Source organism: Apodemus sylvaticus, chromosome 2, assembly GCF_947179515.1.
Source record: "Apodemus sylvaticus chromosome 2, mApoSyl1.1, whole genome shotgun sequence".
Taxonomy (NCBI): domain Eukaryota; kingdom Metazoa; phylum Chordata; class Mammalia; order Rodentia; family Muridae; genus Apodemus; species Apodemus sylvaticus.
Window position 1 is genome coordinate 159,618,029 of NC_067473.1, and position 72,089 is coordinate 159,690,117.

The following is a 72,089-nucleotide window of genomic DNA, read 5'->3' on the forward strand; positions in this document are numbered from 1 at the left end:
GCATGGAGAAGAATGTGAATGGATCCATCCTTAGCTCCTTGTACTAAGCTCAACTCCAAGTGGATAAAGGACCTCCACATAAAATCAGACACACTGAAACTAATAGAAAAGGAACTGTGGAAGACCCTTGAGGACATGGGCACAGAGGAAAAGTTCCTGAACAGAACACAACTTATGCTCTAAGATCAAGAATTAACAAATGGGACCTGATAAAATTACAAAGTTTCTGTAAGGCAAAGGACACTGTGAAGCAGACAAAGCAGCAACCAAATTGGAAAAAGATCTTCACAAACTCTATATCTAACAGAGGGCTAATATCCAACATATACAAAGAACTCAAAGAGTTAGACTCAAGAGACCAATTAAACCTATAATAAAATGGGTACAAAGCTAAACAAAAAATTTTCACCTGAAGAATTTTGAATGGCTGAGAAGCACCTTAAGAAATGTTCAACATCATTAGTCATTAGGAAAATGCAAATCAAAACAACTCTGAGATTTACCTCACATCAGTCAGAATGGCTAAGATTGCAAACTCAGGAGACAGCAGGCGTTGAAGGGGATGTGGTAAAAGAGGAAAACTCCTCCACTACTGGTGGGATTGCGAGCTGGTACAACCACTCTGTAAATCAGTCTGGTGGTTCCTCAGACCACTAGGCATGACATCTCTGGAGTACCTTGTTATACCACTCCTGGGCATATACCCATAGGATTCCCTGGCATGCAATAATGACACATGCTCCACTGTGTTCCTAGCAGCCTTATTTATAATAGCCAGAAGCTGGAAAGAAAAAACATGTCCCTCAATGAAGGAATGGATATAGAAAATGTAGAATATTTACACAATGGATGGAATACTACACAACAATTAAAAACAATGAATTCATGAAATTTTTAGGCAAATGGTTTGAACTGGAAAATATCGTCCTAAGTGAGGTAACACAATCACAAAAGAATACACATGGAATGCAGTCACTGATAAGTGGATATTACTAAGCCCAGAAGATCTAAATACTCAAGACACTATTAATGTATCAAATGATTCCCAAAAAGAAGGAAGGAAAAGGCCCTGGTCCTGGAAAAGCTTGATGTAGCATTTTATGGGAGTACCAGGACAGAAATGTGAGGGGGGTGATTGGGGAATGGGTAGAGGTAAGAGGGCTTATGGGAATTATGGGAGTGGGGGGGGAACCAGGAAAAGGGAAATCATTGGGAATGTAAACAAAGAATATAGAAAAATAAGTCTAGAAAAGTGTCAAGATACAAACTTAATATTATAAAAATTGATATCACCTATAACCAATAACAAATATACTAAAATGTAAATCAGGAAAACATTCCTTAAAAATAAACTCCTAAAAACACATTTCTTGGAATGTACCTAGTCAAGAAAGTGGAAGAGTTCGATAATAAATACTTTGAGGCATTGAAAAAATGAAATTAAAGAAGGCAGCAGAATATGCAAAGACCTCTTATACTCATGTATTCAAGGAAATACTGTTGTAAAAAATTATTGTAGCAAAAGCAATCTACAGGGTCAGTGTAACTCCATACAAATTCTAGTGGCATCCTGCTTACCATTAGAATAAACAACATTAAAATTAAAGTAATATTAAAATACAGAAATTAGTATTGTATATAAATTAATAGTTTGGTAATCGTAAAACCTAAATGGTGAAAGTAAAGTCATATCTGGCCCAAAAAAAACCCCTAAAGGACTGATGGGAGGAGAAAGTAAGATAGGTTCAACATGGAGAAGGTACTTATATGTTGATATAGGAAAAACAGAAGGGATGCAGTGGACCCTGTCTCTAATTCAGTGTTAAAAATCAATGGAAATACAGAGCATATGTGCCCAGTGCTTGAACTCTAACTGAAATTCATATGGCTTCCCACTAAAATAGAAGATGATGTTTAAAAACACCATGTCATATTTTGTAAACACTTTTATTTGGACTCATTATACAAATGTATTAAGAAACTAGGAGGGTAACGTTATTCATAAAGATAATCATGCTCTTTCCCTCTAACAAAATATAAAGTATAATTTAAGAAACATTAAGCATTGAATAATACTATTTATTGTTATATCCTGTGAGGTAGGAGATAGAGAGAAAGGAAAAGAAAACATTGATGGATGAAGTCAGAGAACAGACACAAAAAGAGAACACTATTTGAGATACTGAGGAAGCCCTGAAAATCATAGATGGCATAAATAAAGAAAACTATTTTTATATCATTGTGCACCTGCAGAATTTCCCAAAAAGTTATTGCAATCAGTTATTGCAATCTGATTGTTCACCGTTTCAGTATAAATTAAGACAAAATGTAACACCATATTATAATCGCAATGTGAAGGAAGTTAACTGTAACAATGACTAAGTAAGGATTGCATCTTTTAAAGACTTTATTGAGGACTGAATTATTCAAATAAAATTTAGAAAATCATTTGTTAGGTGATGAAAAATTAATATTTCCTACTATAACAATTATTATAAAGTAAAATTCTAGATAATATGTATGGGTATATACCAATAGACTATTCGAGAAATAGAATAAACTTTACCTGTGATGGGAAAATGATAAAAGTTTCAATTTCTAGCATGAAGAGGATCTGTTGCTTATTGAAATAATTTTATGTACAGAGATTTAGTACTCCTCGGTGGAAAAGACTGAATTTAGCTACATTATAGACGATGACATGTGTAAACACCTAAAGCTGTCTTAAGAAAAGCTGTAAATCAGAGAATTCATGAAGTATGCCACATTTACATGAACTGAAAACTGACAACTGTACAATGTATAACATAGATATGAAAATAACTGCTTAAGGCACAACAAAGGAATCAACACAAAGCTTACACTGAGGCTTCCCTCTAGAGAACTGCAAGTAAGGGAACATGCTTGAAGAAGGGGAAAAGTGGACTGGAATCATTAAAATACTTCTTATGGAAAGTGGTACAAAATGATTGTTTATATAATGAAAATTCTATAAAGAATTTATGAGATTGTAATACATTATTCCTCCATGTACTTAAAAGTCAAAATCAAGCAATAAATTTATATTGGTTTTAAGAAATTACTGGATGATGAGTAGTCTCCATTAACCATACAGTGATTGACACAATGTAACAATTTACAACATACTTGAATGTCTAAAGATTTAGTTAGCAACATATATTTGATGAACAATTGCATATTATTTCAGATAACTTCAACCAGGATGTGAGATTCCTGCCATCCACAAGGAAATGTCCCTGGGCTGTGCTGGGCTTACAACACTATGGTACATGGCTTCAAGAGAGGAAGTGGTTCTAGGAAACAGGGATTTCTTTACACTTATTGTGTCCATATGTCTGGCAGCTTTTCAGAGTGGGATATCTTCCTCTTTAAGGTAGTAAAACCCCATGAGTGAACAGTTTCAGACAATTTGAATCCAAGTACCTATGTCCATCAAGTAATATCTTGGAACAAACTTTACTATACCACTAACAAACAAGATTCCTATGGGATCTTCTGTGCTGCTTTTATGGCCAAATAAAAGAAACTCAGTCTAGTATGACATAAGTTTGCCTAAGTGGAAGACAAGCAATAACTGAGAGAAAAGGTAGACTTGAAAGACCCTAAATGTTTCTTGCTCTTAAGATGGTAATGTATCCAACATTACAGAGTGCAAACACACTCTTGATTTAAAAACTAAGGAAGACATAAATAAGCTTTGTTCCAAAACATAATGAAAACCACTTTGGTCAAGTAGTCTTTTCTGTGCTGGTTTTTGAGGATGGTTGAGCAATAATCCCCCGCAGTGTTGCAAGGTACAACTTTAGTTTGAACTGGGCTTGGCCTGGTAATCATGTTTAAAACAAGTCCTTTGCTAGATAAAGGAAAATTCCTGAAAATTACATGGTCTAGGATATAAAATTCTATGACTCCCCAAGTCCTGTTGAATCCCTGTCCTTATACCTCTTGTCCATGCCCACATTTACCATAATATAGTCTCTCCTTGAGAGTAGATTCCAATGATTGTAAATGATATCAGCTTTCACTCTGTGAAAACAACGTGAAACTCCTAACTCTGGAAGAGAAAAGCACTTCCCATGGTGACTGTTTACTATCTCAGGAGACTCCATCCACTGATCTTTTGGATAGCCTCAGGATAAAACTCTCTGTGTTTCCCCTGGGACTCTTCCTCATCTTGCATCCATGTTGTTTCACCTGAGCATAGAGAAGACATCAAAAACACCCCAAGACGGTGAAACTTACATGATAAACTGCGTTCTTTGTCAGGCCCTTCAGAACTGAGAAACAGGAACAATGAAATTTCTGTTATAGAACTCATGATTACATTGAAATTAACCTGTATTGAATATAAAGAGTAAAGCTGCCTATGACTAACAGAGAAGAATAACATTTTAAAAAACCTGTTACTTTTATTCCACACAAATGATGTGCTCTCATTCTTAAATTTAACATTCCCAGTCCTGTTACATTGTTTAAAAAATTTAAAAAAAAAATGTGATTTAAAGAAACACCTAGTAAGCATAACTAAAGTCACTGCTAGTAGGCAACTCTCTAAATTTGATGGCTGGCTTCATGGTATCTAGTTGGCTCAAAGGATTGCAGGGACAGGTGAGTAAATTGCAGATGCCATTCTTTGATGAAATGCATTGGCTTCACACCACTATTTTGAATATTCTGACATGATTCATTTTACACAAATCACAATAAATTCCTTTGTCTTAAAGAATTTATTTAAAGACCTTCTTTCTGAAATGGCTACCTGACCTCAGTAGGATCATATAGCATTTGGGAAGAAACATACATCGTAGTAAACCAGCACTGGAGGCCAGAATTGAAAAGATTTCCACAGCTACCATGGTTTTGCCTCTGGAGCTTAGGTAAGTAGGTATAAAAGAAATCCACACACTACAGAAAACCATCATGCTGAATGTGATTGTTTTTGCCACATTGAAGGTGTCAGGTAGCCTTCTAGCTAGAAAAGCAATCAGCAAGCTGAGACTGGCCAGAAAGCCCAAGTACCCCAGAACACAATAGAAAGCAAGGGTGGAACCCTCATTACACAAGAGGATGATTTGCCCATACTCTGACCGCAGGTCAACATCAAGGAAGGGAGGATATGTTCCCAGCCAGACTGCACAGATGCACACTTGAATGATGGAACCACGGCAGACTATAGCATTTGAGAGTCGGGTCACAATCCACATTTGTAAGGTGCTTCCTGGTTTGATGACTTTGAAGGCCATGACCACAATGAAGGTCTTTGCCAAGATAGCAGAAACAGCAACAGAAAATACAACCCCAAAAATCATTTGTCTTAAGACACAAGTGAGTGTTCTGGGTTGCCCAATGAATGTCAATGAGCAAAAGAAACAGAGCATTAAAGAAACAAGGAGGACATAACTGAGGTTTCTGTTATTTGCTCTGACAATGGCTGTGTCTCGATAGCGAATGAATAATCCTAAAATCATGGCTGAAAAGGCAGATAAACTAATGGCCACAGAGACCAAAACCATTCCCAGAGTATCTTCATGGGATAAAAATGCTATAATTTTAGGGAGACATTGATTCCTCCGCTTATTTGAATACTGATCTTCAGGACATTTGAAGCATTGATCCATACCTGAAAATGAGGCAGATTGTTTTATGACATTCAACCCATAAATTTCCAAATGTACCTATAACACCTATATCTTGCACAGAGAAATAGTTGAATTCCCTAGAAAATGTCTGTGGATATATTCACTGAAACAAGATATTGAAAAACATTTAATGAATAAGTTATTTTTTCTGAGAGAAAAATACAGATATACTGTATACATAATATATTCAGAACATGAGTGGACTTGAACAATATTAGAGAATGAGAAATGTTGAAATGATGTTGAGAGGAAATCAGACAATATGAAAATTATATTTGTTTATGAAAGAAAGTAAAAGTTGACTTTGAGAGTTTAATATTTTTCTCTTTGTTCCATTTGTTTAGTAAATATTGTTTATTACTTGGGAACATCATATATGCATATCATGTATTTTAATCAAATCTACCCCAATTCCTTCCCCTGCAGCTACTTCTCTTTGCCCCTCCAATAATTCTTTATCCCAACTTTATTTCTATTTTGGTTTCTTTTTCCCCACTGTGTTCACATCATGCTACCTGTATGTATATCAATATAGAGCCATCGACCATAGCATGAGCAGGAACACATATTTGAAACAAACAAACAGATGATGCTGATACAGAATTTCAAGAAGGACATAAGTAACTCCATTAAAGAAGTACAGGAGAACATGAGTCAAATGACCCTATTAAAAAACGGGGTACAGATCTAAACAAATAATTTTCACCTGAAGAAATTCAAATGGCTGAGAAGCACCTTAAGGAATGTTCAACATCATTAGTCTTCAGGGAAATGAAAATCAAAACAACCCTGAGATTTCACCTCACACCAGTCAGTATGGCTAAGGTTAAAAACTCTGGAGACGCAGGTGTTTGGAAAGCATGTGGAGAAAGAGGAACACTCCTGCACTGCTGGTGGGATTTTAAGATGGTACAACCTCTATGGAAATCAATCTGGTGGTTCCTCAGAACACTAGACATGACACTTCCGGAGGATCCTGTTACACCTCTCCAGGGCATATACCCAGAGAATTCCCCAGCATGCAATAAGGCACATACTCCATTATGTTCATAGCAGCCTTATTAAAAATAGCCAGAAGCTGGAAAGAACCCAGGTGTCCCTCAGTGGAGGAATGGATACAGAAGATGTGATATATTTACACAATGAAATACTACTCAACAATTAAAAACAATGAATTCATTAAATTTTTATGCAAATGGTTGAAACTGGAAAATATCATCCTAAGTGAGGTAACCCAATCACAAAAGAATACACATGGAATGCAATCTCTGATAAGTGGATATTAATTAGCCCAGAAGCTCCAAATACCCAAGACACAATTAGCATAACAAATGACTCCCCTGAAGAAATAAGGAGAGGGCCCTGATTCTGGAAAGGCTTCATCTAGCATTGTAAGGGAGTACCAGGACAGAGAAAAAAAAGGGGAGTTGATTGGAGAATGGTTGGAGAGAAGAAGCCTTATGGGACATATGTTGAGGGGGGAACTGAGAAAGGGGAAATCATTTGGAATGTAAACAAAGAATATAGAAAAAAAGAAAAAACAAGAGAATATGAGTCAACAGGTAGAAGCCCTTTAAAAGGAAACACAAAACCGCTTGAAGAAATACAAGAGAACATGGGTCAATACCTAGAAGCCCATAAAGAAGAGACACAAAAATCACTTAAAGACATACAAGAGAACAAGGGTCAATAGGCAGAAGTCCTGATAGAGGAAACACAAAAATCCCTTAAAAAATTAGAGGAGAATGCAAACAAACAAATCAAGGAACTGAACAAAACCATCCAGGATCTACAAAGGAAGTAGAAACAACTAATAAATGATAAAGGGAGACAACTTTGGACATACAAAACTTGGAAAGAAATCAGGTGCCATAGATGCAAACTTCAACAATAGAATAAAGGAGATGGAGGAAAGAATCTGAGGTGCTGAAGATCCCATAGAAAACATTGACTCAACAGTCAAAGAAAATGCAAAATGAAAAAAGCTTGTAACCCAAAACACCCAGGAAATCCAGGACACAATGAGAAGACCAAACCTAAGGATTATAGGTATAAAAGAGAGTGAAGATTTACAATTTAAAGGGTCAGTAAAAATCTTCAACAAAATTAAAGAGCTCTTCCCTAATCAAAAGAAAGAGAAACCCATGGGCAGACAAGGAGCTTACAGAACTCGAAACAGGCTGCACCAGGACAGAAATACCTCCCATCACATAAAAATCAAAACCCCAAATGTCCTAAACAAAGAAAGAATATTAAAAGCAGTAAGAGAAAAAGGCCAAGTAGCATATAAAGGAAGACCTATCAGAATTACACCAGACTTCTTGCCAGAGACCATGAAAACCAGAAGATCCTGAGCAGATCTCACACAGACTCTAGAAGAACACAAATGCCAGCCCAGACTACTTTACCCAGCAAAACTCTCAATCACTATAGATGGAGAAACCAAGATATTCCATGATAAAACCAAATTTACACAATGTCTTTCCACAAATCCAGCCCTAAAAAGGATAATAAGTCAAAAATGACCATACAAGGAGGGCAACTACACCCTGCAAAAAGCAACATAGTAATCTAATTTCAACAAACCCTAAAGAAGATACCCACACAAACATAAAAATAACATCAAAAATTAACAGAAAACAACAATCACTATTCCTTAATATCTCTTAAAATCAATGGACTCAATTCCCCAATAAAAAGACATAGACTAAAAGACTGGATACATAAATAGGACCCCAAATTTTATGGCATACAGGAAACCTACCATGTTGTCAAAGAAAAACACTACCTCAGAGTAGAAGGCTGGAAAATAAATTTCCAAGAAAAGGGTCCGAGGAAATAAGCTTGAGTGGCCATTCTAATACAAGATAAAATCAACTTTCAACCTAAAGTCATCATAAAAGACACGGAAGGACACTTCATACTCATCAAAAGAAAAATCTACCAAGAGGAACTCTCAATTGTGAACATATATACTCAAAAGGGCACACTCAGTCATAAAAGAAACTTTACTAAACCCCAAAGCACACATTGTACCTCACACAATGTTTGTGGGTGATTTTAACACTCCACTCTCCACAATGGACCAATCAGGGAACACAAACTAATCAGAGACACAGTGAAACAAATTGAAGTTTTGTACCAAATGGATTTAAAAGATATCTATATAACATTTCAACCTAAATCTTAAGAAGAGACCTTCTTCTCACCACCTTTTGGTATCTTCTTCAAAATCGACCACATAATTGGTCACAAAACAGACCTCAACAGATATGAGGAGATTGAAGTAATTCCATGCCTCCAATCAGATAACTACAGATTAAGACTGGTCTTCAATAGCAACAAACAAACAAACAAAAAAAACCCGAAAGCCCATATAAACATGGAAGATGAACAATGTTCTACTCAATTATACCTTCGTCAAGGAAGAAATAAGGTTAGAAATTAAAGACTTATCAGAATTTAATGAAAATAAAGGCACAAAATTCCCAAACTTATGGGACACAATGAAAGCAGTCCTAAGAGGAAAACCTATAACCCTGAGTGCCTCCAAAAAGAAACTGTAGAGAGTATACACTAGCTTCTTAATGGCACACCTGAAAACTCTGGAAAAGAAAGAAGCTAATACACTGAAGAAGAGTAGAAGGCAGGAAATCATCAAACTCAGGGCCGAAATCAACCAAGTTTAAACAAAAAGAACCATACAATGAATCAACAAAACTAGGAGCTGACTCTTTGAAAAAACAACAAAGATAGATAAATGGTAAGCCAGACTAATCAGAGGGCACAGAGACAGTATCCAAATTAACAAAGATCTTTACCAACCTTACGATAGACAGAGGGCTAATATCCAATATATACAAAGAACTCAAGATGTTAGTCCAGAGAAACAAATAACACTGGTAAAAAATGGGGGCAAGAGCTAAACAAAGAATTTTCAACTGAGGAATATTGTACGGCTGAGAAACACCTAAATAAATGTTCAACATGCTTTTTCATCAGGGAAATGCAAATCAAAACAGCACTGAGATTTCACCTCACACTGGTCAGGATGGCTAAGATCAAAAACTAAGGGGACAGCAGGTGCTGGAGAGGTTGTGGAGAAAAAGGAACACTCCTCCACTACTGGTGGGATTGCAAAGTGGTATTACCACTCTGGAAAGTAGTTTGGTGGTTACTCAAAAAACTGGGCATAATACTACTGGAGGACTCTGCTATACCACTCCTGGGCATATATCCAGACGATTCTACAGCATGTAATAAGAACACATGCTCTACTATGTTCATAGCAGTCCTATTTATAATAGCCAGAATCTGGAAAGAACCAAGCTGTCCCCCAACAGAGGAATGGATAAAGAAAATGTGGTATATATACACAATGGAGTGCTATTCAGCCATTAAAAGCAACGAAATCTTGAAATTCTTAAACCAGTGGATGAAATTGGAAAATATCATCCTTAGTGATGCAACCCAGTCACAGAATAACACTCATGGTATGCATTCACTGATAAATGGATATTAGCCCAGAAGCTTGGAATACCCAAGACACATTTCACATATCAAATCATGCCCAAGAAGGATGAAGAACAAAATATGGATTTTTGGGTCCTTTATAGAAAGAAGAAAACATACCCACAGAAGGAGATACAGAGACAAAAATTGGAGCAGAGTCTGAGGGAAAGACCATCCAGAGACTACCCCACCCAGGTATCCATCCTATACACAGTTACACAACCCAGACACTATTGTGGCTGCCCACAAGTGTTGGCTGACCTGAGCATGATATACCTATCACTTGGGAGGCTCTCCTAGTGCCTGAATACCTTGGAGGCCAATACTATATCAAAGCAGGAGGTGAGAACAAGATGGGAAGGAGAAGAACAGCACAGTAGAATAACTTACGGATTATAAGAGATCTTAGATATTAAAAAGGAACTTAGAGATTGGGAAGATTTTTTAATGAGAGAGTTTTTGGAGTAGAGAATTATTTGGAGATGAACTTGGAAATAAATATTAAAATCGCGTTTCAAAGTGTCCCTTTTTCTTCCAGAGACTTTCCTTAGCAGGCTGTAAGTCTTAGACTCCAAGTTCATGCAGAGATATGAAGGAAGGCTACTTTACATAATCCCCAACTCTTTTATTATGAAGTTCTAAATGCCAGAGGCTATAGTTTCTGACTCCTAGAAGAACTGAGAAGCAGGCCAGGTACTACTGCAAAGTAACTTAAACTTAAGTCAGGTAAATGTTTCATTATTGAAAAGCATCTATAAATATCTCACAAGACCAAGACTTGCTCTCCATCCACCACCACTCAACTCTTTACCACCTCAGCTACCTCCAAGAGAGAACTAGACTGTCAGAGCAGGTCTCTAACAGGAACACGTAGAAACTAAAACTCTCTAGCATGAAGGGATGCTGAATTTTGTCAAATGCTTTTTCAGCATCCAATGAAATGACCATGTGGTTTTGTTCTTTGAGTTTGTTTATGTAGTGGATTGTATTGATGGATTTCCGTATATTGAACCAACCCTGCATTCCCGGGATGAAGCCTACTTGATCATGGTGGATGATCGTTTTGATGTGTTCTTGGATTCGTTTGGCAAGAATTTTATTGAGTATTTTTGCATCGATGTTCATAAGGGAAATTGGTCTGAAGTACACTTTCTTTGTTGGATCTTTGTGTGGCTTTGGTATCAGCGTAATTGTGGCTTCGTAGAAGGAATTGGGTAGTGTTCCTTCTGTTTCTATTTTGTGGAATAGTTTGAAGAGTATTGGTGTTAACTCTTCTTTGAAGGTCTGGTAGAATTCTGCACTGAAGCCATCTGGTCCTGTGCTTTTTTTGGTTGGAAGACTTTCTATGACTCCTTCTATTTCTTTAGGCATTATGGGACTGTTTAGATGGTCTAGTTGGTCCTGATTTAATTTTGGTATTTGGTATCTGTCAAGGAAATTGTCCATTTCCTCCAGATTCTCCAGTTGTGTTGAGTATAGGCTCTTGTAGTAGGATCTGATGATTTTTTGGATTTCCTCAGTTTCCGTTGTTATATCTCCCTTTTCATTTCTAAGTTTGTTAATTTGGATACTTTCTCTGTGCCCTTTGGTCATTCTGGCTAAGGGTTTATCTATCTTGTTGATTTTCTCAAAGAACCAGCTCCTGGTATTGTTGATTTTTTGTATGGTTCTCTTTGTTTCTACTTGATTGATTTCGGCCCTGAGTTTGATGATTTCCTGCCTTCTACTCCTCCTGGGCGAAATAGCTTCTTTTTGTTCTAGGGCTTTCAGGTGTGTCATTAAGCTGGTAATGTATGCTCTCTCCATTTTCTTTTTGGAGGCACTCAGGGCTATGAGTTTTCCTCTTAGCACTGCTTTCATTGTGTCCCATAGATTTGGGTATGCTGTGTTTTCATTTTCATTGTGTTCTAAAAAGTCTTTAATTTCTTTCTTTATTTCTTCCTTGACCAAGACATAGTAAAAGCAATATAGAGCAAACCGGTAGCCAGCATCAAACTAAATGGAGAGAAACTTGAAGCAATCCCACTGAAATCAGGGACCAGACAAGGCTGCCCCCTTTCTCCTTATCTTTTCAATATTATACTTGAGGTACTAGCTCGGGCAATTCGACAACATAAGGAGGTCAAAGGGATACAAATTGGAAAGGAAGAAGTCAAACTATCATTATTTGCAGACGACATGATCATCTACCTAAGTGACCCAAAGAACTCCACTAGAGAGCTCCTACAGCTGATAAACAACTTCAGCAAAGTGGCAGGTTATAAAATCAACTCAAGCAAATCAGTGGCCTTCCTATACTCAAAGGATAAGCAGGCTGAGAAAGAAATTAGGGAAATGACCCCCTTCACAATAGCCACAAACAGTATAAAGTATCTTGGGGTGACTCTTACCAAACATGTGAAAGATCTGTATGACAAGAACTTCAAGACTCTGAAGAAGGAAATGGAAGAAGACCTCAAAAAATGGGAAAACCTCCCATGCTCATGGATCGGTAGAATCAATATAGTTAAAATGGCCATTTTGCCTAAAGCACTATACAGATTCAATGCAATACCCATCAAAATCCCAACTCAATTCTTCACAGAGTTAGAAAGAGCAATTATCAAATTCATCTGGAACAAGAAAAAACCCAGGATAGCTAAAACTATTCTCAGCAACAAAAGGAAATCTGGGGGAATCAGTATCCCTGACCTCAAGCAATACCACAGAGCAATAGTGTTAAAAACTGCATGGTATTGGTACAGTGACAGGCAGGAGGATCAATGGAACAGGACTGAAGATCCAGAAATGAACCCACACACCTATGGACACTTGATCCTCGACAAAGAGGCTGAAAACATCCAATGGAAAAAAGATAGCCTTTTCAACAAATGGTGCTGGTTCAACTGGAGGTCAGCATGCAGAAGAATGCGAATTGATCCATCCTTGTCTCCTTGTACTAAGCTCAAATCCAAATGGATCAAGGACCTCCACATAAAGCCAGACACTCTGAAGCTAATAGAAAAGAAACTGGGGAAGATCCTTGAGGACATCGGTACAGGGAGAAAGTTTCTGAACAGAACACCAATAGCGTATGCTCTAAGAGCAAGAATTGACAAATGGGACCTCAAAATTACAAAGTTTCTGTAAGACAAAGGACACCATCAAGAGGACAAATCGGCAACCAACAAATTGGGAAAAGATCTTCACCAATCCTACATCAGATAGAGGGCTAATATCCAATATATATAAAGAACTCAAGAAGTTAGACTCCAGAAAACCAAACAACCCTATTAAAAAATGGGGTACAGAGTTAAACAAAGAATTCTCACCTGAAGAACTTCGGATGGCGGAGAAACATCTTAAAAAATGCTCAACTTCATTAGTCATTAGGGAAATGCAAATCAAAACAACCCGAAGATTTCATCTTACACCAGTCAGAATGGCTAAGATTAAAAATTCAGGAGACAGCAGGTGTTGGAGAGGGTGTTGAGAAAGAGGAACACTCCTCCACTGCTGGTGGGGTTGCAAATTGGTACAACCACTCTGGAAATCAGTTTGGCGGTTCCTCCGAAAACTGGGCACCTTACTTCCAGAAGATCCTGCTATACCACTCCTGGGCATATACCCAGAAGACTCCCCACCATGTAATAAGGATACATGTTCTACCATGTTCATAGCAGCCCTATTTGTAATTGCCAGATGCTGGAAAGAACCCAGGTATCCCTCAACAGAAGAGTGGATGCAAAAAATGTGGTATATCTACACAATGGAGTACTATTCAGCCATTAGAAACAATGAATTCATGAAATTCTTAGGCAAATGGATGGAGCTAGAGAACATCATACTAAGTGAGGTAACCCAGACTCAAAAGGTGAATCATGGTATGCACTCACTAATAAGTGGATATTAACCTAGAAAACTGGAATACCCAAAACATAATCCACACATCAAATGAGGTACAAGAAGAAAGGAGGAGTGGCCCCTTGTTCTGGAAAGACTCAGTGAAACAGTATTCAGCAAAACCAGAACGGGGAAGTGGGAAGGGGTGGGTGGGAGGACAGGGGAAGAGAAGGGGGCTTGCGGGACTTTCGGGGAGTGGGGGGGCTCAAAAAGAGGAAATCATTTGAAATGTAAATAAATTATATCGAATAATAAAAAAAAACTCTCTAGCATTTACTGTCATCTATGTTTAGGAACAGTAATATTTTCTTTTGATTCTTTCATTTTGTTTTTTATTCAAGGATGTATCATTGTTCTAGAAATAATGCTGAAGGCAATACATTTTAGGAGAATAGTTTTTCTTAGGGTGAAAAACTCTTGTTTCTGATAAGTTCCTTAATATCCTGGAGTAAAATCAGATTAGAATTTACCACTAGAAAAAAATTTTATGGTGACAATGGCATGATCTGTGGATACAGTTGAATCTAGGGCTGCATATAAAGCTTTAGGTTCTACTCCCAGCACAAAAATGTGTTAAAAATATGATGATGGTAGAAATATGATTCTCAGAAATTTTATTAAACTAGAAAGATATCACCCAATTAAAACACTTATTTTCAGTAAATGTAAACTTGCAAATCACTCAGATTCCTCCCTGCACATCACTCACAGCCCCACATATCACTCACAGCCCTGCACATCACTCACAGCCCCACAAATCATTTATCCTCTGGGATCTCTCAGTGCTTGTTTATACTGTGACCTGATGCTGGCTTACCATACCAAGGAATGCATAATGACAGCTCCCTCAAGAATCAAAGTATTTCAAAGGCAACCTTTTAGTTCAAACAGGAAATATGTATTTAATCATAAACAAATAGTTATGGAGTTTCTACAATTCACCATAGGAAGTAAACCCTGGGTCCCAGTGTCCAAGTGTCCCAGTGTCCCAGTGTCCCAGGGTTCCAGAAAATGTATTTGCCATCAATGTCACTCTGATACATTCTTTTCAGCAGTTGCTCTCACTTGACAAGTCTGTATTTTCTCTCAACCGACTCTAGGTTTTATGACTTTAGCACATTATATGGTTTCTCGGAAGTCTTATTTCCATGTAAATAAAAATATTGCTTATATTAATATTTATTGTAAGCATGACATAAGGTCATGATCTATGATGCATCTCATAGTTTAGGGTATACAGGGAGTACTAGGGGTTTATAGTATACAGAGAGCACTAACCTTACCCATTAAAACTGCTCTAGCTATAATAGAACCAGTAGTGAAAAACAGGGAACCAAAGAAAAGAAACTTAAACTCCAAGCAGATGTGCAGAAGACAAAGCTGGACCAGATACAGGAGAACACTCTTGTGGTCATAGTCACCAGGAGGCTCAGCCTGTGGGATTGCTGGAACCCAGGAGTTTGAGATCAATACACACAGCATAGCAAATAAAACAAACAGATAAATATATATCAGTAACAAAAATGACTGGGTTGAGATCAATGTTTTTCATTGTTTTTTGTTTTCTTTTTCTTTTTTTTTATTCTATATATTTTTTTATTTACATTTCAAATGATTTTCCCTTTTCTGGCCCCCACTCCCCGAAAGTCCCATAAGCCCGCATCCCTCCCCCTGTTCTCCCATCCACCCCATCCCACTTCCCTGTCCTGGTTTTGCCCTATACTGCTACACTGAAAATTTCCAGAACCAGGCCACTCCTGAATTCTTCTTGTACATCATTAAATTTGTGGATTATGTTTTGGGTATTCCAATTTTCAAGGCTAATATCCACTAATTAGTGAGTGCATACCATGATTAATCTTTTGAGACTGGGTTACCTCACTTAGTATGATGTTCTCCAGCTCCATCCATTTGTATAAGAATTTCATGAATTCATTGCTTCTAATGGCTGAATAGTACTACATTGTGTATACCACATGTACCACATTTTTCTGCATCCATTCTTCCGTTGAGGGATACCTGGGTTCTTTCCAGCTTCTGGCTATTATAAATAGGGCCGCTATGAACATAGTGGAACATGTATCCTCATTACCTGCTGGGGAATCCTCTGGGTATATGCCCAGGAGTGGTATAGCAGGATCCTCTGGCAGTGAAGTGCCCAGTTTTCTGAGGAACCACCAGACTGATTTCCAGAGTGGTTATACCAATTTGCAATCCCACCAGCAGTGGAGGCATGTTCCTCTTTGTCTACATTATTGGAACAATTGCTGACTCCTGAATTTTTAATCTTAGCCATTCAGACTGGTATAAGGTGAAATCTCAGGGTTGTTTTGATTTGCATTTCCCTAATGACTAATGAAGTTGTGCATTTTTTAAGATGCTTCTCAGCCATCCGAAGTTGTTTGGGCGAAAATTCTTTGTTTAGCTCTGTACCCCATTTTTAATAGGGTTATTTGGCTTTCTGGGGTCTAACTTCTTGAGTTCTTAGTATATATTGGATATTAGCCCTCTATCAGATGTTGTGTTGGTGAAGATCTTTTCCCAATTTGTTGATTGCCGATTTGTCCTTTTGATGGTTTTCTTTACCTTACAGAAACTGTAATTTCATGAGATCCCACTCAGGGTTAAAATCAATCGAGTGAAAACAAAGAGAACCATACAAAGAATCAATGAATCCAGGATCTGGTTCTTTGAGAAAATCAACAAGATAGATAAACACTTAGCAAGACTGAACAAAGAGCACAGAGAAAGTATCCAAATTAAAATTAGAAATGAAAAGGGGATATAACAACAGAAACTGAGGAAATTCAAAAAAATAATCAGATCCTACTACAAAAGCCTATACTCAACACAACTGAAGAATCTGGAGGACATGGACAATTTCCTAGACAGATACCAAACACCAAAATTAAATCAGGACCAAATAGATCATCTAAACAGTCCCATAACCCTTAAAGAAATAGATGGGGTCATAGAAAGTCTTCTAACCAAAAAAAGGACAGGACCAGATGGTTTCAGTGCAGTATTCTATCAGACCTTCAAAGAAGACCTAACACCAATACTCTTCAAACTATTCCACAAAATAAAAATGGAAGAAACACTACCCAACTCCTTCTATACATCTACAATTATGCTGATACCAAAACCATACAAAGATCCAACAAAGAAAGGGAACCAATTTCCCTAATGAACATCAATGCAAAAATACTCAATAAAATTCTTGCCAACTGAATCCAAGAACACATAAAAACATCATCCACCATGATCAAGTAGGTTTTGTCCCAGGGATCTAGGGATGGTTCAATATAGAGAAATCCATCAATGCAATCCACTACATAAACAAACTCAAAGAAAAAAACCACATGGTCATTTCATTGGATGCTGAAAAAGCATTTGACAAAATTCAGCATCCTTTCATGCTTAAAGTCTTGGAAAGAACAGGAATTCAAGGCCCATACTCAAACATAGTAAAAGCAATATACAGCAAACTGGTAGCCAACATCAAACTAAATGAAGAGAAACTTGAAGCAATTCCACTAAAATCAGGGACTAGACAAGGCTGCCCCTCTCCTCTTATCTTTTCAATATTGTACTTGAGGTACTAGCTAAGGCAATTAGACAACATAAGGACGTCAAGGTGATACAAACTGGAAAGGAAGAAGTCAAACTATCACTATTTGCAGATGATATGATAGTCTACCTAAGTGACTCAAAAAACTCCAATAGAGAATTCCTACAGCTGATAAACAACTTCAGCAAAGTGGCAGGTTATAAAATCAACTCAAGCAAATGAGTAGCCTTCCTATACTCAAAGGATAAGCAGGCTGAGAAAGAAAATAGGGAAATGACACCCTTCACAATAGTCACAAGCAGTATAAAGTACCTTGGTGTGACTCTGACCAACAAGTGAAAGATCTGTATCGTAAGAACTTCAAGGCTCTGAAGAAGGAAATGGAAGAAGACCACAGAAAATGGAAAAATCTCCCATGCTCATGGACTGGCAGGATTAATATAGCTAAAATGGCCATTTTGCCAAAAGCAATATACAGATTCAATGCAATAACCATAAAAATCCCAATTCAGTTCTTCATAGAGCTAGTTAGAAAGAGCAATTCTCAAATTCACCTGGAATAACAAAAAACCCAGGATAGATAAAACTATTCTCAACAACAAAAGAAATTCTGGGGGAATCAGTACCCCTGACCTCAAGCAATACTACAGAGCAATAGTGTTAAAAACTACATGGTATTGGTACAGTGACAGGCAGGTGGATCAATGGAATAGGATTGAAGATCCAGAAATGTACCCACACACCTATGGCCACTTGATACTCGACAAAAGAGCTGAAAACATCCACTGGAAAAAGCCTTTTCAAAAAAATGGTGCTGGTTCATCTGGAGGTCAGCATGCAGAAGAATGTGAATTGATACTTATCTCCTTGTACTAAGCTCAACTCCAAATTGATCAAGGACCTCCACATAAAGCCAGACACTCTGAAGCTAATAGAAAAGAAACTGGGGAATACCCTTGAGGACATCAGTACAGGGGGAAAGTTCCTGAACAGAACACCAATAGCTTATGCTCTAAGATCAAGACTTGTTTTGTTTTTCAAGACATGGTTTCTCTCTTCAGCGCTGGCTGTCATGGAACTCACTCTGTGGATCAGAATTGCCTTGAACTCAGATATGCACATACTGAGAGTTGGCTTTAAGAACTTTGCCACCTCATCTAAGCATTAATTTGTTTTTAAATATTAATAGTCAGCTACATAAATATAACTGTGTCTTCAGGTGTTGTATTTTCACCCCTATCTAGTGGGGCATTATTTACACATTCAGAACCATTTCTAGAAATTTCCACATTTAGAACCATTTTATACATACCTGTTTCATTTGTAATCTCTCCAGCTGGACATGGGACACAGTAATAACAACAGATTGCATACCAACTGTATTGTGTTTTCCTAAATCCAAGAGGACAACTTTGTTTGCAAAGAGAAAAAGGAATCTGTATAGGAGACATGAGAGGAGCAAAGGCAGTCAGCTCATTACATTCAGTATTAGCATTGAGATGGTAAATTTCAGCAGAACATCTGTGTACTATAAGAAAGAAGTATCAGACTTTTAGAGAGTATGAAGCCAAAATGCCTGTTTGTCCATATCCCTAATTCTCTTTTTAAACTGTTGCTTTATTTTATTTCATTGTTTGATTGATTTTCTTGCTTTCATTTATTTCATTTTATTTATTTTCTATATTTTGATCATGGCCTTCCCTTCTCCCATCTCTGTTCAGGTCCTTACCTTCTGTCAACCTGCCCAAAATCGAGTTCTTTCTCAAAAAAACAGACTGAAGTCCCCAAAACTCAACTAACCATCAAAACCTTGAAAATAAAACACAACAGCACAAAAAGCAAAAGAAATAAAAGCAAAACTGTAACTAAATAAAAGATGGCTTCTGACTATTTAATTATCTCTATTCTTGTGGTAGGAGCTGATGGCTTTGGACAATTAATTGGTTTTGCTTATCCTGTGCCAAAAGCTGATGTCTTCTTGCAGGTTACTCCTCCTGCAGCAGAAAAGAAAGAAAGAAAGAAAGAAAGAAAGAAAGAAAGAAAGAAAGAAAGAAAGAAAGAAAGAAAGAAAGAAAGAAAGAAAGAAAGAGGGAGGAAGGGAGGGAGGGAGGGAAGGAAGGAAGGAATGAAGAAAGAAGGGAGAGAGAGAGGGAGGGAAGGAAGGAAGAAAGAAAGAAAGAAAGAAAGAAAGAAAGAAAGAAAGAAAGAAAGAAAGAAAGAAAGAAAGAAAGAAAGAAAGAACAGAGGGAGGCAGTGAAAGAGGGAGGTAGGGAGGGGTGGAAGGAATGAAGGAAGAAAAGATGGAAAAGGAAGGAAGGTAGGAAAAAATTGATGAAGGAAGGAAGAAAAGAAAAGGAAAGGAAGAAAAGAAAAGAAATTAAGAAAGTTAAAGGGCACAGAAAAACAAACACACAGTGGGAAAAGCACAAAGAGGCTACTCCAAATCTTTATTATTGCTTTCAGTGTTTTTACAGGTTTTCTGTTACAAAATCTATATAAAAAAATTACCTCATACACAAAATGTTTTTTAAAAAAAAGGAATTACAGCAGAAAGGATATAAATTCAAAGCATTTTTTTCTTTGTATCAGTTCGTTATAAGTTAAACGCAACAGTTTCATATTGTCTTGCTTTTTCACAGTGAACACCCATGGGATATTTCTTAGATCTATAATTTAATAAATGTTTTCTCATTGATAATTAATTTTTTTCCAATCTGTTTTTTTTCTAGCACAATTAATCCAAGAAACATGAAGGTATAAAGAGCTGTATTTGTGACTTTTATTTTATAGGGTCTTTGAGAATACTTGTATCAATTTAGGAGCTCTTTAAAATCATGATCAGCAATTAGAAAATCATCAATTCATCAGAACACCTTTATTACATCAAAGTATATCTTCATATTGATTCTGAAGGAAATGTACCAAATAAAATGAGTAAATATACAGGAAATTAAGCTGCATAATACTGTGAGGAAAGAGGAGCAATATCTAAGTCAAGGTATCTGTGTGCAGCCTGATATTCTCAGAGTGCACCCATTATAACCACTCAAAACTGTGGACTATCTCCAGGATTTTACCCACTTGTCATAGCATTTCCTAGATGGCTTCTGTTAGAAACATAAAGGAATAGTGCATGAGGGTTGGGGGGCAATGAGTTTTACTTGCACAACTTGTACAGAGACAGGTTGTACAGAGTACAAGTTAGACACAGGTAATGACAGAACCAGGAGAACTTGAGAAGGAGCCAAAAGATTAATACATATTGCCAAACTTAATGTGAAGCAAAGCAGAGCAAATTCATTCAGAAACTGAGAGAAGTCAGATTGAAACAATCAGCTTGAAGAAGACATTGAGGCAGAATGCCTGAGTTGAACCAGCCAGCCAGAACTCAGAAAGAGGTAGAGATGGGGAGCCTCTTCAGCTTTAAGTCTCAAAGGCTGTAAATGTTCTAAAACTAGAATAGACTATAGGAGACTAGAAGCATCCTGAAGTAGAATTAGGATAGCAGGTGGAGGCAGTAAGCCTCAGAGATGACAATTAACTTTATAAAATCAAAGTTATATTTATAAGTCCAAATAATTGGGGAGACTGGTTTCATCCACATGCGTTTATTTTATTTATTTACTGAAGGCAGTTACTTCCACTAAAGCCTTGACCACTATGACCAATCCAAATAGCTGTCCAAGATGTTGTTTCTTTTTTCTTTTTTCTTTCTAGGTAAGGCATGGGTGTATCTGATCTTTACAAGAATGAAATCATCTGAAGAATTAATCCAAAATGCATCTGTAATACTTACAGTGATTCATAGGCATAAAGTTCTGGTATTCAGCATTAGAAAGGACAAAATATGGGAACTCTCAGCCTGATGACACTCAACATTCCCTTAACCTGTTCTCTGAGGAATTCCACTCTGAGAACAACATACAGTGCTTGTTGGACCATGGTGTGTGTAGCTTGGTTGGGCAAGGCCACTCTGGAGACTCAACTCCATAATCCTGTGGCCATAAGTCACATGTGGAATGCCCCACTCACTAGTGTTCTGGCTGGACTCCACCTCTGCAGTCACCTGGCTACAGGCAGGCTTCCCCTGCTCCTTGGTTACCTGGCAATACCAGGTAACCCAGCTTACTATAAATGGATTTTTCCTGCCCCTTTTAGTTCTCTTTTATCCTTCTCCCTTCTCTGTCTCTGTCTCTATCTATCTATCTATCTATCTATCTATCTATCTATCACTTATCTCTCATTCTCTCTTTCAAGTGGTCATGTTCATGCCTTATCTCTCTATCTTCTCTTTCTCCTTTTCTCATTTAGTCTTTTAATAATAAAACATAAAACTATGAACTGTCTCTTTTATTAAACCTGCAGTGTAAAAGCACAGAACAAGCCTCAGTATTTCCAGCTGACATGGAAAAGGATCCAAGCCAGACTCCACTCAGCCTGCTGAGCCCCCTCACAGCTAAACAGCTTCACCTATAACAGGGATTCAGGGCTGTGCTAATGGCCCTACCCTTTAGCCCTGCAGCTCCAGTCCTGTGGCCTTCAGTATCTTTGGTCCTGCTGGTGTTCCTATCCCCTCGGGATCTGCATGCCAGAGCTCTCCTATGAAGGACCTCCGGCCACCATCACAGGCACACTCTCCTCCTTTTTTTTCTCCACAAGTGCTGACTTTAAAGATACTCACCTGATTGTTGTATACACCCAAATTTATGAGTTTGTCATTTAGGGAAAGATGCTGAACACTGTGAGATTCAAACAGATATTCGCCAACTTTCACTTGAGTTTTGGTACCACTCTGCATAGAATGGTAATTAAAATGGTAAATGTCAAGCTTGGTTGCTGAATCTTCCTGGGTCACAATGTTCTCCTCATTGATGTTTCTTCCAAGTTTGCCCTTTTGTAAGAATGGATGGAGCTAAAAGAGAAAATAACTGTCAGAAATTGCAGTATACCTCACTGGGATGCAAATAAACCTGGTTAGTATAATTGCACTCTCTTTCACAAACTGTATGTTCCTGTGGCTTTGATTTTTGTTTCATTTATCAATTATTTATCATAAGGCTAGCACATGTATGACTACTATACCAAGACATTAACATAGTTATATGCTTTTCAGCAAATCTATCAAAACTATTCAGGTTTTATTTCTAAACTTTTCTCTGACACTCAGTGATGACTCTGGCAGACAGATTCTAAATTTTGAAATTTACAATTTGAAAAATTATGAAAAATAAAAACAATTTGAATGAGGTTGTTTAAATTTGCATAAGAGGTTTTCAGAAAAGCCATAATTTTTCACCACTATACATAACTCAAGAAAGTTCAAATAAAATAAATTTTCAGATTTTAAAATATGAAATTTGCAACTAAGGAAGCAGGCAAAAGAAGAAGACCTGTGGTAAAGAAATGTATAGGTACATTTGATGGAGACCTGCAAAGATAGATCTGAGTTGGAGAGAATAGAGTAGGGTAAGTTAACCAAACCTGAAGATTATGAAGGAGTCATATATAGCTACAACTTTAAGCTAGTTACAAAGTAAAAGGCAATTTAAAAAGAATTTTAACAGAGGTATTACATTTATTATATATAAAATATCCTTGTAGCAGTGAAGAATTCCCCCCAAAGACCCCAAAACAATGCAGGTTATGATCCTTGCCTTTGGTTACACATATAAACCAGATGGTAAGAACCTATTGCTGAAGACACCACACACTTTGCTGCAGGACACAGCAGTGAGGCCAGAACTAATGTGAAAATTTTCACACTGTTGTCTATTCTGCTTGTCTGTCTGGCACATTTCACTCTGATAGAAGCTAAACTACAAGCTGCTGAGGAAGTAAAGTCAGCAGAGGCTTTTCCCAACTGTAGACCTTTCATTCTATAATACCCACTTTCCAGACATGATATGCATACTGAGAAAATACTGGCACAACTGTTATGGGAATAAACAACTTCTTGCACATGGTATTTTAGGAAGTCCTAACAAGACAGACTCATGCCTGATACTACAAATGTATTTTAGATCAATATCTTGGGAGATCAGAAGTCATATGGGTGTGCCTACTACTTCTGTTTGGCTAAGAAGACACTTTATTGAATTTCCTCCTGAATATTTATATACATAGAATCCTGCTATTGTCAGATTATATCAGAGAATTTCTCTATGCCACAGATATTGATTGTTCATATTGAAATGGGAAAACCATGAGAGGATTCCCAAGTCTTTTAGGTATGACATGGTCATGACACTCAGGAGCTTCTGATAGCGAAGTCTGCCTATATAGAAACATAACAAGATCAAGCCCATAAAAATGTTTAACTTCAGATGAGGGAGGAAGTTTATGGGGTCAAGCCCATCACATGAGCAATGTAAGAATTTAAAAGATTCTAAAGGAGAGGAAGTCATTGTCGTTAGAAATAACAACATTTTTTAATTCCTTCTGCCTCGTTGGATAACTGCATATTCTTGCCCATAGGGAAGGAACTGTAGGTCATAAATCTAGTGGGTTATGAGAGAAAAAGCAAATCAAAAGACATGAAAATAGAATACGGAGATAGTGGGAGACTGGAGGATCTGTGAGTATGCAGAGAGCTAATGGAATTCCAACTAGAGAAATGGAAGTAAAGAAAAGCATTTGCTATTTGTATGCTTGTTGTACCTGTCAAAGAATACATTATTTTAATAGACTATATAGGGTAGATATACAAAAAACTATATCTGACATTATAATCTAAACTAAAAACAAACAAAAAACCCAATTCTCTGAAGAATTAAGTGAAAAATATCCCTTCCTTAGAGAGGAGGATGTTTTACTTTTAAGGTTAAATCAACAAAATTCTCTCCTCTTAAAGTGAAGGGAAAATGAATATGATCACATTTAAAAATACTTGGGCGTAAAATTTTATTCATGTTCCTGCCTTGTAGAAAAGTTAAAGGAAACTTCACAGAAAAGGAAAATTTTGTTATCTAGAATATGATCTTCTTTATCTTCTTTATCTTTGTGTTAGGCTATAATCTGCTCAAAACCACAAAGTGAATGCAATACCACCTGGGTATATCTTTAGATGAATGAAACACTTGACAACACTGCTACAATGGAAAAGAGAAAGCAGAAGAGTTCCCAAATAGGTCAGCATTACTGATAAGCAGTACTTGCTAATGTGTCTTGAACATGTTTGAAAACCACTAGAATATTTTAAGTACAACTGATATTCTTAGAGAAAGTCGAATGGAACATATTCAATTGAATCTAAAGAACTCGGATAAAAAGATGAACAAAAGGGGTCAACTGTCCCATATAGAAAATTCTCACATGATAGACATTATTAAAAAGATTAATAATGAATTTAAGGTGAGTACACTAAATGCATGAATTTAAAACAGAAACAAGACACAGCACCCTGTCTCCAGGCCTTGCAAGAGGCCAGCTGTGCACCAGGAGGCTGGCTGGGAAGAAGCAGCATGCTCTGGTGAGTCCGGCTCTGCAGAGCTGAGGATCCAGTCCTGTGGCCTCTGGTGGTAGCCTTCCAGTCTCTGCCTTGGGATTGGGAAAAACCTGGGCCACGGCACCTGTCACCAGGGCGTGCAAGAGGCCAGCTGTGCACCCAGAGGCTGGCTGGGAGGAAGCAGCATGCTCTGGTGAGTCCAGCCCTGCAGAGCAGAAGATCCAGTCCTGAGGCCTCTAGCAGGATCCTTCCTGTCTCCACCTCTGGATCTGGAACAACCTGGGCCACAGCAACCTATCTCCAGGCAGTGCAGGAGGTCAGCTGTGCACCCAGAGACCAGCTGGGAAGAGGAAGCTTGCACTAGTGAGTCCAGTATTGACAACAACTCCAATGAACACCAGTGAGAACTAGATGGCAAAAGGCAAATGTAGGAATGTTACTGACTGAAACCAAGGCAATATGGCAGCATCTGAAACCAACTCTCCATTAACAGCCTGTCCTGGATACCCCACCACACCAGAATAACAAGATTTGGAATTAAAATCACTAGTCATGATGCTGTTACAGGATCACATGAAGGACGTAAATAAATAATAAATAATAAATCCAACAAAGAAAGAGAACTTCAGGCTAATTGCCCTTATGAATATTGATGCAAAAATACTTAATGAAATTCTTTCCCACCAAATCCAAGAATATATCAAAACGATCAAACAACATGATCAAATAGGCTTCATCCCAGGCATGCAGGGATGGTTCAATAGACGGAAATCCATCAATGCAATCCACTACATAAACAAACTCAAAGAAAAAACCATATGATCATTTCATTAGATGGTGAAAAAGCATTTGACAAAATTCAGCACCCTGTCATGTTAAAAGTCTTGGAAAGAACAGGAATTCAAGGCCCCATAACTAAACACAGTTAAAGCAATAGACAGCAAACCGGTAGCCAACATCAAACTAAATGGAGAGAAACTTGAAACAATCCTACTAAAATCAGGGACTAAACAACGCTGTCCTCTCCATATCTTTTCAATATAGTACTTGAAGTTCTACCTAGAGCAATTAGACAACATAAGGAGGTCAAAGTGATACAAATTGAAAAGGAAGAAGTCAAACTATCACTATTTGCAGATGATATGATAGTCTACCTAAGTGACTCAAAAAATTCCACTAGAGAACTCCTACAGCTGGTAAACAACTTCAGCAAAGTGGCTGTTTACAAAATCAACTCAAGCAAATCAGTAGCCTTTCTATACTCAAAGGAAAGGCAGACTGTGAAAGAAATTAGGGAAATGACACCCTTCACAATAGACACAAACAGCATAAAGTATCTTGGGGTGAGTCTAACCAAACAAGTGAAAAACCTATATGACAAGAACTTCAGATCTCTGAACAATGAAATTGAAGAAGACCTCATAAAATGGAAAAATCTTCCATGCTAATGGGCTGCCAGGATTAATATAGTTAAAATGGACATCTTGCCAAAAGCAATCTACAGATTCAATATAATCCCCATGAAAATCCCAACTCATTTCTTCAGAGATCTAGAAAGAGCAATTCTCAAATTCATCTGGAAAAACAAAAAAACACATGATAGCTAAAACTATTCTCAACAGAACTTCTGGGGGAATTAGTATCCCTCAAACATTACTACAGAGCAATAGTGATAAAAACTGCATGTATTGGTACAATGTCAGGAAAGCAGAAAAATGGAATAGGATTGAGGACCCAGAAATGAACCCACACACCTTTCATCGCTTGATCTTTGTCAAAGGAGCTGAAAGCATCCAGTGGAAAAAAAGATAGCCTTTTCAACAAATCATGCTGGTTCAATTAGAGGTCAGCATGCAGAATAATGCAAAACTATCCATTCTTATCTACTTGTAGAAGCTCAACTCCAAGTGGATCAAGGACCCCCACATAAATCCTGACACACTTAAACTAATGGAAAAGAAACTGTGGAAGACCCTTAAGGACATGGGCACAGGGGAAAAGTTCTTGAACAGAACACCAATAGCTTACACTATAAGATCAAGAAATAACAAATGGGACCTCATAAAACTACAAAGTTTCTGTAAGGGAAAGGACACAGTCAAAAGTACAAAACATCAACCAACAGATTGGGAAAGGATCTTCAACAACCCTAAATCCAACAGAGGGCTAATATCTAATAGATACAAAGAACTCAAGAAGATAGAACCCAGAGAACCAAATAACTCTATTAAAAAGTGGGGAACAGAGCTCAACAAAGAATTTTCACATGAAGAACATCAGATGGCTGAGAAGTACCTTAAGAAATGTTCAGCATCATTAATTATTAGGGAAATGAAAATGAAAACAACCCTGAGATTTCACCTCACACCAGTCAGAATGGCTAAGGTCAAAAACTCAGGAGACAACACGTGTTGGCAAGGATATGGAGAAAGAGGAACACTCCTCCAATGCTGGTGGGATTGCAAGATGGTACAACCACTTTGGAAATCAGTCTGGTGGTTCCTCAGAAATCAGGGCATGACACTTCCGGAGGACACTGTTATACCACTCCTGGGTATATACCCAGAGGATTCCCCAGCATGCAATAAGGACACATGCTCCACTATGTTCATAGCAGCCCTATTTGTAGTAGCCAGAAGCTGGAAAGAAACCAGGTGTCCCTCAATGGAGGAATGGATACAAAAACTGTGGTATATTTACACAATGGAGTACTATTCAGCATTTAGAAACAATGAATTCATGAAATTCTTAGACAAATGGATGGACCTGGAGAAGATCATACTAAGTGAGGTAACCCAGTCTCAAAACATCAATCCTGGTATGCACTCACTGATAAGTGGATGTTAACCTAGAAACTTTGAATACCCAAGACATAATCCACATATTAAATGATGTCCAAGAAGAATGGAGGAGTGTCCCTTGGTTGTGGAAAGACTCAGTGCAGCATTATAGGGGAATACGAGTACAGGGAAGTGGGAAGGGTAGAGGGGGTAACAGGAGGAGGGAAGAGGGCTTATGGGACTTTTGGGGAATGGGGAGCCAGAAAATGGAAAATCATTTAAAATGTAAATAAAGAATATATCGAATAAAAAACAAAAACAAATAGTTAAAATGGCCACCTTGCCAAAAGCAATTTACAGATTCAATGCAATCCCCATCAAAATCCCAATTCAGTTCTTCACAGAGTTAGAAAAAGGAATTCTTAAATTCACCTGGAATAACAAAAAACCCAAGATAGCTAAAACTATTCTCAACAGTAAAAGAACTTCTGGGGGAATCAGTATCCCAGATCTCAAGCAATACTATTAAAAACTGCATGATATTCACAGTGACAGGCAAGTAGACCAATGGAATAGAATTGAAGACCCAGAAATGAATCCATACACCTACGGTCACTTGTTATTCGAAAAGGGGGCAGAAAACATCCAGTGGAAAAAAGATAGCCTTTTCAACAAATGATGCTGGTTCAACAGGAAGTCAGCATGCAGAAGAATGCAAATTGATCCATTCTTATCTCCTTGTACTAAACTCAACTCCAAGTGGATCAGGGACCGCCACATAAAACCAGACACACTGAAACTAATATAAAAGAAACTGGGGAAAACCCTTGAGGACATGAGCACAGGGGAAATTTTCCTGAACAGAATACCAAAAGCATATGCTCTAAGATCAAAAATTGACAAATGGGACCTCATAAAATTACAAAGTTTCTGTAAGGTAAAGGACACTGTCAAAAGAACAAAAAGACAACCAATAAATTCGAAAAAATCTTCACCCACCCTATATCTGATAGAAGGCTAATATCCAATATATACAAAGAACTCAAGAAGTTAGACCCCAGGGAACCAAATAACCCTATTAAAAAATGGGGTACATATCTAAACAAAGAATTTTCACCTGACGAAATTCGGATGGCTGAGAAGCACCTTAAGAAATGTTCAACATCATTAGTCATTAGGGAAATGCAAATCAAAACAACCCTGAGATTTCACCTCACACCAGTCAGAATGGCTAAGGTTAAAAACTCAGGAGACAGCAAGTTTTGGCAAGGATGTGGAGAAAGAGGAACACTCCTGTACTGCTGGTGGAGTTGTAAGATGGTACAGCCAGTTTGGAAATCAGTCTGGCGTTTTTTCAGAAAACTGGACATAACACTTCCGGAGGACCCTGCTATACCTCTCCTAGGCATATAACAAAAGGATTCCCTGGCATGCAATAAAGGAACATGTTCCATTATGTTCATAGCAGCCTTATTTATAATAGCCAGAAGCTAGAAAGAACCCAGATATCAATCAATGGAGGAATGGATACAGAAAATATGGTATATTTATACAATGGAATACTACTCAGCAATTAAAAACAATGAATTCATGAAATTTTTAGGCAAATGGTTGAAACTGGAAAACATCATCCTAAGTGAGGTAACCCAATCACAAAAGAATACACATGGAATGCAATATCTGATAAGTGGATATTAATTAGTCCAGAAGCTTTGAATACCCAAGGCACAATTAGCTTATCAAATGACTCCCATGAAGAAGTATGGAGAGGGCACTGTTACTGGAAAGGCTTGATCTAGCATTGGAGGGGAGTATGAAGACAGAGAAAAAGGAGAGAGGTGATTGGACAATGGGTGGAGAGAAGAAGGTTTATGGGACATATGGGGAGGGGGGAACTGGGAAAGGAGAAATCATTTGGAATGTAAATAAAGAATATGGAAAATAAAAATATATAATAAAAAATCCTACAAAAAAAGAAAAAAAGAAAAAAGAAAAAAGAAACAAATTAGAGTAAAATACTACACTCAACCAGACAAACAAAAAGCTGTCAAGACTTGACTGTGTGCTAGAAATGAAATCCACAGGGAGAGTAAGTGTCCCTGACACAAAACATAAGGAAATATGGGGCACTGAGAAAGAACAAATTTAACAGAAATAAAAATCAAGATAACAGGAATAGAACAAGGAGAAGATCCTAGCTCAAAGACCCATATTTAACACACTCAAAAAAGAAAAATTACCTAATTCCTAAAAAAAAAGGAAAAAGAAAAAATGCCTATAAATGTAGAAGAACTATATAGAACATAAAATAGATTGGATCAGAAAATAAACTCACTTTTCTATACAATAATCAGAACACTGAACATATAGAAAATAGAATAATAAATGCTTCAAGGAGAAAAGGCCAAATAACTTGTACAGGTAGACATATTCAAATTCCACAAACATCTCAGTGCAGACACTAAAACTAGAAATGCATAGGCAATTACATTGTAGACTCGAAGATACCACAGATGCCCAGATCACTATACCCAGTATAACTTTCAATCACCATTGCTGGAGAAAACAAGATATTCTGTGATAAACACAACTTTAAACAATATCTGTCCACAAATTCATTGCTACAGATGGTGCTAAAATGAAAACTCCAACCCTAGACGGTAAAATATACCAATGAAAACATAGGGAATACATAACCTCACAGCAGAAACACCAAAAGAGGGAAGTATGCAGAAAAACAAACACACATACACTCATAGTCACATATACAACCACTTCTGGCACCCGATAAAAACAAGAAGCATCATTGATATCTCTCAATATCAATGGACTTAATTCCTCAATTAAAAGATACAGGCTAACAGAACAGATATGAAAAGAAGATCCAACCTTTCAAAGCAAATATGAAACACATCTTAAAATCAACATAGTAGTTACATCAGATTAAAGGGCTGGGGAAAGGATTTCTAAACAAATAGACCTAAAAGTCAATGTACAATAGGTATTCTAACATCTGATAAAATAGACTTCAAAAGAAAATTACTCAAAAGAGATGGGAAAGAACATTTGTACTCTTCAAAGGACAAATCCACCAATATAACATCCCAATTCTCAACAACTATACTACAAACATCTAAATCCAAGTCTGTTAAAGGAACACCAGGAAACCTCAAATCACCCATCGATCTCACATATTGATAGTGGGAGACTATAATACCCAACCCACTATCACCAATGCATGAGTCAACCTGATAAAAGTTAAATAAATACTGAAACTAGGAGATGTTATTAATAAATTGGACCTTACACACTAAGTTAGCCAAAGAAGATCAAAGGATACAGACAAGAAAATAAAAATTCAAGACATCATTATTACAGATAATGTGATAGTATACATAAGCAAACCCCAAAATTCTACAGGGAACTTGTAAGGCTAAAATCACTTTCAGCAGTGTGCCTGGTTACAAGATTAACTCAAAGAAATAATTAGAAGCCTTCCTATATACAAATGACAGACTGAGAAATGTATCATCAGGGACACAACACTCTTCACAATAACCACAAAATATAAAGTACTTTGGGGTAGCCAAATCTAGGAAGCAAAAGACTCTTATGAAAAAGTTTAAGTCTTGGAAGGAAAATGAGGAACATATCAGAAGAAGGAAAGAACTCCCACCCTCATGGATCAGGAGAAAAACATACTAAACAGTAAAAGAACTTCCAGAGGTAACACCATCCCTAATTTTAAAGACTACCACAGTGCTATAGTAAAGAAAACCACAAAGTATTCTCATAAAAATAGACATGGTGAGCAATGGAATCGAATTGTAAACCCAGAAATAAATCCACACGTGTATGGACACCTTATTTTTTATAAAGGATCCATAAACACACAATAGAAAAAAGAGAGCATATTCAAAAATGGAGCTGATCTAATTGGCTATCTTCATGTTAGAATACTCCTAGATACATATTAGCTCTGTTCAAAAATCAAGGTGAAATGATGATCATTACATTAAAACACACTGGATGGAACACTGAACTTTATGGAAGATTAATAGGGATTAGCATTGAAAATATTTGTAAAGTCTTGTAATATGAATGGTAATTTTGTTCCCAAAAAACAACTCTTTAAATGAGAAAATTTACAAGCACATAGCTGATGGAAACCAACCTTTGATAGAAGAAAAAGTAGTGAACATGATAACTCTGGATTATCAGAGGGAGGTGGATTAGTCAAATAGAGGTTAGCAAGTGGCCCAACCATTGAGTTGTTTAAAGCATATGAAATTATAAAGACTGAGTGTGTGTTTTTCATTTGAGAACCCATACCTTTAGGGAAGATAGTGTGGTATGTGCTGCCAAAATATATTTAATTCTACACATCTGCACAGGAGAAACTTTCTAAACAGAACACAGATAGAACCTCATGACAGCAAAAAGTTTCTGAGAGGCAAAGGACATCAATAGGACAAAATGACAGTCAACAGAATGGAAAAGGATTTTTTTATCAACTCTAAATCTAACAGAGAAATAATACACAAAATATATAAAGAACTGAAGACACAAGGCATCAACAAACCACAAATCTAATTTTTACAATTAGGTATGGAGTTAAACAGAGAATTCTCAATAGAGAAATCTCAAAGGGGTGAGAATCATATAAAAATAATATTCAATATCCTTATCCATTAGGGAAATGCAAATCAAAACTACTTTGAGCTTCTCTTGGACACATGTCAACATGCCTAAAATCAGTGTTAAAAGTTACAGCTTATACTGGCAAGGAAATGGAGCAAGGGGAACATAATTACATCAATGAAGGGAGTGCAAATATGTACAGCGACTACAGAAATAATTATGATGGATCCTCAGAAAATTGGGACTCTATCTACCTTATGACCCATCTATACCACTTTTGAGAATATAGCCAAAGGACACTACATCTTACCACAAGGACACTTGCTCAATTAGTTCATAGTGTCTCTGTTTAAAATATCAGGAAACTAGAAACAAAGTAGATGTTTCTCAGTGGAAGAATGGATAAAGAGAATGTGGTATATTTACTTAATGTAATACTACTCTGGAGAGTATAAGTAACAAGGTGAGTTCTTGGGGTTGGGGTAGACTGGTCAAATGAATATCCCTGGGAATGCAAAAGATTTGTTGGGTAGAAGAGAGGGTGTGTGAAGATAGGAACAGAAAGGAAAAAAAATGTGAAGGCTGGCACACAGGCAGAGGGTATGGTCAGGGAGACACACAGAGAGAGATGGAATACTAGGGCATTTAGAGTAGATGTCAAACCTAGTGAAACGGAACTTCCTGAAACCAATGAAGGTCACCTTAGTGAGAACTTAGTAATGGAGAATATTGAACCTGAACTGGCCAACTTCTGTAAGCAGACAAGGCTTCCAGTGGTACATGTCGGACACCAACCCATTCATCAAACCTTGGACTCAACAATCTGTCCTGACTACAACATGGACTGGGGCAATGGTGGCTCAGAATGTGTAGGACTTATCAACCAATGAATGACTGGTTTAATTTGAGGCTCAGGACATGAGAGGCAACCCATGAAAGACACAGCCTAGATTGCCAGGAATGTGAGATTGTGTGGTACAGAGACCTAAGGTAGAACCAAGTACCAATAGACTACATAAACAGCAACAAGTCAAAGAAGTAGGCTGGAGAACAGTCGTGGATGATAAAGTCTAGTCTCATAAAAGCTGTCTTCTTCAAGGGTCTGTTTACCAAAACCAAACTTTTGGCAACAAACATACCTAAAATCCTTATAAAAATATGCCACAGTTATACTTGTACAAATTTCCACAGTTGTTTATTATCATTATTTCACAGAACATTAAAAGGAGTAATAAAAAATGTGAAAATTAAATGACTTAAATATTATTGTTTAAATTTCCTTAAACTAGGAATATCGTTTTCTCAACAACAGGCACATATATTTTTCTGATAGAAATGTTAGGTCAACTTTAACACTATGACATGTTTTTTTCTAAGTATGCTCCTGTATGCTCCTGAATAAACATGAATATGTTGAGAAGGAGATAGTAGTATAAAGAAGCATGCTAGCATAAGAAATGTTTTTATAACACTATTTCAGATCATGAATCAAAATGCAGAAATTAAAGGCCAGGGCCCAATACTCTAGGAAGGCATAAACATATGTTACCTTCCATGGGAGAGGGGACTGGAGTCCACGTTTATCAAATGAGTCTCCATTCACTCTGAGTGACAGCTCGTCATGAAGTGCCTGGGTAATGGCATACACAGCTTCATGGACTTTGTAGCTCAAAGGTGAGGTATTCATATCCCAAACATTCAGAGATCGTGTGCTCAGGCTGCCATTTTGCTCACATTAACTTAGTTTCTTGACTACATGCTCATAGACTTGTGGACATTCAAATAAAATCGACCAAACATCCTGGATAAAGATATCATAAGGGTATTTTCTAGGTTGAACGCTTTTTTGAAAATCCTTGAATCCCAGAATTTCATCCTTGTGAACCGAAAATGATAATGCTCCATCAAAGGGTGTATAAATTCCATTTTGTTTAAAGGGTAATATTGCAGTATACCAATCAGAAGTTGTGATCCAGATATTACCAAAAATAGCACCGGAAATTATGAGAGAGACAAGTGTCAGAAAATCATGAGTGTCTCCAAATGCAATTACAACACGTGTCATTATGAGACGTACTATTAATTGGTACCAGCATACTTGACCAAAAGAAGGAAATACTGGATCCTTTTCTGCAAATGCAACACAAATTCCATATTTGAGCATCTCCTCTGTGATTTCCTTAAAGGAGAGTTCTCCCCTCATTTCATCTGGAACTATCAGACCAACCCAGACCCAAGTGAAGTAGAGCAGCAGTTGAATAATTCCCTGGTACAGAGCTGCAGTGTGCACAGGAAACTGGTAAGGAGGCTGGAGCTGGTCTCTTGTCCCAAGACTCTGGTCAAAAGGAGCATAGCTGATCTGAACTGAAAGAAAGTTACTATATAAGTCATGACAACTAGATTTATTTAAAAATGATTTGTTTTACCTCTTCTGCTTATGCACTCTAGGAGAAATTGAACAGTTAAATAACTTTAATAAGTAATACCAATTAGTTATCTATGTCATTTACTCTTCACTGCATACAAAAAAATGTACCTTTTCCTTTGTCCTTTTATAGAACATATGAAAAAAGGCCATAGAGTATCTATCTCCTGATCTCCACTCAGGTAATACCAGTCAAACACAACCATTTGCAAATCTGTCACTTCAAAACTTTCATCTTCCTGATAATAGAAGTGGAAAAGCAGTAACACTAAAGGCCTGTTTACTTGATGTCACAAATCCGAAACAAAAACAAAATGAAACAAACAAACAAACAAACAAAACGGAATCTATGGAGCATCATAAAAGGGAATGTGGAGTGACAGCACCTCACAGAGTCTGCAGGAAAGTGAACAGGCCTGGATGAGGTTGCCTCAGAGGAAGGGGTCAAAATGGAGGTCACAACGGCAAGAAACTGAATAGTTAGGTAAGAAGAGGTTTGGCTCAGGTGGTTTATGGAGGGAATATTTAGTTCACTGTTTTGGTGTCTAGAAGGTAAACTCAACATCAAATTTTAACTGTAGAGTCCAGTAGGCCAAAGCCAGGGCTGAGGAGACTGAAGAACAATGTATAATGCTATACATGCATGAAGATGTTATGACAAATCCATTATATTGTAGGATATTATATATGTATATATGTATATATATGTATATATATATATGTATATATATGTGTATATATATGTATATATATGTGTATATATATATATACACATGTATAAATATAATCAAATCACTGAAAGGTGGCTCGGCTCACTGGGTTTGAAGTGCTTCCTTTATAAGCAGAAGGGCCTGCAGTAGAATCTTCAGAATCCCCATAAGTCAGACATGGCTGTGTCCCTTGTACCTTAACATAGCAGGGTGGAGACAGGTAAATCCCTAGAGCTTTCTGGGCAATCAACTCAAAATCTTAAGCTTCTGATTCAGAACTCTGATTTCAAACAATGGTGGAGAAAGTGAGGAAGAAAGAATATCAGTTGTCCTGATATGCCTACCTACACAGTCCTGACATACATCATATATGAGACACATACCACACAAACACACATACACTCATGCACACCTACAAGAGTATGCACACACACACACACACACACACATGCACACACATACACACACATGGTCAAACGCAAGCAAACACTCATGCACACATACACAAAAACACAGACAAACAAACTGAAAAAGAGAGACAGGGGCAGACACTGAGACAGAGACAGAAAGGGGGAGAGGGAGACTCAGAGAGAGAGAGAACAAACAACTATGGTACCTCCATCAGGTCATGATTCCTCAGTATTAGAAATCAAAGAGAATAAGAAAAATGGCATGAGTTACGTATGTTGCATAGAGTAACCAATATTAACAAAAAATCATAAACAATGCCCACATAAGCAGGTACATGCAAAAAGAGAATCAATTCTGAATCTAAATAGAACTTAGCAAACAGGCATTAGGTGGAGAAATTTTAAAATGTGGAGAAAAAAACTGAACGTAAAAACAGATAGCTAAATAAACCCGCTGAAAATTACTATCCAAGTAAGTCAAATGATAACCCACCACAGAACAACCTTTGTGAATTTTCTTCAACTCAAGAACGTGCTCTGAAAATGTGAAAATTAATCAAGAAAGACAGATGTAAGACTCAGCATACAGAGGACCTAACACCCAGAACTAGTTGAGAACAGACATACAGCACTTAGGCTGGAGAAGACAAGAAATTGAAAGAAGGGATTATCTGTCACAGGTAAAGTTGGAATGATTTATATATACTAGGGATTCATTTACATACACTACAGATGGTGTACTTATTCTACACAGAAAAACGCTAACAAAAATGCCAACATGATAAAACCAGAGAAACATGAATAGAATATGATCTACAATACAGCACTGCCAGCTCCACAGTTCATGCTTAAGAAGTATGAGCGGATTACTAAAAGAAATGATAAAAATGTCTCAGGACATTGTGAGTATATTGAACTTGTGTTAGGCTATGTGTGTAAGTTTCAGTAGCCACAGGAAGCCAGCTATCCATAGGTGAAAGAGAAATTTTGCATTTCAACTATTAAAAAGGAGGATAGCATGAATTTTACATGAAGATGAATAGAACTACAAAATATCACCCTGGTTGAGGTAACCCAGATCCAAGAGGACATACGCAAAAGGTATATACTCAGTGATAAGTAGATATTAGCCCAAAAGTACAGAATTACTTTGAATTAGAATTAGCCAAAGAGACATGGCCCCAAGTAGTGGGATGGCATCACTGAACTACCCTCAAGCTAGTACAGCTGTCCTCTGAGAGGCTCTGCCAGCACCTAGAGAAGACAGAGGCAGAATCTCACTGCCAACCATTGGATTGAACCTGGTGACCCCAGTGGAAGAGTTAGGGGAAGGACTGAAGTAGCTGAAAGGGATGGCAACACCTTATGAAGAACAGTATCAACTAACTGGACTCCTCAGAGATCCCATGGACACAGAAATATACATGGGTGGTTCCACGGCTCCTACTACATATGTATCAGAGGAATGACTTATCTGGCACCAAAGGGAGGGGAGGCACTTGGTCCTGTGGAGGCTCATTGTAAAGGAGGATGCTAGAGGAGATGGGGCGCCGGCAGCAGCAGCAGCAGCAGCAGCTGGTCCAGAGGAAGGGCCATCAGCAGTAGAACCAAGCAGACAGGGTCCAGGCAGACCCGGCGCCCATGACCACTGGCCATCGCTGGCCAGCCAGGCTGCAAGCAGCGGCGGATTTACGGTGCCTTTCACCACACAGAAGCCACATCAGAACTCTGCCTCCCGCCAGTCAGTTATGAGGGCTCCATATTGGTTCTCGGTCGCCAGAGAAATCAGACTGAGGTACGCAAATATAACCCGAGACCAACATCGTGGGGGTCTAAGCCCGATGGGCGTTGGCCTGCACCCAGGCCCTGGGCTGATCGGGGGTCCACCGGGGTGCAAACCCGGCCAGGAGGTTTTTTTTCCTCCCGGGCCGGCGCGCGCACCACCACCATTTTGCCTAAGGGAAGCCAGGGAGACCTAGCAGGCAAAACCAAACCGGCTAACAGGCATAGCCCGAGGCGGACATAGCAGGGGTCTCAGACGGTCAGGCCCTGGACTGCCCCCAGGTCCTGGGCTGCTCGGTGGGCCATCTGTGCCGGCCCAGCCAGGAGCTTGTTTGCCCGGGCCTGCGCGCACCGCTGCCATTTTGCCTACGGGAAGCCAGAGAGACTAGCAGACAAAACCAAACCAGCTAACAGGCATAGCCCAAGGCGGACAAAGCAGGGGTCTCAGACGGTCAGGCCCTGGACTGCCCCCAGGCCCTGGGCTGCTCGGTGGGCCATCTGTGTGCCGACCCGGCCAGGAGGTTGTTTATCCGGGCCAGTTTGCGCACCACCGCCATTTTGCCTACAGGAAGCCAGAGAGACCTAGCAGGCAAAACCAAACCAGCTAACAGGCATAGCCCGAGGCGGACATAGCAGGGGTCTCAGACGGTCAGGCCCTGGACTGCCCCAGGCCCTGGGCTGCTCGTTGGGCCATCTGTGTGCTGACCCAGCCAGGAGGTTGTTAGCCCAGCAGACTCTCCCAGCACTCTCAGGGAACTCGCGCACGCCACCATCCTAGCCACCTGACACACCCAATTAACACCCACAGCTGAGGGGAACTTTGCACCGACATTGGCCTGCCAGGCTTTTGCCTAGACTCAGGGCCTGAGCAGCTAGGCTAGCCTTGTGTGCACCAACCCGGTTGGGAGTTCTGCTGCCCAGATCAGCCTGGGCGGCAGCACCACATCTACAAGTCCTGCAAGTGGCTAGCTGGGTTTCTGGGCGGCCAGCTGGGAGAAGTCAGTGTGCTCCAGTGAATCCAGCGGGCCCCAGCGGGAGCCTTCGGGTGCCTGCTTTGGGATCTGAACAGCCTGGGCAGCAGCACCCTGTCTACAAGCAGTTCAGGAGGTAAGCTGTGCACCAGAGGCCAACTGAGAAGGGACAGCTTGCACTGGTGAGTCCAGCACTGACAAGACAAACTAACACCAGTGAGAACTAGATGGCAAAAGGCAAACGCAGGAACGTCACTAACAGAAATCAAGGCAATATGGCAACATCTGAACCCAATTCTCCTCCACCAACATGTCCTGGATACCCCATCACACCAGTAAAACAAGATTTGGATTTAAAATCACTGGTCATGATGCTGGTACAGGAACACATGAAGGACATACTTAAAGAAATTCAGGAGAAAACGGATCAAAAGTTAGAAGCCCTTGCAAGGGAAACACAAAAATCATTGAAAGAAATCCAGGAGAATACAAAAGCCAACAAGGAGGAAATGCAAAAAACACTTAAAGAAATACAGGAGAACTTTGGTCAACAGGCTGAGGTCATGAAAGACGAAACACAAAAATCTCTTAAAGAAATACAGGAGAACTTTGGTCAACAGGCTGAGCTCATGAAAGAGGAAACACAAAAATCTCTTAAAGAATTACAGGAAAACACAAACATGCAAGTGAAGGAGCTAAGCAAAACCATCCAGGATCTAAAATCAGAAGTAGAAACAACTAAGAAAACTCAAAGGGAGACAACTTTGGAGATAGAAAGCCTTGGGAAGAAATCAGGGGACAGAGATGCAAATATCAACAACAGAATACAAGAGATAGAAGAAAGAATCTCAGATGCTGAAGATTCAATAGAAACCATGGACTCAACAGTTAAAGAAAATGCAAAATGCAAAAAGCTTGTAACCCAAAATATCCAGGAAATCCAGGACACAATGAGAAGATCAAACCTAAGGATTATAGGCATAGATGAGAGTGAAGATTTACAACTTAAAGGGCCAGCAAATATCTTCAATAAAATTATGGAAGAAAACTTCCCTAACCTAAAGAGAGAGATGCCCATGAATATACAAGAAGCCTACAGAACTCCAAACAGACTGGACCAGAACATTAATGGACTTAATGCCCCAATAAAAAGACACAGACTAACTGACTGGATACGTAAACAGGACCCTACATTTTGCTGCTTACAGGAAACACACCTCAGGGTCAAAGAAAATACTTCCCGTCACATAATAATCAAAACACCAAATGTTCTAAACAAAGAAAGAATATTAAAGGCAGTAAGAGAAAAAGGCCAAGTAACATATAAAGGAAGACCTATCAGAATCACAGCAGACTTTTCACCTGAGACTATGAAGGCTAGAAGGTCCTGGGCAGATCTCATGCAGACTCTAAGAGAACACAAATGCCAACCAAAACTACTATATCCAGCAAAACTCTCAATCACCATAGATGGAGAAACTAAGATATTTCACGACAAAACCAAGTTTACCCAATATCTATCCACAAACCCAGCCCTAAAAAGGATAATAGGAGGACAACACCAATACAAGGAGGGAAACTTCACCCTGGAAAAAGCAAGATAGTAACCTTTCATCAAACCCAAAAGAAGTTAAGCAATCAAATTTAAAAAATAACGTCAAAAATGATAGGAAGTAACAATCACTATTCCTTAATATCTCTTAACATTAATGGACTTAATGCCCCAATAAAAAGACACAGACTAACTGAATGGATACGTAAACAGAACCCTACATTTTTCTGCTTACAGGAAACACACCTCAGGGTCAAAGACAAACACTACCTTAGAGTAAAAGGCTGGAAGACAATTTTACAAGCAAATGGTCTCAGGAAACAAGCTGGAGTAGCCATTTTAATATCAGATAAAATTGACTTTCAACCCAAAGTCATCAAAAGAGACCCTGAGGGACACTTCTTGCTGGTCAAAGGAAAAATACAAAAAGAAGAACTGTCAATCCTGAACATCTATGCCCCAAATGCAAGGGCACTCTCTTTCGTAAAAGAAACTTTATTAAAACTAAAAACACACATTGTACCTAACACAATAATTGTGGGTGACTTCAACACTGCACTTTCCTCAATGGACCGATCAGGAAAACAGAAACTAAACAGGGACACAATGAAACTAATTGAAGCTTTGGACCAATTAGATTTAACAGATATATATAGAACATTCTATCCTAAAACAAAAGAATATACCTTTTTCTCAGCACCTCATGGTACCTTCTCCAAAATCGACCATATAATTGGTCACAAGACAGACCTCAACAAATATAAGAAGATCGAACTAATCCCATGCCTCCTATCTGATCACTATGGAGTAAAAGTGGTCTTCAATAGCAACAGAAACAACAGAAAACCCACATACACGTGGAAACTGAACAACACTCTACTCAATGATACCTTGGTCAAGGAAGAAATAAAGAAAGAAATTAAAGACTTTTTAGAACACAATGAAAATGAAAACACAACATACCCAAATCTATGGGACACAATGAAAGCAGTGCTAAGAGGAAAACTCATAGCCCTGAGTGCCTCCAAAAAGAAAATGGAGAGAGCATACATTACCAGCTTAATGACACACCTGAAAGCCCTAGAACAAAAAGAAGCTATTTCGCCCAGGAGGAGTAGAAGGCAGGAAATCATCAAACTCAGGGCCGAAATCAATCAAGTAGAAACAAAGAGAACCATACAAAAAATCAACAAAACCAGGAGCTGGTTCTTTGAGAAAATCAACAAGATAGATAAACCCTTAGCCAGACTGACCAAAGGGCACAGAGAAAGTATCCAAATTAACAAATTTAGAAATGAAAAGGGAGATATAACAACGGAAACTGAGGAAATCCAAAAAATCATCAGATCCTACTACAAGAGCCTGTACTCAACACAACTGGAGAATCTGGAGGAAATGGACAATTTCCTTGACAGATACCAAATACCAAAATTAAATCAGGACCAACTAGACCATCTAAACAGTCCCATAATGCCTAAAGAAATAGAAGGAGTCATAGAAAGTCTTCCAACCAAAAAAAGCACAGGACCAGATGGCTTCAGTGCAGAATTCTACCAGACCTTCAAAGAAGAGTTAACACCAATACTCTTCAAACTATTCCACAAAATAGAAACAGAAGGAACACTACCCAATTCCTTCTACGAAGCCACAATTACGCTGATACCAAAGCCACAAAAAGATCCAACAAAGAAAGAGAACTTCAGACCAATTTCCCTTATGAACATCGATGCAAAAATACTCAATAAAATTCTTGCCAACCGAATCCAAGAACACATCAAAACGATCATCCACCATGATCAAGTAGGCTTTATCCCGGGAATGCAGGGTTGGTTCAATATACGGAAATCCATCAATACACTCCACTACATAAACAAACTCAAAGAACAAAACCACATGATCATTTCCTTGGATGCTGAAAAAGCATTTGACAAAATTCAGCATCCCTTCATGCTTAAAGTCTTGGAGAGAACAGGAATTCAAGGCCCATACCTAAACATAGTAAAAGCAATATACAGCACACCGGTAGCCAGCATCAAACTAAATGGAGAGAAACTTGAAGCAATCCCACTGAAACCAGGGACCAGACAAGGCTGCCCCCTTTCTCCTTATCTTTTCAATATTGTACTTGAGGTACTAGCACGGGCAATTCGACAACATAAGGAGGTCAAAGGGATACAAATTGGAAAGGAAGAAGTCAAACTATCATTATTTGCAGACGACATGGTCGTCTACCTAAGTGACCCAAAGAACTCAACTAGAGAGCTCCTACAGCTGATAAACAACTTCAGCAAAGTGGCAGGTTATAAAATCAACTCAAGCAAATCAGTGGCCTTCCTATACTCAAATGATAAGCAGGCTGAGAAAGAAATTAGGGAAATGACCCCCTTCACAATAGCCTCAAACAGTATAAAGTATCTTGGGGTGACTCTTACCAAACATGTGAAAGATCTGTATGACAAGAACTTCAAGACTCTGAAGAAGGAAATGGAAGAAGACCTCAAAAAATGGGAAAACCTCCCATGCTCATGGATCGGTAGAATCAATATAGTTAAAATGGCCATTCTGCCTAAAGCACTATACAGATTCAATGCAATACCCATCAAAATCCCAACTCAATTCTTCACAGAGTTAGAAAGAGCAATTATCAAATTCATCTGGAACAACAAAAAACCCAGGATAGCTAAAACTATTCTCAGCAACAAAAGGAAATCTGGGGGAATCAGTATCCCTGACCTCAAGCAATACTACAGAGCAATAGTGTTAAAAACTGCATGGTATTGGTACAGTGACAGACAGGAGGATCAATGGAACAGGATTGAAGATCCAGAAATGAACCCACACACCTATGTCCACTTGATCCTCAACAAAGAGGCTGAAAACATCCAATGGAAAAAAGATAGCCTTTTCAACAAATGGTGCTGGTTCAACTGGAGGTCAGCATGCAGAAGAATGCGAATTGATCCATCCTTGTCTCCTTGTACTAAGCTCAAATCCAAATGGATCAAGGACCTCCACATAAAGCCAGACACTCTGAAGCTAATAGAAAAGAAACTGGGGAAGACCCTTGAGGACATCGGTACAGGGAGAAAGTTTCTGAACAGAACACCAATAGCGTATGCTCTAAGAGCAAGAATTGACAAATGGGACCTCATAAAATTACAAAGTTTCTGTAAGGCAAAGGACACCATCAAGAGGACAAATCGGCAACCAACAAATTGGGAAAAGATCTTCACCAATCCTACATCAGATAGAGGGCTAATATCCAATATATATAAAGAACTCAAGAAGTTAGACTCCAGAAAACCAAACAACCCTATTAAAAAATGGGGTACAGAGTTAAACAAAGAATTCTCACCTGAAGAAATTCGGATGGCGGAGAAGCATCTTAAAAAATGCTCAACTTCATTAGTCATTAGGGAAATGCAAATCAAAACAACCCTAAGATTTCATCTTACACCAGTCAGAATGGCTAAGATTAAAATTTCAGGAGACAGCAGGTGTTGGAGAGGGTGTGGAGAAAGAGGAACACTCCTCCACTGCTGGTGGGGTTGCAAATTGGTACAACCACTCTGGAAATCAGTCTGGCGGTTCTTCCAAAAACTGGGCACCTCACTTCCAGAAGATCCTGCTATACCAGTCCTGGGCATTTACCCAGAAGACTCCCCACCATGTAATAAGGATACATGTTCTACTATGTTCATAGCAGCCCTATTTATAATTGACAGATGCTGGAAAGAACCCAGGTATCCCTCAACAGAACAGTGGATGCAAAAAATGTGGTATATCTACACAATGGAGTACTATTCAGCCATTAGAAACAATGAATTCATGAAATTCTTAGGCAAATGGATGGAGCTAGAGAACATCATACTAAGTGAGGTAACCCAGACTCAAAAGGTGAATCATGGTATGCACTCACTAATAAGTGGATATTAACCTAGAAAACTGGAATACCCAAAACATAATCCACACATCAAATGAGGTACAAGAAGAAAGGAGGAGTGGCCCCTGGTTCTGGAAAGACTCAGTGAAACCGTATTCAGCAAAACCAGAACGGGGAAGTGGGAAGGGGTGGATGGGAGGACAGGGGAAGAGAAGGGGGCTTATGGGACTTTCGGGGAGTGGGTGGGCTAGAAAAGGGGAAATCATTTGAAATGTAAATAAATTATATCGAACAAAAAAAAGGAGGATGCTAGAGGAGTGAGGCTAGAGTGGGTGGGTGGTTGCAGAATTACCCTCTTAGAGTCAACGGGGAAGGGGATAGGATGGAGGGTTTGGGGAGGTTAGACTGAGAAAGGAGAAAACATTTGAAATGTAAATAAATAAAATGACAAATAATAAAAAAATAACTCATAAAATCTTATAAAATAAAAATCTAGTCAAGCATGATGGAGTATGATTAAAATCCCAGCCGTGGGCAAGCAAAGGCATGAGGATCTCTCTAATGCTATCTTGGGCTGCAAAGGAAGTTCAAGACTGGAAAGCAGGATGCTTTGTGTACCTGTGGGACATTGTAGAGACTTAGAAATCAGGAGATCTGAGCTGATATTCCTGTTGAAATGCCTCCTATCACTGCAACCAGCTTATCAGTCTTCTCAGGCCTGCAGCTGTAGTTAGGAATTGGGGGGCTCTCTCCTGAGAGCAAATCCATAGAACTTTCCATGGCCTTTGTTTCCAAAAAGTCAACATTGAAGAGATAGAATCCCAGGGACATATTGAATAGAATATTTGGGTCCTTGTTGATTTTTTCTATAGCAAAAACCATTGCCAACATGTGCTGATAATTTTTGGTGAGATTCCTGGGAGGAAAATTTGAAAGATCATATTTCCTTTTATGTCAGTTTCATTAGGAGGTTTGTCTAGTAGCTCGCCTAGACTCTAGATAATGCCCTATACTCCTGCAATACTGGCATGCCTAAATGAACTCAATATGTTAAAATTGGAGAGAGACTGAGAGAAAGGCAGACAGACAGACAGAGAGAACCCATAAAGTTGAAGGCAGGAGACATTGCAAGGGAAACAGCAGAGTACAGTCAGATCAATATGTCTTGTTTATATGTATGAAATCCTGAAACTCTATTTTTTTTAAAGAGAGATGTCAAACACTTACATAATAACAGCTTCCGGTATAGCCATTGTTTCATTAAAGCCAAATTTAATTCTATTGTCTCTAGCAGTCACTCTGAGGGAAAAGAGTTCTCCAATAACAAAATGCCCATCTTGATAGTAGCCAGGAGAAGCAGGTATACTTAAGGAGAAACAAGAAATTTGTTCCTGGAATTCAATGAGGACAATCAGGAGAGAGAAAGCAATGAGTAATTCCATAACATTGATAAATAATTGATAAAATCCAGATATCTGTTCAGTTGAGAATCTTGGACTATTCATCCCTGGGAGCACATGAACAAACTGGTAAAAGATGTCTGGTTGATCCATGGGGATCAAGGTTATGAAGCATTGTTTTGTCCTGGTTCAGGCCCACCAGTATCCAAACACTCGCTCAGTTCCCTGGAGTCCAATCTGCTTTATACCTTTTTAGCCCTAGATTATGTCCCCTTCACAGAGTCACTGTGAGTCTCCAAGGGCTCAGAAATCTCTCACTTGGCACCTGGAAATACTGATCCTCAGTAGGAAAATACACAATTAAGAAAAAGTGTGAAGTCCACTAAAACACCTGTGGGGTGTATACACTCACTGAGCTGAGACTAACCAGTGGAAACAAAATTAAATCATGAAGAGTCATCTGAAGGAGGCATCAAAGGGCTCAGTGTTTGTTAGGCAAGAACTAGACTGAATTATTTAACATCAATATCATTTTAGAGTATTTCTGTAAGGAAAAAAATAGTGTTACATTAGAAAATATTATTTCTGGTCACTATATTGGGTCAAATAATCAACTCCTATTTTTTATTGGATATTTTATGTATTTACATTTCAAATGTTATCACCTTTCCTGCATTCATCTCCAGATCTCTCCTATCCTATTCCCTCACCCCATACTTCTATGAGTGTGCTACCCCACCCACCCACCTACTCCCACCTCACTGACCTGTCATTCTCCTACACTGGGCAACCAAGCATTCATTGGACCAAGGGTCTTTTCCCCCATTGATGCCAGACAATGTCATCATCTGCTACATATGCAGCTGAAGCAATGAGTCCCTCCACATGTATTCTTTGCTGGATGGTTTTGTCCCTGAGAGCTCTGGGGAGTCTGCTTGGTTTTTATTGTTCTTCCTAAGGGGTTGCAAACCCCTTCAGCTCCTTCAGTCCTTTCTCTAACTCCTCCATTAGGGACCCCATGATCAGTTCAATGGATGGCTGTGAGTATCCACCTCTGTACATGCCAGGCTCTGGCAGAGACTATCAGGAAACAGCTATATCAGGATCCTGTCAGCATGAACTTAATGGCATCCACATAGTGTGTGCATTTGGTAACCAATTGTTAATTCTTGTTTTGATATATGTGGTGATAGTGTGTAGGTTTGTGTATGGGGTGTGTGTTTCTGTCTGTGATGTGTGTGCTTCTCTGTGTGTGTGTGTCTGTGTGCACTTTCATGATTTTTTTGGCTTTGCTAGCATGCAATGTTTTATTTCCTGCATTTCCGTGCATGTACTTAATGTCCTTGGATTACAGTTTTGGGTCTTGTATCCTGTGTAAGGATGGATTTGTGGAAGGATGTTTAGTTTGAGATTTCTCATGAAATATTTTCTTTTCTCCATCTATGGTGATTGAAAGTTATGCTGGGTATAGGATCCTTAAATACCATTTGTGGTCTCTTAGAGTCTTAATGACATTTTTCCAGGCCATTCTGTCTTTTAGAGTCTCTGTAAAGATGAAAAGTATAATTCTAATAGGTTGGAATTTATAAGTTACATGATAATTTTTCTTTGTAGCTTTTAATATTGTTTCTTCTGTATATTTAATATTTTCATTATTAAGTGATAAAGAGATTTTAATTTCTGGCTCAAACTATTTGGTGTTCTGTAAGCTTCTTTTACCTTTTTAGACAACTCTTTCTTTAGGTAAGCTGAATTTTCTTCCATGATTTTATTGTAAATATTTTCTGAACATTTTATCTGTGAATCTCTCCATGTTCTCTTCCTATTATTCTTAGGTTTTGTCTTTTCATTCTGTCCCAGATTTCCTGGAAGTTTTGTGTGAGAAACATTTTATGTTCAACATTTTCTTTGACCAATGTACCGATTTTTTTTATCATATCTTCTATACTTCAGATTCTCTCTTTTGTTTGTTGAATTCTATTGGTGATCATTGCATCTGTAATTCCTGTTTGATTACAATATTTTCCATTTCAAGGATTCTTTCACTGCATGAGTTTTTATGGTTTTTATATCCATTTTTGGGTTTTGAAAAGTCTTATTAATTTTCACCTATTAGTATTTTACTGGATATATTAAATGGATTTAAAAATTTTCTGTTTAAGGGGGGGAAAGACCATATGTTAGGAGGGCAGAGAGAGAGAGTAAAACAGAAAGTAAAAATGATGGGAGGGGTATTTCTGAAACAAGCAAGAAATCAAGAGCAATGGAAAATCCCAGGAATCAATGAGGGTGACCCTGGCTAAGTCTCCTAGCAAGGGAGATATGAAGCCTAAACTGGACATCTCCTGTAACCAGGCAAGCCTTCCAAAGGAGGTATTGGAACACCAACACAGTCACATGTATTTTAAACAACAATTTATCCTGCCTAAAAGATGGGTTGGGATAAGGGTAGCAGAGAAACTATGGGAGGGGTCAACCAATGACTTGTCCAGGTTAAGACTTATGCCATGAGAGGGAGCCCATTCCTGACACTTCCTAGAGAGACTGGCTCTAGAGACTAAATAGCCCAGAGAACAAATAAATAAAAACAAATATAAATGGCAAAAACTCCAACAACAAATCCAATAAAAAAGAAACTCAAAGACAATAAAATTATTCCTAATGATAACTTACTATATATTTATATGCATAGATACATAGATAGATAGATAGATAGATAGATAGATAGATAGATAGATAGATAGATAGATAGATAGATAGATGGATGGATGGATGGATGGATGGATGGATGGATGGATGGATAGATAGATAGATAGATAGATAGATAGATAGATAGATAGATAGATAGATAGATAGATAGATAGATAGATGTACATCTCAGTTGTTATGGGAGAAGTTTTTCCTTGCAACTAATGGAAACACATGCAGAGATCCACATCCAATGCCTAAAAGGAGCTTGGTGAATCCTGAAGAAGATGGGAAGGAAAGGTGGCAAGTAAGAGGGAAGAAAAATACCATAATAAAAAACTCACAGAATAAACTAGCATAGGCTCACAGAGACTGAACAATTAACTACGCAACCTGCATGGAACTGACCTAGGCTCTCTGCATATGCTCCATTTGTGTAGTTTCATCATCCATGGACTCCTAACATTGGGAGCAGGAGATGTCTCAGACTCTGTTCCCTACAAATAGGACCCTTTCCCCCTACTGAATTGTCTTGTGTAGCCTTAGTAAAAAAAAAGTAGGTATCTATTCTTACAGTACATCATAGGACATGACTTGTTAATAACTATGGAGGGCCTGCCACTTTCTAATAAAAATGAAGGAGGAGTGGAGTGAGGTAGTGGTTGGAATAAACTTGGAGGAGACAAGAGATGGGAAATTGATGTAGAATATATAATAAATTGATTAAACACAAAATCTAGAGTTTTTTATTGCCTCTAGTGCCTTTATAACAAAAATTTTGGCATGTTTATTTTGAAACAATTGTAAGTAAATTTCTTTTCCTTACTTCTCTCTCAAATATGCTTATAGCTGACAACGTACAGATACGGATGCTGACTTAAGACCTTAATGGGTTATCAGATCTTAAAGACTTTATTTCTTTCTTTCTTTGTTTGTTTGCTAGTTTTTGTGGAAACTTAGGGTCTTTTTTATATGAGATAAAGCCATCTGCAAATAAAGATAGTTTGATTTTTCTTCCTAATGCTAGGGCTTTCCTTTTTTCTTCAGCTCTATAACTCTCATTGAAAAACATTGCAAACTTCCACTAGATGTTGAAAGATAGCCAAAAAGGCCCTATCCAGATGCAAAAATACCAATGCAAAAGCACCAATAAGGTGAGAATGACTTAGACAAAAGTTTAGACCAGGAATTCTAAGGAACGATTATAAGTGTGCTCAAAGAAATTAATAAGGACAAAAATAGTAAGCTGAAATAAATAATTAAACGAGGACAGAACATGAAATGGAATACAATAAAGATAATTAGATGGAAAGAACATGGAATGTAGCAGAATCTATAAGATACAATGAACATAATTTTGGAAAAGGTATAGTGACTGGGAATTGACCAGAGGCCATCTCAGGCAAAGACTCAGGTGAGTGTGTTCCACAACTCAAAGAGAATTCGGTGCTGATGCAGGATAGGTGAGGGCACCTCCATAGTATGAGGCAGAAGCCATGGTCTCAAGTAAGGAAAGGGTGCTGACCTAAGGTAAAGGGAAGAGGTGTCAGAGTTGGGGGATTCAGTAACAAATGGCAGTAGTTACAAAACTAGGGAGGAGAAGCAAACTAAGCCAGAGTAAGGCATCTAGGTATGATGAGTACATTGATAGAGAAAGCAATGGACCCAGAGGATAATGAGTAGACCCAGTGTGAGTACTTCAGAGGTATGGGAAGGTCTACAATTCACAGTTGAGTGCAGAGCCAGGGAGGAAACTGAGGCTGACTCAGACAAGTGCATATAGGGCTGTGGAGTTCAAAGCACAAATTGTGGACCCAAGGAGAAAAGAGAAATTGACCCAGGTATAGGCACACAGATTTATGGTGATTCACAAATCAGAGCAGAAGCTGTGGACAATGGGGAAGATGAGAGCTGAAACAGCGGAGATACACTGGCATGGGGATACACATAATAAATACCACAAATTATGAACCAGGGATCAAGGTAGAAATGACACTAGACAGTAGCTGACTTCAGAGAGAAACTAGGGATAGAGTTTGGATTCTTAAATACAATTCTCAGGTAGGAAAAGAAGATCTCACTCTTAACTGAACTCTCTGAACTTTCTGAACATTGTAAATGCCTGACTGAAAAATAGAATGTTGATTTAAAGAATCACCAACAAAAATATTCTAGAGTAATTACTCATAATTAGAATGATTTAAAAGAATATAAGCAAATATATAAAAGAATGGTTAAAACTATGGTAGCATGTGGGACATTAAACCATGCCAGAAGTTTGGTTAGGTAGAGCAGATCAAAATTGGGAGACTCAGTGGGCACACACCTGAGACTTAGGTGACTCCCAAGTCTTGCCAGACTCCTGGCTTGTAACATGTACCATGGTTCTCACATAGAAGAAAGTGCCCTATGTTCATGTAGGCTCAAGATAGAGTTCTCCATGCTAATGAGGTACCTAGAGGCTCAGAGAGCTTAGCCAAAAGTTTCCCTTACCAGATATTCCTCCCTGCAACAAGTACTTAATCTCAGGCCCAACCTGAGAAGTCAGGTATGGTTTTACAAATGCATTTTCCACATGATAATAAACTGATTAGAATCAGGAATTGTGTCTTTCACCAAGATCTACTGTTAGAGACATGAAGACCTTTGCCTACAGATCAGCAGCCTAATCTCCATTAGAAGGCCTCTCTGCACTTCTAGCCACAAATAGCCACCAAGCCTGCCTCTGCAAAGGTAAAAACAATCCCTTCTACTGGGAATGAGAGCTCCCTTTTTCCCCCTGGCCATGGACTAGACAATTTCCCCAAGTCTCAGTGCCCCCTACTAAATACCCCACCACTGCATTCCCATTTCTATACTAATATAGAATGAGGAGAGCTTTGTAACACAATTAAAACACCCAATCTGCATATTTTAGATGCAAAGAAGGAGAACAATACCAAAACAAAAGCGTATCAATAATTATCAATAATGTAATAGTAGAAAATTCCCCAAATCTACAGAAGGAGATGTTCAATTAAGTAGAAGAGGCTTACAGACAGGACCAGAAAAGAACCTTCACATGACATACTATAGCTAAAATACTTGAAATATAAAATAATTGGCATTAAAAAGCTGTAACAGTTACAAGTAAAGTCACTTATAAAGACATGTCCATCTGAAAAGCAATAGAATATACATTAAGTAGAAACACTTGAAGCAGAAGGGTCTGGAAGATGAATTCGAAATTCTGAAAGATCACAACTGCCAACATGAGTACTTTGCGTAGTAAAACTGTGCCTTATATTTGAAGGAAAAAATACAAACATTCCATGATAAAAATACCCAAGAATTTATGTTACCTAAATATCTCTATACAGGATTCCTGAAGTAAAGCTTAAATCTGAAGAGAATGATTAGCATACACAATCGGCCTCCAAAGATAAATAAACACTATCAGGAGAGTTACTAAGAAAAGGTCCAAGAAAACAATACAAAATCAAAAGTGACAGGAACATAAACTACTACTGACTACTATCACTAAAAGTTAAATGGTCTCAATTGTCCAACTGAAAAAAATGGAGACTAACAGGATGGCTTAGAAAACAGAATTTATCCCATTTATAGAACCAAAAAATATGTCTTACAACCAAAGATAGATACCATCTTAGAGTAAAAGGATAGAAAATTATTTTTAACAAAATGGGAATATGAATTAAGCAGGCATGGCTAATGTAACATATGATAAGACAGACTTCAAACCAAACTACTCAGAGCAGATAAGAAGGGTCTCTTCATATTACTAAAAGGAAGAGTCCCTGATGAGGCTATTAAGTTTAGAACACCCCTGCCACTGCCCTATTCCTTCAGATGTGGTAGACTGATACCACTTCTGCCACAGGGAAGAGCCCACTTCCTGATACTTTCTAGAGAACTGGCAGCAGCAGGGCACTCCTTAAGAACCACCCTGTACTTCTAGAGGCCCAGAGCTGCTCTCCCCCACCGCCCACCACCACCCCGTTCCTTCAGATTTGGTAGACCCATACTACTTCTGCCATGGGGAAGAGCCCAGTTCCTGATAATTTCTAGAGAACAAGCAGGAGTAGAGCATTCAAGAACCAGCAGCAGCAGGACATTTGAGAACTAACAGCCTGCAGGGCATTCAACCCTTGCCAAGTCTGCTACAGGGAAGAGCTCATCTCCTGATACTTCCTGGAGAACCAGCTGTATGCAGGGCATTTGAGAGAAAGGGAATCCAAGGAGTACAGAAACATGGTCCTGCAGGACAGAGAAGTTAGAGTGTAAGACAGCTAACCAGAAATAACTATATGGCCAAAGGCAAAAGCAAGATTATTACCAATAGAAACCAAAACAACATGGCACCATCAGGATCCAGTTCTCCCACAACAGCAAATCATGGATACTCCATTACAATAGAAAAGCAAGAGCTAGATTAAAAATCACATCTCATGATGCTGATGGAGGACTTCAAGGAGAACATAAATAACTCCCTTAATGAAATCAGGAGAACATTGTTCAAAAGGTAGAACCCCTTAAAGAGAAAACATGAAAATCCCTTAAAGAACTACAGGAGAATATGAATCAAAAGGTAGAAGCCCTTAATGGGAAAACACAAAAATCCCTTAAAGAAATTTGGGAGAACATGGGTAGGACACCTTAAAGAGGCAACACAAAACTTCCTAAAAGAAACACAGGAGAACATGGGACATCAGGTAAAGGCCCTTAAAGAGGAAACACAAAAATCCCTTAAAGAATTTCAGGAAAAAATAAACAAGAGAAGGAACTGAACAAAACTGTCCAGGATCTAAAAATGGAAATAGAAACAAGAAAGAAATTGCAAAGTGAGACATCTCTGGAGATAAAAAAAAAAAAATCCTTGGAAAGAATTCCAGAGTCATAGATGCAAGCATCAACAACAGAAATCTAGAGATAGAAGAAAGAACCTCTGGTACTAAAGATTCCATAGAAAACATTGACTCAACAGTCAAAGAAAATGCAAAATGCAAAAAGCTTGTAAGGTAAAACATCAAGGAAATCCAGGACATAATGAGAAACCAAACCTAAGGATTATAGGTATAGAAGAGAGGAAGGATTTACATCTTAAAGGCCCAGTAAATATCTTCAACCAAATTATAGAAGAAAACTCTCCTAACCAAAAGAAAGAGATGCCCATGAACATACAAGAAGCCTACAAAACTTCAAACAGACTGGACCAGGGCAGAAATTCTTCCTGTCACATAATAATCAAAACAACAAATGCATGCAATAAACAAAGAAAGAATATTAAAAGCAGAATATTAATAGGTCAAGTAACATTTAAAGGCAGACCGATTAGAATTACACCAGTCTTCTCACCAGAGACTATGAAAGCCAGAAGCTACTGGACAGATGTCATACAGACCCTAATAGAACATAAATGTCAGCATAGACTACTATACCCAGCAAAACATTCAATTTTCAAAACGACAAAACAAGACATTCTCTGACAAAAGCAAATTTGGACATTACCTTTCCAGAAATGCAGCTCTACAAAGGATAATGTGTGGATTATATCAACAGAAAGCAAGAAACAATACTGTAGAAAAAGCAATAAGGTAATATTTCAACAAACCCAGTGGAAGGTAGCTAAGTAAACAGAATTTCTTCTTTAACTAAGAAGAAAACAGTAAGCAGCAATCACTTTTCTTTAATATCTCTTAATATCAATGGCCTCAATTCCCCTATAAAAAGACATAGATTAACAGACTGGATATGTAAACAGGACCCAACATTTTGCTGTGGATAAGAAACCTACCTCAGTGACAAAGACAGTCACTATTTCAGAGTCAAAGGTTGGAAAACAATTTTCTAAGCAAATTATCCCAAGAAACAATTTGGAGTGGCCATTCTTATATTGGAAAAAATTGACTTTCAACCAAAAGTGGTTAAAAAAGAGAAGGAGGGACACTTTATACTGGTCAAAGGAAAAGTCTACCAAGGTGAACTCTCAATTCTGAACAGATATGCTCTGAATGCGAGGGCACCCACATTCATAAAAGAAACTTTAATAAAGCTCAAAACACAAATTGCACTGCACACAATAATAGTGGGAGATTTCAACACCCCTCTGTCAAAAATAGACAAATCATGGAATCAGAAACTAAACAGAGATACAGTGAAACTTACTGAAGTTGTGGAACAAATGGATCTAACAGATATTTATAGAACATTACACCCTAAAGCAAAAGAATATGCCTTCTTCTCAGCACCTCATGGTACCTCATCCAAAATTAGCATAAAATTGGTCACAAAACATGCCTCAACAGATACAGAATTATTGAAATTATTCCATGGACCTTATCAGATCATCACAGCCTAAGGCTGGTCTTAAGCTCAAACAAAAGCTATGGAAAACACATACACATGGACTTTAAACAATGTTCTTCTCAATGATAGTTGCTCAAGGGTGAAAGAAAGAAAATAAAGACTTTTTAGAATTTAATGAAAATGAACACGCATCATACCAAAATTTATGGGACACAATGAAAGCAGTGCTAAGAGGAAAAACTCATAGCTCTGAGTGCCTTCCAACAGAAAATAGAGCTTATACTAACAGCTTGACAGTACACCTGAAAGCTTTAGAACAAAAAGAAGCAAATACGCCCAAGAGGAGTAGATAGCAGGAAATAATCAAACTCAGGGCTGAAATCAACCAAATGAAAACAAAAAGAATTATACAAAGAATCAACAAAGATACTGAAGTAAAGGCCACACAAAGACTGCCCTACCTGGAGATTCATCCTATCACCAAACCCCAACACTACTATGGATGACAAGAAGTGTATACCAAAAGAAGCATGCCATGGTTGACTCTGGAAGGGTCCTGTCAGAGCCTTAAACATATAGTGGCATATGCTAGCATTCAACCATTGAATTGGGAATGGGGTACCCTGTGGAGGAGTTGGAGGGCAGACTGGAGGAGCTGAAGGAGTTTACAGCCCCATGTGAAGAACAATGATGTTGGCCACTTAGATGCCATGAGACACCCAGGGACTAAAACATCAACCAAGGGGTACACATGGTTCCAGCCAAAAATATGGCAGAGGAATGCCTTGTTGGGCATAAGTGGCAGTAGGGGTCCTTGGCCACATGAAGGCTCAATAGATGCCACAACAAAGGGAAATCAATGGGGCTGGAGGGAGGTGGGAGTGGGTTCAGTGGAAGGGCATAGAAGAGGAGGCAGGGGGTGGGAGGAGGGGTTGGAGGTTTTTGAGGGGGGAAATCGGGAAAGGTTTTACCATTGGAGATGTAAATAAAGATGATATTCAATAAATAAAATTTAAAAAAAAAAAAGAAATTTGGGATATCATGAAAAGACCTAACCCAGGAATAATAGGAATAGAATAAATTGAAGAATCCCACCTCCATCACCCAGAAAACATTTTCAACAAAATCATAGTAGAAAATTTTCCCAACAAAAAGAGATGCCTGTAAACATACATAGAACACCAATGAGAATGGACTAGAAAAAAATCCTCCTACCACATAATAACCAAAACATAAAACGTATAGACCAATGAAAGAATATTAAAAGCAGCAAGGGGAAAAGGACAGGTATCGTACAAGGCAGACTTATCAGAATAATACTCGACTATTCAAGAGAGCCTCTAAAAACAAGAAGGAGCTGAACAGATAGCTTGCAACCTGTGAAAAATGACAGGTGGCCACATAGAATACTATATCCAGCTAAATTCTCAGGCACCATAGATGGAAAATACAGGATATTTCAAGACAAATCTAAATTCAAACAATATCTATCGACAACTGAGCCCTACTGAAAATACTAGAAAAACCCAAGGAGGATAACTGCATCCAGGAAAACACAGTAAATAAGTAATTTTATACCAGCAAAGCCAAAAAAAGCATAACATAAAGAAACACACACATACACACCACCACCAGCATGACCACCACACCATCATCATAATTAGAGAAAATAACAATCAGTGCTTATTAATATTTCCCAACATCAATAGACTTAATTTCCCAGTAAAGACAGAGGTGAATAGAATGGATAGCCTCGTCTGACAGCAAAGGGAGGGAAGGTCCTTGGTCCTGTGGAGGTTTGATGCCCTTTCATAGGTAGACACTGGAGCAGTGAGGAGGGAGAAGGTGGGTGTATGGGAGAAAACCCTCATTGAGGCAAAGGGGATGGGGTAGAGGACAGATGTGGGTTGTGGTGTTTGTGTAGGAGCAACCAGTAAATTGGATATTATTTGAGATGTAAATAAAATGATTGATTAATTTATAAAGGAAAAAAGTTAATGTTAGAACATGTTAGAAAAAAGAAAATGAAGGCACAAGATACCTAACTTAATGGGACTTTTAAAAGGAAAGCAGTACTGACAGGAAAGCTCATAGTACCTATGAAGTGTCCCAACATGGAAATTAGAAAGTTCTCATACCATCAGTTTAAAAGTACACCTGAAAGCAGTAGAAAACAGAAGCTAGCAGAACAAATAGGAGTAGAAGCCAGGAAATAATCAAAATCAGGGCTGAAATTAATTAGTTAGAAACAAAGAAAACAATACAAAGAATCAATGAAACAAAAATCAACAAGAAATGGAAACAATTAACCAAACTAACCAAGATACACAGAGCCAGAATACAAACAAACAAAATCAGAAATGAAAAGAGAGCCATAGCAATTGGCACTGAAGCAATTCAAAGAATTATTAAGTCTTACCTCAAAAGCTTCTACTCCAAATATTGGAAAAATCTTAATGAAACTGATAACTTTCTAAACAAATACTGTGAATCAAAGTTAAATCTAGATCAGGTAAAATAGTTAAATAGCCCTTTAACCACCAAAGTAAAAGAAGAAGATATTAAAATCTCCCTAGTCCAAAAAAAGGATCCGTTGATATGATTTTAACACAGAATTCTACCAGACTTTTAGAGAAGAGCTAATTCTGGTACTCCTCAAAATATTCCATCAACTAGAAACAGAAAGAACATTGCCAAACTCATTCTATGGAGCCACAGTCACCCTAATACTTAAACCCACACAAAGACTAAACAAAGAAAGAGAATGTCAGATCAATTTTACTTATGAACATTGACGGAAAAATACTCAATAAAATACTAGCAAACTGAATCCAGGAACATATTAAAAAATATCTTCCATCATGATCATGTAGGCTTCATTCCAGGGATTTAGGGATTATTCAGTGTATGAAAATACATGAATAATCCACCATATAAACAAAGTGAAGAAAAATTTTCCTGATCATCTCATTACACATTGACAGAGCCTTGGACAAAATGCAACACACATTCAGGTTAAAAGTATCAGAGACATCAGGCATATAAGGCACATACCTAACCATAAGGAAAGTAATAACAAGGCAATAGCCAACACCAAACAAAATGGAGAGAAACTAAAAGCAATATTACTAAATTCAGGGAGAAGACAAAGCTTCTCATTGTCATTCTACCTATTCAATATAGTGCTTAAAGTCCTAGCCAGAGCAATAAGACACCTGAAATCAATCAAGGGGATACAAATTGTAAAAGAAAAAAATCAAAGGATCACTATTGTTGATAAGAAAATATATATGAGCCACAGCAAAAATAAAAGCAGAGAACTCCAGCTTATAAATAGTTTCAGAAAAGTGACTGGATACAAAAATAGCTCAAAGAAATCAGTATATCTCTTTATACAAAGAATAAACTGGCTATGAAAGAAATTTGGGAACAACACTCTTAACAATAACCATGAATAATACAAAATATCTTGGTGTTACTCCAACCACAGAAGTTAATAATCTGTATGCTAAGAACTTTAAGTCCCAGGAGAAAGAAATGGAAGGAAATATCAGAAGATGGAAAGATCTCCCATGACTATATATTGGTAGGATTATGAATGAAAATGACCATCATACCAAAAATAATCTTCAGATTCAATACAATTCCCATCAAAATCTCAACCCAATTTTTTATAGACTTTATAAAATGATTTCTGAACTTCATATTGAAAAATAATAAATTGAAGAAAGCCAAAATATCTTGAACAATAAAAGAACATCAAAAGAATTTATAATCTCTGACCTCAAGTGCTACAGAGCAATACTGATTTTAACAAAACTGCCTGGTGTTGGTACAAATTCAGACACATTAATCAAGGTAATCAAATCAAAGACCCAAAAATAAACCAACATACCTATCACACTTGTTATTTTTGAAGAAGCTCAAGCCATACAATGGACAGCATCAAGCCATACAATGGAAAGCTTCTTCAATAAATGATGCTGGTTTGACTGTATGTCTACATGTAGAAGAATGAAAACAAACTCATACTTAGCCCCCCCCCTCACATTTATTAAAGTCTCAGTCTTGATCGACAAGAGTCGTCCTGACTCTTTTCTCTTTCACCAACTCCCATAAAACCCCAGGATTCTCTTTCAGGCCTGTGGTTCACCAGTTGCTGCAGGCAGCAATAGACTGGCGCCTGAACATGGACAGACCTGATACAGGAGAATTTCCTATCTTCCTGAAGCTTCACAGAAAAAATGGGAAGACGATGGTATCCTGCATGGTAAACAACTGTAGGAGTTAAATACTAGTGCTAGTGTAAAATTTCATCTTTTTGAAACTGTTGTTGTGGGTGCGAAAGGATAAGGCTAAGTGGAACAGTGTTGACCCGGCAAAGTTAGCATAGATAATGCAAGATGGGGCAGGAACATTCTAGGCAAGACTTTGTCTGCAGCCTCCAGGAGCTGCTTCAGGTGAAAGGGATGGGGTTTGAAGAACGAAGGTTAGAAGATTTCTTAGATCGGATAGATTCTTGCTGCCCATGGTTCTAAGAAAAAAGAACCTTAAAAGGAAGAACCTGGGAAAGAATTGGTAATTCGCTAAAGGCCGCCAAGGCAGATAGTATTACCCTCTGCTTCTGGACACTTACAAAGGAGGCTATCGATGAAGGAACCCTGAAGGAATCAAATATCATGCAGGAAGAACTTGAGGAATCTCAAAAAAAAAGGCCTGCTGGAGAGGACTTGCTCAAAAATGGGTCCTTTCAAACCTAAATTTAAAAAAAGTGTAGAGATAGTGCTGATGAGATAATTATAGAAAAGAAGCTGATCCAAAAAAAGGAGCGGCTGAACATTATGGAGAAGAATGGCCTCCTACCCTGCCTTCTGCTCTGCCTGTGACCTCTGTTGTAGGAGATGATATCCAGAGGGATATGCATTTATAAAAATTAGAGTTTGAGATTAAGTTGCAGAAGTTGACTAATGAGTTACAGGAGCTAAAAAGGGATTCAAATATTAGAGAGAACAATGATCTTGAGATGTGCCAATCGCCCCTAGAAAGAGCTGTAAGTCAGGCTCATGGGGAAGGACAGGATACGTCGGACCTGTTAGCCTTCCCTGTCCTTGAGATCAGAGATCAGGAGAATAGGATTAGACAATATCAGACACTGGAGTTCAAAGTGATAAAAGAATTAAAGGCAGCTGTGGTGGAGTATGGCCCTATGGCTCCTTTTACACAAGCTCTATTGGATACTGTGATGGAGTCAAATTTAACTCCACAGGATGGGAGAAGTCTATGTAAGGCTACTTTGTCAGGAGGAGATTTCTTGCTTTGGAATTCTGAGTGGCGTGAAGCTAGTAAAAGGACTGCTACTATAAATGCTCAGGCAGGCCATCCAGATTGGGATACTGAAATGTTACTGGGAGAAGGTATATATGAAGGAATACTGATCAGATTGGGTTTCCTATCACAGTGTATGCACCGGTTGCAATGACTGCCTGCCATGCGTGGAATCTTTTACCATCGAAGGGGGATCTTAGTAGAAGCTTAACGGGCATTAGACAGGCTCCTGATGAGCTTTTTCAGGATTTTGTGGGTAGAATATTAAAAACAGGTAACAGAAATTTTGGAGATTCTCAGGCAGAAAATCCGTTTGTCACTCAGTTGGCTTATGAGAATGCTAATGCAGCCTGTCACAAAACCATTAGACCTCATGGGGGAAGACAGACTTAGCTGGTTATATTCACCTCTTTTCCGAAATTGGCCCCTTGTATAATTAGGGTCTAGCCATGGAAAAGAAGGACAAGGCAGTAAAAGGTTTGAAAGTCCCAAGCCTAAGCCTAACACTAGAGGTTTGGGGCATTTTCAGTAATGACCACTATCTTGCCTGCATCCCACACTGATAAAATTCAGTGGCTTGATGATAATCCTGTGTGACTTGATCAGTGGTCTTTATCTAAAGAAAAAGCAGAAGCTGCCTTTTCGCTTGTGCAGGAGCAGATAGAGGCAGGACATTTAAGAAAGTCTCAATCTCCATGGAATACCCCAATATTTGCTATGATGAAAAAATCTGATAAATGGAGATTGCTACAAGATCTAAGAAAGGTTAATGAGACCATGGTACCCATGGGAGCTTTACAAACTGGACTTCCATCTCCTGTGGCTATTCCTAGAGGATATTATAAAATAATTATAGATTTAAAAGATTGTTTCTTTACTATTCCATTGCATCCTGAGGATTGCAAAAGATTTGCTTTCAGTGTTCTTTCTATTAACTTCATGGAACCTATGAAAAGATACCAATGGATAGTTCTTCCTCAGGGCATGGCTAACAGTCTCATCTTATGTCAGAAGTTTGTGGCATAGGCCATTCAGCCTGTAAGACAACAATGGCCGGATATTTACCTTGTCCATTACATAGATGATATCTTGATTGTGGAAAAAATATCCTCAGAATTTGCTTTTGTGTTTTAAAGATTTGCAACAGGCTTTAGCCTCTGAAGGATTACAAATAGCTCCAGAGAAAGTACAAACCAAGGTCCATATAATTATCGGGGTTTCAAACTTACAGATCAAGTTTTTTCCCCAGAAGATAATTATTTGCAGGGACAGTTTAAAAACTTTAAATGATTTTCAAAGGTTGATGGGCAATGTTAAATAGTTTTTCCTGTATTTAAAGCGTGCTACAGGAGAATTACCTTTATTTGGTATTCTAAAGAGGGATGCTGACCCTATATCCCCTAGATTATTAACTCCAGAAGGGCTTTTGGCCTTACAGCAAATTGAGAAAGCTGTTGAAAACCAATTTGTTACCTATATAGATAATTCTTTACCTTTACATCTGCTAATTTGTAATACAACTCATTTGCCTATAGGATTATTATTATTATTATTATTATTATTATTATTGGCAAAAGGCTCCGCTTATGTGGATTCATTTGAGGGTGTCTCCTAAATGTACTATTCTGCCATATTATGAGGCAGTAGCCCAGGTAACTGTGCTTGGAGGAAAGCAGGCACTACCTTATTTTGACAAAGAACTGGATATTATTATTCAGCCTTTTAACGTAGATCAAGATGCTTGGCTGAAACAACATAGCATAGATTGGTTGCTTGCTCAAATAGGCTTTGAGGGAACTATAGATAACCATTATCCTCAAGATAAATTGATAAAGTTTTTAAATACTCATGAGGTTGTATTTCCTAATATGACATCTTTACAGCCACTGCATAATGCTCTTTTAATTTCACAGATGTTTCTTTCAAAGGAAGAACTGGATATCTTCTTAATAATCAACAGGTGGTTATAGAGAGCTCACATTCACAGGGCATTTATAGATCCGAATGGATCTCGAAAAAGGGAGCCACATAGAACTCAGATCTGTGTGTGCTTGCTTATTAAGCAAGCATGGGCATCAGCTTGAGGTGAGAGGCAAGGCACTGCAAGGGAAAAGGAAATGTCCTGCTTCTGAGCTTCCCGGAATGCACACCTGATTGCATAGGGTTGTTGTTGAGAGACTGTCCTTATAAAAATAATAAGGCAGTCTCTTACCCCTCCCCTGAAAAAGACATCATTAATACTTGAGGGGATCATAGTCAATGCTTTTCCTCACTGATTAAAAGCCCACCGTCTTTAGACAGATATATTTATCCATGGGTTCTTTAAAAAATTTATAAATAAGAGGGAATTTGTCCCTTCCCCCTCCAGCATTGAGCTGGGCTTTCCAGCCTCTGCTTCCAGCCTGTGACATTCCTGGCCTTTGCTCTTTAGAGAACAATACAGGACACTGTTTGCACCTTGAAGCTGCATGGAAGTACCCCAGATCTGCTAGACTTGAAGTATGCTGATATTATCAGGAGATCTGCTGAGATCGGAGCCAGCCAATTCTCAGACTTCACCTTGAAGCCTGGGAGGAGGGTGTCCTTGCAAGCTATATCAGCCTTGATCGGCAAAAGTCGTCCTGACTCAGTTCTCTTTCACTACCCCCCTAAATCCCAAGGATTCTTTTTCAGATCTCCGGTTCACCTGTCACTGCAGGCAACAACAGGGGAATGCCAGGATGGGGAAGTGGGAGTGTGTAGATTGGTGGCAGAACACCATCATAGAAGCAGGGGTAGGCAGGATGGGATAGGGGATTTTCAGAGTTGAAACCAGGAAAGGGGATAATATTTGAAATGTAAATAAAGAAAATATGTTATAAAAAATAAATGTGAAAAATAAACTACTCAATACAAAAAAAAAAAATTAAATCCCTGCATTCTGCCTCCAAAGTGGCCATATCACTGAGTGGAAGCAGGCCAACATCTCTACAGGAGCATCCTCTCAGAGGCAAAGGGGGATGGGGATTGGAGGAATTTTGGAGCAGGTATTTAAAAGGGGGTAACATACATTTGGAATGTAAATAAATAAAAGAATTAAGAAAATAATGCTGTACATAGAAACAAACTATGTTAAACAACCAAAAGAAGATCCCCCCTAATAAAATAAAAACATAGCTATCATGAATAGGGTAGACAATAAAAATGTGAAAATAGGGTTCAATTAAAAAAATAAAATTGCCTTGCGTTGAATCTGTATATTGCTTTTGGCAAAGTGGCCATTTTAACTATATTAATCCTGCCGATCCATGAGTATGGGGGATTTTTTCCATTTTTTGAGGTCTTCTTCCATTTCCTTCTTCAGAGTCTTGAAGTTCTTGTCATATAGGTCTTTCACACATTTGGTAAGAGTCACCCCGAGGTACTTTATACTGTTTGTGGCTATTGTGAAATGTGTCATTAGTGTGAAGGGCAATAGTGTTAAAAACGGCATGTTATTGGTACAGTGACAGGCAGGCAGAACAATGGAACAGGATTGAAGATCCAGAAATTAACCCACACACCTATGGCCACTTGATCCTCAACAAAGGAGCTGAAAACATCCAGTGGAAAAAAGATAGCCTTTGGCTAGACTGGAACTCACTATGTAGACCAAGCTGGTTTTAAACTCACAGATACCTTCCTGCCTCTGCATGCCAAGAGCTGGGATTGAAGGTATTTGTTGTGAAAAAAGAAAATGCCTAGAAGCTTTAAATATCTAATAAAAAACTATATAATGAAAATGTCATAAGAAAAATAAATAGAAGCCTAGTAATTGCAAAAGAAGATACAGAATTATGTCTGTTGTTAAATTATATAAAAATTCATCTGAAAAATCCAACATAAACTATGATAAGACAATCAATAATGGGATACAAATTCTCAAAGAAGTCAAATATCTATTTCCACATGATATGATAGTATAAAATGGGGTCTCCAAATATTCTCTGAGAGTTCAGAGATAGCTGATAAACACCTCCAGGCAATTGGCTGGAAGTACAGTTAACTCTAAGAAGCAGCTGGGCTTTTTTTTTTATACAAATGATAAACTGATTGAGGTCTTCAAATATTTTCTGAGAGAACAGATAAACAGTTTCAGTAAAGTAGCTGGAACCAAAGTTAACTCTAAGAAATAGCTGGTCTTTTTTTATACTATTGATAAATTGGTTGAGAAAGAAATTTGGAAAACAAAAAAATATGTAACAGCCAAAATAACATAATATATTTTTTGTAACTCTAACCAAGCAAGTGAAAGATATGTATGACAAGAACTTCCAATCCCTTTAGAAAGTAATCAGAGAAGACCTCAGAAGACAGAAAGATCTCTTGTGCACCTTGATAGGTAGGATAACATAGTAGAAATGACGAGCTTACCAAAGCATTCTAATGATTCAGTACAACCCCATTAAAATTCCAATACAACTTTTTATAGACCATTAAGGATGAATTCTTAAGTACTTGTGCAAAAACTGTAAAAAGAAAGAGAGAAAGAAATAAAGAAAGAAAACCCAAAAACTCAGGAAATCTGAAGCAATCCTGAATAAGAAAAGAATTTCACGAGAACCATCTTCTCAAGTTGTCACTAAAGAACAATAGTGGCAAAAACTGCATGGTATTGGTATAGAAAACCACACCTTGATCAATAGAATTGAATCAAAGTTCAAGAAATAAACCCACACATATATAAACACGTGAGTTTTGATAAAAAAGCCAAAACCATACAATGGGGAAAAAATGCATCTTCAACAAATGATATAGCTCTAACTTGATGTTTCCATGTTGAGGAATGAAAATAGATTCAGGTTTATCACTCTTCACAAAAACTCAAGTCCAAGTGAATGAAGGGTCTCCAAATAAAACTGGATATATCAAATCCCATAGAAGAAGAGACATACCCTTAAAGCACTAATACAGGAGACAATTTTCTGAGTAGAACACTAATGGCTGTGACTCTAAGATCATCAATTTACTATTATAAAGAAGCCTGCTATGAACATAGTGGAACATGTGTCCTTACTACATGTAGGAACATCTTCTGGGTGCATGCCCAGGAGTGGTAGAGCTTGGTCTTCTGGTAGTATTAAGTCCAATTTTCCAGGAACATCAAAACTGACTTCCAGAGCAGTTTTACAAGATTGCAATCTCACCAGCAGTGGCAGAGTGTTCCTCTTTCTCCACATCCTCACCAGCACTGCTTTCACCTGAGTTTTATTATCTTAGTCATTCTGACTGGTGTGAGGTAGAATCTCAGGGTTGTTTTGATTTGCATTTCCCAGATGAAAAAATGATGTTAAACATGTCATTAGGTTCTTCTCAGACATTCTTTATGTCTCAGTTGAGAATTCTTTGTTAACCTCCTTACCCCATTTTTTATAAGGTTATGTGGTTCTCTGGAGTCTAACTTCTTGGATTCTTTATATATATTGGATATTAGGGCTCTTTGGAGGTGGCATTGGTAAAGATCTTTTCCCAATTTGTTGGTTACTGTTTTGCACTATTGACAGTGTCATTTGCCTTATAGAAACTTCGTAATTTTTCGAGGCCCTATCTTGATTTTAGAGCTTAAGCGATTGGTATTCTGTTCAGGAAATTTCCCCCTGTGCCTATGTGTTTGAAGTTCTTTGCCACTTTCTATATTTATAGCAGCCTACTTTATAATAGCCAGAAGCTTGCAAGAACCCAGATGTCCTTCAACAGAGAAATGCATACAGAAAATATGGTACATTTACACAATGGAATACTACTCAGCTATTAAAAACAATGAATTCACAGTGGAACACTACTCGGCTATTAAAAACAATGAATTCATGAAATTTTTAGGCAAATGGATGGAACTAAAAAATATCATCCTGAGTGAGGTAACCCAATCACAAAAGAACACGCATGTATCCACTCTCTGATAAGTGGACATTAGCCGAGAAGATCTGAATTCCCAAGAAACAATTCACAGACCAAATGAAGCTCAAGGAGAAGGAAGACCAAAGTATAGATACTTTGCTCTTCATTCTTAGAAGGATGAAGAAAATACCCATGGGAGGTAAAGTGTGGAGCAGAGACAGAAGGAAAGACCATCTCAAGACTACCCCACCAGGGAATCAATCCCATATACAGTCTCAAACCCAGACTCTATATTGGATGTCAAGTGGTGCCCAGAGCCTGAAATAGGTGTCTCCTGAGAGGCTTTGCCAGTACCTGACAAATACACAGGTGGATTCTCTCAGCCAAATATTGGATTGAGGATGATGTCCCCAATGTAGGAGCCAGAGAAAGGCCACAGAAGTCGAAGGAGCTTGTACCCCCATAGGGGGAACAACAATATGAACCAACCAGTGCCTGCTCAGCTCCCAGGGGACTATACCACCAATCAAAAAGTACACATGAAGTGACCCATGGCTCTAGCTGCATATGTAGCAGAGAATGCCTTGTTGGTAATCAGTGGGAGGAGAAGCTGTTGGTCCTATAAAGTTTCAATGCCCCAGTGTAAGGGAATTCCAGGATAGGTTAGTAAGAGTGGGTGGATTAGTGAGCAGGGGGAGAGGAGATGAGATAAGGTGATCCCAGAGGGTTAACCAGGAAAGGGGATAACATTTGCAATGTAAATAATGAAAATGTCTAATAAAAGTCACCAATTGATAAATGGGGTCTTTTGAAACTGCAAATCTTCTGTAAGGCTAAAGACACTGTTAATGAAACAAAAGACCAGTCTACAGACTGGGAAAGGGTCTTCACCAAACCTTCACCTGTCAGAGAGCCCATGTCCAAAATTTTCAAAGAACTCAAGAAGATTGATACCAATAACCCAAATAACCAAATATAAAAATGGGGCAGAGAGCTAAACAGAGACCTCTCCACAGAGTTATCTCAAATGGTCTAGAGGCACTTAAAGCAATGCTCAAATTCCTTAATTATCCTGGAAATGTAAATTAAAACCAACTTTAAGGTATAAAATTACACCCATCAAAATGGCTAAGTTCAAAACCTCTGGAGATACCACATGATTGTGAGGATTTGGAGCAAGGGGAACACTTCTTCATTGTTGGTGGGAGTATAAAGTTGAATAACCACTTCACAAATTATTTGGTGGTTTCTCAGAAAACTGAGAAAAGTTCTACCACAGGATCCAACTATACCATTCCTGGCCAAATACCCAAAAGGTATTCCACCAACATACAAAGATACTGGCTTAACTATGTTTGTAGCAGCTTTATTTGTAATAGCCTGAAAGTGAAAACAGTTTAGATGTCCCTCAACTGAAGCATGAATACTGAAATTGTAGTACATGTACACAATGGAATACTAATCAGCTATTATACACCAAGCCATCATGAAGTTTGCAAGGAAATGGATGAAACTTGAAGCTGTCATCCTAGTGAGGTAACCCAGTCACAAAATGACATGCACAGTGTGTATTCACTTAGAGGTAGATATTAGCTATAAAATACAGGTACCAAGCTATATTTGTTGGCATCAGAAGCTGTTTACCGTTAGCCTCAGAATCAGGTGACAATGACCATCCTGTATCTGTTGCCATGGCAACTGCCACACTTTCCTTGGGCACTATTCACCCACATCATGTGTACATGATAGTGTGCATCATTACCTAGCATCTATGTCACAGCCCAGGTAAAACACTGAGACCCCGACCCCTTGCTCTCTTTTTACTCGAGCTTGCTTCTCCCCCTTTTAATAAAGAGTGGAAATTGTGCTGGCCTCATCTTCCATCTAAAAATATTTCATAGACCTGAAGAAGTTAAAATGGAAGGAAGACACAAGGGAAGATGCTTGAATCTCATTTAGAAAGGTGAAAAATGTAGTCAGAACAGGCAGCTCATCAAGGGGTATGGAAAGGAGCAGGATGTGGTGGATAAAGGAGGAGTTTAGGAACAGGTGTGGGGAATAGCAGGAGAGAAAGAAAAATGGCCACAAAATGAAAATCTGCAACTGACATGGATGAGGTGGTGGGGGCAATTTCAAAGTGGACACAGAGACCTGGTATAAGAAAGGGGCCCAAGAATCAGTGGTTGTGAAGTTGAGTGTGATCAACAACACTGAGGATATGGAAACTGAAGAGGCCAACTCTTAGAGCCAGGCAGGAATTCCAGTGGAATGATAGAGACACAAACCCACCTACAAAACTTTCAATCCCTAATTTAGCCTGTCTACATGAAATGCAGCCATGGGGGAATGAAGCAAAGACTGAGGGAATTGCCAAACATTAATCACCCCAACTTGAAATACATCCAATGGGCAAAAGCTAGTCCCTGACCTTATTAATGATAAGTTTTTGTGCTTGCAGGCAAGAGTCTAGAAAGGCTGTTCTCTGAGAGACATGACTTCCTATATTTTGGGTCATTGGTGTCTAAGAAAATTCTATCTGTTTCTTTCTCCCTTCCTCCTTCTTCCCTTCCTCCCTCCCCCTCCTTTCCTACCTCCCTCTTTCTTTCCCTGTATTCCTCCCTCCTTCCCTCCTTTCTTCCTTCCTTCCCCTATTCCCTCCCTCCCTTCCCCTCTTCTAAGTATAGTGCTGGTCCAACTGGCAATATTCATGTAGAAGAGTGGGAATTGGTCCAGTTTTATACCCTGGTAGGAAGCTCATGACCAAGAGGATCAAGGACCTCCACATAAAAACAAATGTACTTAATCTAGTAGAAGAAACAAATGGGTAAGAGCCTCAAAAACAGAGCTGCAGAGGAAGATTTCCTGAACAGCACACCAATCGCTCAGGCTCTAAGATCAAAATATGACAAAGGAAACCTCTTGAATCTGAAAAGCATCTTTAAGGCAAAGGACACTGTCAATAGGACAAAAAGGCAAACTACAGATTGGCCAAAAATCTTAACTAACCCTACCTCTGATTGAGGGGTAATATTCAAAATATACAAGAACTCAAGATGCTACACTTCAGAAAACCAAATAACCCAAGTAACAATGGGGTATACTGCTAAACAGAGAAATCTGAAGTGATGAATTATGAATGACTAAATAGCACCTAAAGAAAAGTTCAACATCCTTTAGTCATCAGGGAAATTCAAATCAAAACAAGACTGAGATTCCACTTTACAGCAATCAGAATTTTTAAGATCAAAAACTCAGCTGTCAACAGATGCTAGTGAGTATGTGGACCAAGAGGAATATTCCTTTTTGCTGGTAGGTTTGAAAACTGGTAGAACCATTTTGTAAATCAATCTGGCAGTTTCTCAGAAAATTGAAAATAGTTCTATCTGAAAACTTAGGCATGTAACACCTGGGCATATACCCCAAAAATGCTTTAGCATATGACAAGGACACATGCTCCTCTAGATTCTTAGCAGCAATATTTATCATAGACAGAAGCTGGACAGAACCCAGATGTTTCTCAAAAGACGATTGGATACAGAAAATGTGGTACATTGATACAATGAAGTACAAATTGGCTATTAACAATGAGAACATCACAAATGTTGCAGGCCAATAGGTGGAAATATAAAAAATAGACTTGAGTCGGGTAACCCATTGCTAATAGAACATTCGTGGTATGTACTTACTGATAAGTGGGTCCTAGACAAAAAGTACAGAATACCCATAATACAAATTAAGTCCACATGAAGCTTAACAGGAAGAAAGACCCAAGTCTGGATCCTTCATTGCCATTTACAAGGGGGAACAAAATAATCATAAGAGTCAGAGGGATGGAAGGACCTTAGTGGGAGGGAGAGGAGGAAGCAACAGAACAGGACAGGTCATGTATGGAGTGGGGTTGGGGAGACAGAGGAGAATCCCAGCCCACCAAGAGAATGAAAAGAAATATTCGGGACTGTGGGCTGGGGAATGAGAGAAACCACTAGAACATACCAGACACCAGGAATGAGGCAGGCTCCCAGGACCCAATAGAGATTTCCTTAGCCAAAATGTTAGTCAAACATTCTTTCCAACAGCAGGAAGATAGTACCTGTAGAGACCACTTCCAGTAGATAGACAGGGCTACCAGTTGAGGGATGAGGCTACCACCCATCTTCAAGATTTTTAACCCAGAATGGTTCTTTTCTAAAGGAAATGCAGGGACAAGAAATGGAGCAGAGACTGAGGAAAGGCCAAAAAGACACCACTGTACCCTGGGATCCATCCCAGCACAGACACCAAACCCAGCCACTCTTACTGGTGCCAAGATGTGCTTGCAGTCTGAGCCTGGCATGGATGTCCTGTGAGGGGCTCTAACAGCAACTGCCTGAGACACAAGCATATACTTACAGCTAACCATTGGATTGACCCCAGTCATCCAAATAGACAATCTAGGGGAAGGACTGAAAGAGCTGGAATGGAATTACAATTATATAGGAAGAACAAAACCCCTGAGAGCTGGCAGGGACTAACCACCAACCCAGGGGTGTACCCAGTCAGGTTTATGGTCCCAGTTACATATGTAACCGAGGACTGACTTGTCAGGCCTCAGTGGGAGGGATAAACTTAGTACTATGGAGGCTTCATGCCCCAGAGAAGTTGAATGCTAGAGGGATGGGTTAGGATTGAGTAGGTAGGGGAACAGCCTCTTAGACACAACAAAGACTAGGGAGAATGTGGGAGGGCTCATGAATGGGGGAAACTGGAAGGGGGCAACATTTTCAATGTATATAAATTAAATAATAAAAAAGAATCTTTATTTATGTACACATCAGAGCTGTCTCCTCCAAGGAATGGTTCATGAGACCAACCTTTAGTCATTTTCTATTCCCTTTTTATTAGTAACTAACTAATAAAGATTTGATTTAAAGTCTACTCCCAAAGATGAAACCCATATGTAACACTGCTTGCCTGACCAGGATCTTGAGACTAGATGGCCCTGGGGATTAAGGAAAAACAAAACCAATAACAGTGCTCTAAACGAACAGGAGGCAACAATCACTATTCCTTAATATCTCCTAACATCAATGGACTCAGTTCCCAAATAAAAAGACATAGACTAACAGACTGGATACGTAAACAGGATCCACCATTTTGATGTTGACAGGAAATGCCCCTCAGAGTCAAAGACAAACACTACCTCAGAGTAAAATGCTGGGAAACAATTTTCCATGCAAATGGTCACAGGAAAGAAGCTTAAGTTGCCATTCTAATATTGGATGAAATCGACTTTCAACCAAAATCATCAAAAAACACATGGGAGGACGATTCATACTCATCAAAGGAAAAATCTACCAAAAATAACTCTCAATTCTAAACATCAATGCTCCAAATGCAAGGGCACCCACATTCATAAAAGAAACTTTACTAAAGCTTAAAACATATTACTCTTCACTCAATAATTGTGGGGACATCAACACTCCACTTTCATCAATGTTCAGAGCAAAGAAACACAAATTAAACAGACACAAAGTGAATCTAACAGAAGTTATAGACCAAATGGATTTAACAGATATCTATAGAACATTTGAACCTAAATCAAAAGAATATACCTTCTTCTCAGCACCTCAGGTACCTTCTCGAAAACTGATCATATAACTGATCACAAAACAGACCTCAACAGATATGAGAAGATAGAAATAATCCCTTACCTCCTATCAGATAACTAGACATCAAGGCTGGTCTTCAATAGCAAAAAAATAACATAAAGCCCATGTAAACATGGAACATGAACAATGCTCTACTCAATGATACCTTGGTCAAGGAAGTAATAAGGAGAGAAATCAAAGACTTTTTAGAATTTAATGAAAATTAAGGCACAACATTACCAAACTTATGGGACACAATGAAAGCAAAACTGATAAAAGAAAAACTCATAGCCTTCAGTGCCTCCAAAAAGACAATGGAGAGAGCATACACTAGCAGCTTAAATATGTAGTTTACAAGGAACCCCCCCCCAAGGCTTCAAGGTGAAGTCAGAGAACAAGCTGGCTCCAATCTCAGCAGGTTGCCTGCTAAGATCAGCATACTTCAAGTCTAGCAGATCCAGAATACTTCCACACAGCTTCCAGGTGAGAGAAGCAGCCTGTATTGTGCTCTAAAGAACAAATGCCAGGAATTTCACAGGCTGAGCACAGAGTCTGGAAACCCCACCTCAATGCTGTAGGTGGAAGAAAAATTCCACTACACTGGGGTATCCAGCCTTCACAGGACCAAGGGCCTCTCTTTACATTGATGTCTGACAAGTCCATC

At 38.4% G+C, this 72,089-nt stretch overlaps 1 pseudogene; it reads right to left on the reverse strand.

Annotated features, from left to right (window-relative positions):
- Nucleotides 1–4,748: 4,748 nt before the first annotated feature.
- LOC127677654 (vomeronasal type-2 receptor 26-like) lies at nt 4,749–45,665 on the reverse strand (annotated as a pseudogene).
- Nucleotides 45,666–72,089: the final 26,424 nt, after the last annotated feature.